The 72089-nt window shown below is 38.4% G+C and overlaps 1 protein-coding gene across 1 annotated transcript; it reads right to left on the bottom strand.

The window, feature by feature from the left end:
- Window positions 1-21040: 21040 nt before the first annotated feature.
- On the bottom strand, window positions 21041-65777 carry IL17REL (interleukin 17 receptor E like). The gene is made up of 17 exons (XM_030961063.1): window positions 65676-65777; window positions 47276-47303; window positions 41216-41365; window positions 40361-40470; window positions 38828-38942; window positions 37199-37243; window positions 36224-36363; window positions 35900-35971; window positions 33563-33617; window positions 32721-32884; window positions 30394-30441; window positions 29679-29736; window positions 29167-29312; window positions 26649-26708; window positions 25555-25612; window positions 22886-22940; window positions 21041-21932 (listed from the first exon to the last, which is right to left on the bottom strand). The coding sequence occupies exons 1-17, from the start codon at window positions 65775-65777 to the stop codon at window positions 21905-21907; spliced, it is 1434 nt and encodes a 477-aa protein (XP_030816923.1). The 3' UTR covers window positions 21041-21904.
- Window positions 65778-72089: the final 6312 nt, after the last annotated feature.

Genomic DNA, 72089 nt, shown 5'->3' with positions numbered 1-72089 from the left:
TGGGACCAGTGACTGAGTCATGCCTTTCTGCCAGTCAGTCCCTGGCCGAAAAGTTACATGAGTGATGATACCAGGGCTACCATCACACTGGGCTGTAAGACAGCAACAAGATTGTAAGAGGAAAGCAACTTTAGAAGTGAGAAGTCATTTTAACTGTGTGTGGAACTGTGCAAGAACTCTTGGCATATGCATGGCACCCATACCTGGCCTCTTTGCTGCGTATACTCAAGAGACAAAAGTGTGACTGTGTAACTGGCTGTGCCTGCCCATATCAACTCACAGAAGTCATGGACTCTGTGGGAGCTCACGCTGCATGATGGGGCACAAAGGACACCCTGTGCCTGTAACATCTCCATTCCCTTGCAGAGGAAAACAAGGCTGATAATAGTGGGCAGCACAGTCTGATAAACTCCAGCTACTGTAACAGAAGTTACCTTAAGAAAACATCTCAAAAGGGAAGCCCTTTGAGGGATTTTCTGTTGTGGGCAACACCAAACTCATAATATACAGAGGTGAAGCAGAACAGTAAGTATGGGAGTGCTTTGCCAATTAACAAATTCAGAGGCTTCTGTAAATAAAGTATCATCAGAGATTTCTATTTTCTTTTTCAAATGTCTTTTTTTCACTGACACTGCTGAGACATCTCTGATGCTTTGTTTTGTTGCATATGAAAAGAAGTGTAAATATGGTAACATCAACAGAAAACGGTCCATTAAAAATGAAAAAAATACTCTTAGCTTCACAACTAAGTCCATCTTGACCATCTTGTGAGAGCTCTTTATGCAACCTAAGGTCCTTTTGGAGAGTTTCTAAATAGTTGGAGATTAATATTGGAGCTTGGCATACCCTCTGCCTCCATCATGGCTAATAACAATACTCACAGAGAAAGCCAAAACATAGAATCCAAAAGTCAAAACATGGGATACATAAATTTGCTGCCACTATTCCTATATGGGAAGTATGGGAAAGATAGTTCTGCAGAAAAACATAACTGGTTTTTTAGGTTATCCAAGATTCTCCATTCTCTTTCACCAGAGTGGATTTTTAAGAAATATCTTGTCCAGTAAGTCAGGATTGCTATCATAGCATGGTGCAATTTAGGAACAGGCTGCTTCAGTGCTTCTTACATCTCCAGGCAGTAGTCAAGGAGTTGCAATATACAATGTTAGATAATGTCTTTCAGACATAAAAAGCTCTCTATAAAGCTGGGTAGTTCCGCCTGTAAAGGTTTTGCTGATGATATTTAAGGTAGCAAAGATTAGTAGAGAAGGGATTTTCATTTATCACAGCAACCATCTAGCTTTAGGCTGGTGGGTGATGGGGTGCTCTTCCTCCCACCTCCATTCTGGGACAACAGGATAGGGTACAGAAAGTTTGGGTTGGGTGGAGTGATGGGCTTACCCTCTGATTTTCTAAAAAGCTGTAGCCATCAGAAGCTGAGAGCAAGCTAACAGAGATTCCTCCATTGTCCACGAGACAGTGGCAAGACATTCTTAACGCTGACATCTTCAGAAATGAAAACAATAGCTGCATTTCTTCTTGGTGAGTCCTGCAAATAAGTCAAACCTACAGCAAGTACAAAGAAAATCCTTGTTATTCAGAATCTATGACTGCTCACTTGTGGTGTTTAAAGATGTGCCTGATTAAGTTATCCACCAGACTGTTCTAATAACTGCAGCACAAAGTGATCTGATGCCACACACATGAGTTCTAAAGCTTCATTACCTCCTGGCAGTCAGAAAAGCTCTTCCTGCCTTTCACTTCATTGTCATTGTCTATCATTACTGACACTGATTAACTGCAGAGATGCTACAGACATCAGTCACAGGCTTTCTGGGCTGCTTCAGACTCTGCTGGAGGAGTTTGCAAAGAATGCCTGTGTCTTGGGCAATATGGGCAGTAAAATACCTGACAGAAATTTACCCAAGTGTGGAAAAATATGAAATGCAAAACAAATATGTTTTGTGCCTGCCTCTGGGTCCTTTTCTGTCTCAATCTGAAGTTAATATTGGCAAAGGATTTCACTCCAAAAGGCCTGTTTCTACTCATTAAAATTACCTAGAATTATATCATTAGCTCAGTCTGTGTGGTTAAGTTACATTCAGAAACTGAACCTTGTTCACTTTCCAAATGGTGCCTGTTTCCTTCCAGTAACTAATAAGAGAGCAGACAACCAGCTCAGCAGTAGATGTCTACACCTGATCAGATGGAACCCATCATAATCAGAATTGTTGCCCCAGTCCTAGATTAGAGGCTTCTCAATCCCTACATTTTTCATTGTGAATCCATGTTTTCTTTTGAGAACTCTGCATAGTCACACTACTTGATTATGCTGGGCGTATGATGGGAGGTGAAGACCTTAAAATGAATCATTTGGGCTCACTTCAATAAACCAACGTGGATTTTTTTGATTGTGGTCTATGATAACATTTCATTTAGACTTTAAAAACAGCAGGAAAACGTTGAGATTTTTAATTAAAATTTGTGGGAACATCTTGTTTTCTGGAGAGCTACATGCTCACGTTTTTTCTTCATGTGTAATAAAAACAATATTGAAATGTTGGAACTTTTCTCGTGGCTGAAACTGGGCTCTGTTTAACAGCACTAAAATCATACTGAATTCAGCCAATTAGGTCACAAAGTTACAAAAGGACATTACAGCAAAGGAGAGCCTACCATATTTAAACAGCTTTGTTATGTTTTCCTTTCCCATTTGTGTAGCAAACCATGATGTTGATTACAATGAATTACTGCCTACAGCTGGATGACTGGGTTATGTTTACTGACCATGCAAATGAATGGGATGGGCTGTCTTGCTTACAGCAGCACAGCTGGATCCTTTCCACAGCATGGTCTTCACTACACCTTGTATGGCAGCCAGTCTCTGACCTCGTGTTATGTAACGGTGTTCACTGGGGTCTTATGTCGATGGAAGAGACAGAGATCTGACTCCATGTTTCAGAAGGCTTGATTTATTATTTTATTATATATATTACATTAAAACTATACTAAAAGAATAGAAGAAAAGGTTTCATCAGAAGGCTAGGCTAAGAATAGAAAGAAAAGAATGATAACGAAGGTTTGTGTCTTGGCTCTGTCTGAGCCAGCTGTGCTGTGATTGGCCGTTGATTACAAACAAGCACATGAGACCAATCATAGATCCACCTGTTGCATTCCACAGCAGCAGATAACCATTGTTTACATATTGTCCCTGAGGCCTCTCAGCTTCTCAGGAGGAAAAATCCTAAGGAAAGGATTTTTCATAAAAAGAGGTTTGCGACAGCATTATTCTTCAAACCACTCCTGGCCACCTTCTGAAGCAGTGCTGGTTAAAAGTTCATGTGGCAAAAGCAGACCAGGTAGGGGGCTGGTAAACACCAGACAGTAGAACTGATAGATGTCACTTCTCAAGCCAATGCCTTGGCACTGTTTAGCTTGTTTGCAGTTTGCCTTTTGTTCACCACAGCTGAGTGGAAGCCTCTAAGCAGTGTAGACTGGCCTGTGGCCACGCAGTAAAGGTTAGCTCCCTTCAGAGAAGGTATCCTTGTGCCTCAGTCATACCTTGGTGCCTCTAAAATGCAGCTACTACATGATCTGCTGCTTTCAGCTGAAAGTGTTCAAAATTCTGCATTTTGCAGTCCATCAGGGCGTTCTGATAGTGACATGTAGTGTGTGTATTGCATGCCCAGGGATGCACTGCAGCAGTGAATGGAAGGCAAAATGTATTATGGAATGACTATAGAGGGGAAGGGAGACAGGATAGTTTCATATATTTTGGGGGGAAGAGCCTGGAGTGAACTCCCCATAGCTATGCCTGGGTTGTGTCCTTGCTAAAGCAGATAGGAGAGAGACAAACCAGAGCCATGCAGTGAAGCTACAGCTAAACAGACTGAATGATCAAAGTCTCTCTCCCTCGTCCCTGTGCATTTAGTAGGAGTAGTTCCTTCAGATTGTAATAAAATGTGTCCATCATTGGCTTTGGGAACTCCTCATGGATTGGAGAACTGGAATCTAGTCAAACCATGCATAGCTCATAAGTTCTGTAAAACCAAAACCTTCCAATGTCAAAATTTCACTTTTAATTTTAGGACAACTGGCCTTAAAGGAAATGTACAGTTTCCATAGAAAGAATAACACAAACATTTGCCCATCCAAACTGGAGCATTTTTGTGTATGGTTTGTGTCCAGGCTTTGAAGCAGCACTCTGTTGCATGGTAAAAGTCAAAGTGACACTACAGTCTGTTTTGCAGAGATACAATTTTATTACAGTGGTGCCCAGTGAAGAGTCCTCTTTAATAAAAGAGTCATAAATGCCTATTTTCAAAAGGCCTTATCTGAACCATAAAATTTATCTTCAGGCATAAGCTATAAAATAAGGCTGTGGCACTCAAGCATGATTTTATCTTTTGGCAGCACTGTAGACAGTATGCTTAAATTTGAATTGGTTTGCCCTGATTCAGTCCTTTTTGGTAACTTAAGGGATGCCACAAATCATAACCCATTTTTATATTGTTAGATTTTTTAACACATTTCATAAAAATCCAGAGGCTGGTTTTATGCCTATAATTTTTATGGACCAATAAATCTGTGAGAAGGAGTGGTTTTTCACAGCCAAATTCCAGCACTGTGAAAGCACATCATTTTTATTGTCTTTGTAAAAATATTAATTACTAAAACTAAGATTCTCTACAAAATCTTGTAGATACAAGTTTGTCATACTGGAAGACACCCTGAGGAATCATAGTGGGGTTTTTTTACATTTTTTTGTTTAAAGACTGACTGGGGACTCCTCACAGAGAACTATGGTTCAGAGCAATAGCAATAAACAATGTAATAAATGTGAAATCACCTCAGATTTGTGTGATAGCATCTTATGTCAATTAAGCCAACTCTATGTCTAGAAAGCCAGCTGTATCCTGGGCTACATCGAAAGCAATGTAGCCAACAGGATGAGGGAGGGGATTCTAGTCCTCTGGTTCACTCTGGTGAGATCCCATGTGCAGTGCTGCATCCAGCTCTGGACATCGACATGTTGGAGCAAGTCCAGAGGAGGCCACCACGATGGTTAGATGGCTGGAGCACCTCTCCTATGAGGAAAGCCTGGGAGAATTTGGGGTTGTTCAGCCTGGAAAAGAGAAGGCTTCAGAGTGACCTAATTGTGTCTTTCAGGTAAGTGAAGGGAGCCCATAAAAAAGCTGGAGAGGGACTTTTTACAAGAGCATGTAGTGACAGGACCAGGGGGAATGGCCTCAAACTGAAAGACAGTAGGGTGAGATTAGATACTGGGAAGAAATTCTGTACTGTGATGGTGGTGAGGCACTGGAACAGGCTGTGCAGAGAAGTTGTGGATACCCCATCCCTGAAAGTGTTCGAGACCAGATTGGATGGAGCTGTAAACAACCTGGTCTAGTGAAATGTGTCCTGTCCATGGCAGTAGTGTCAGAACTAGATGACCCTTAGGCTCATCAACTCATACCATTTTATGATTCTCTGAAGAGTTCTTTTTTTTCATGCACAGCAGCACCTAGCCGACTTTTCTGGGCTGGGAGGTGGTGGGGCAGGGCCCTACCTGCCAGGCCAGGCACAAGCAGATACTGACATCCAGGAGCAAGTCTCTGTTTCCTCAGACTGTGTCCCCAGACCCAACGGCTGCACCAGCAACCTACCTCCAAAATTGCCAATGTACCAATTCATTGCCTTCTCTTATGCATCTCCCAAAAACCTTATCTAATCCTTAGCCCTCCTAACACCCGCTCCATTCAGAACCACAGGCCTCCGACCTGTCATCAGGTGTCTCAATGCCCAGTCCCATGTGTAGTTCCTCATTGCAAATCCATTATCTGCTGACAGATCTGTGGTGCTCATCTGCAAAGCCATGTGATTGCTAGCTACAGAGCCACAGGGCTTCAGAACCAAGCGTTGTTGTGCAGCAAGGCCACCCCAGCAGATCCACTTTCCATGCATTAGCCATGGTCACTGTGTAGGCTGAGGTTTCCTTTTCAGTTGGTTTGGCGAAGAGAGCGAGCACCAGAAATAAACCAAAAGAAGCTTCAAAGGGGCGCAAGAACCTGATGATATAACCAAAAACCAGCTTGGGAAAGTTCATGCTAGGAAGTAGGTAACACAGAAGTACTTTTGTTTTTTAGGAAGAACTGCAAAGATATTGTGATTAAGATAAAATGAGGAGTCGTCCAAATGAGCTTGTTAGTCAAATCATCTACACGACTGAAAAGGAATTGCATCTAAGCATTTTTTGTTGGTATTGCCAGATGGAAAAATTTACCATCTTCCATAGAATAATTAGGATTGGAAAAACCTGTAAAATCACCATATCCAGCTGTTAACCCAGCACTGCCATATTACCACTAAACTATGGCCATGGGAAGAAAGAGAGGAGAAGAAAACAAGTGAAGATATTGGCCTTCTGAGGGAAAAGGAAGAATTTCTATAAAAAACTGTGTCCTGTGGTGAGAAGATTCCAGCTGCAGGAGGCAGCTCCTTGCTGGAATTAGCTACAGAGAGGAACACAGCAAACATTTAGCATGCCAAAAAAGTGAGCAGCTGCCTGAGGATACCCCTTAAAAAGCTTTTGGACAGCACGTGTCTGGTATTGCCAGAAGGGAATGTTCATAGGATGACAGACTGGTGATACCTACACTCCAATTCCCAGACCTGTTCCTGAAGCAAAATCCCATGTGCTTCACTGTCACTTCTATCAGCAGGTTGTACTTAGGTCTTTAAAATCCTGGTAATTTCTATGAATTTGCCTTATCCTCTGTTTTTATTTCACAGTCCCCTGAGGACTTTTAACTGCCTGCATTTGCACAGAAATTGTTAAGTTTCTTCTGCTGCTTAGCTGTATTTGCTCCTGCTTGAAAAAAGAAGCTCATAATAAACTTACTCTTTCCTGTTTAACTCTATGTAAGAAATTACATTAAGGGGGACAGTCCTTTATGAAAGTACCTACTAGCAATCTTTTTGTCTCAGAGAACTCTTCACCAGAACAACTGATCAAAAATACACCCAAAATGAGTTTTTACAGAGAGAAAAAATCCAATTTTGCCATTCTATACTGGATTTGAATTGCATGTTATAACTGTGATCAACACTATCATGATTCAAAAGCTGGAAAAATTTACTGTCATTTCCAGTTTAGCATAAATTTGCCACTGATATTTCAGATAGATCTAATCAGAATGATGTGTTCAGAGGTAATTATTTTTCCAAAAAGTCATTACACAGTACATTAGCCAAGGAAGAGCATTTTAATACCTGGCACTGCCTAATTAATTCAGCCGACACATGAAACCTGAGAAGTTCACCCAAAGAGGAAGTAGACATTTCTTATCACCCTTGACTTGCTTATATTCCTGTGGCTTACTGCATATCAGCAATAAATTCCTGCTAAATATTTCCATAATTTAGATTGGTGTGTCATCATCCAAAAATCTGGCAGGAGCTGGCCTGCAAAAGGGCAAGGATCTACAGCAAATGGAGCAGATCTGCCTGCAATCAATCGCTCTCTCAACCTGCATACTTGGTATGCCTCTCTAAGAGTGAAAATGGTGCTTCATTCCCACAACACCCTATGGAGAGGAGCTATTATAAACCACACAGCTTGGAGTGTGCTCCTTATGAGTGTCCTCAGATGCCCAGATCCCTGAGACAGCTGGAGCTCTCTGGAAAATGGAACTATTACAGCGTCTTCTGACTGCTGCAGCCTAAAAGCAGGAACTCCATGTGTGATCCTCTAGCAAACCCCAAAATACCCATTTCAAATTCCCAGCAGTGTAAAATGTGAGTGGGTAACCATCAGCTGAACCACTGCAAAGCCTTCCTCCTACCTTCTGCAGAAAGTACCCAACTGGAAGGGGGAGTTTCCAGCAGCACAGTGCAGGCTAGATGATGCTACACTTAAAGCCTCCTCTTCTTCTTACAGATGTTCCAAATACCCAGGGAGTTGGTATACCATATTGCTTTTCCTTCTCTGAAGGTTCCATGTCTTGCTCCCTTCATGGGACATCATTAAGAAAAATAAAATCTGCAGAGGTCTTTAATGTTTGGGTGTTTTTTAATTTAATGTCATTAATCTTGCAATTTGAGTGGCTGGTAACTGGCTCAGAACATGATTGGTTAGCATGGCAAAGAAATCCAGTGACTCAGACCTTCCAGACTGACCTTTGCCTTTCATCGGACAAGTGACTTTTGTTCAGTTCTACAACAAACCAGTAAAGATCATTCAGATGAGCATACCCTGAGCAGTGCAGTCCGTTGGGGAGCCCAGAAAGATCCCAGCCTGCAAAGGCCAGAATTTGGTGTTACCTATGCAAATTTCAAGGGGTTTTCCCAAATGAAATAGCCCATAACTAACAAAGAAGAGGAAGTCACACTTCCTCACACAGCCACATGAAAAATGATTGACAGTGATGGCATTTGCTGCATTGTGGTAGTTTCTCCCTTTGTCACTCTGTGTTGCTCTGTAGTTCTGTCAGTGGTTCCCAGCACTGGCTGGCTGGGTCTTATCATAACAGCCTTACTGGAAACTGTTGTTCCCACTGTTATTCTTCACAGAATTCTTTCTTTTTTTTTTTTTTTTATTGCACCAAGAAGTGTTTGTAAAGCGGAAATTCCCAACTTTGAACAAATTTACACAGATTACAGTCTATATTATATTTGCCTAGTTTCCTTATAGGAAACTGGCAACAGGTTGTGCTTTTAGAATTACCTGGTTTACTTTCCCTGAGTTACCATCCCCTGAAAATGAAAAGAAGCTGTGTTGCAACTGGAAAGGATAACCAGTTTTATAACAGGTTGTATGTCCACTGTTAACCTTGGTTATTGCCCTTTCTGTACTGAGGCTTAGCTCCCCAACACTGCAGGCAGCCATCAGGGCCAGGAAAGTCACATAATTACCTGGATGCTGCAGTCAGCAGCATTCCCTGCAATGGCACAGGCACCATGGCACAATTCCACAAATTTCCCTCTGGATTCTCTGGCATAATTCTCTAGTTCATATTATCTGCTTAAAAGAGTACCTGGAATTCACCTGAAAGCTTTCTCATCTGCAATCAGCTAAAGCTAAAAAAAGAAATTCTGGAATGAGAACTAACATTGAAATAGTTGCCATTGATGGTGAAGATCCAGTTAAAAATCATTCCGTGAGTTCAGCCTGAAGACAGAAAAGTTTAAGAACTCAAACAATTTTCACAGGGGTCTAGAAAAAAATAAATGAGGAAATAGATAATTAAAAAGATGATTGATTACAGTTTTTAGGTTCTTACCTAAAAGGGAAGCAATTCTGGCAACAAGTCAATAAATTAAAATTCACCTGAAAGACAAATACTGATACTATATACCTTTTCCTCCCCAGTGACAGATTATGTCTTCCCACATAAACAGTTGGAGGATGGAAATTACTATAGTAAAGCAGATAAAAATTACTAAAGTAAAATAGCTGAGATGAGAAGAAAACACAAAACCTACATCTGAAGCCAGTTTTTCAGCACAAGGAACACGTAGGGCAAGATAAATATTTTAATATCTCTGAGAAAACAGAGTAGGAAAGAGAGTGTATCATCACAATGCAATAAAACAATATTATCTCTATGGGCTTTTTTGTTGTTTGTTTGTTTTGGTTTTTTTTACTAAATGAAAACTAAGAGAAAAGAATGGCTAGTGAGAATGCAGACCTGGAAGTGAATCTTGGATGTGCAAGGCTGGATGCAAGGATGCTATAAACAAACAGAGATAATTCTTTATGCAATAATGGGAGACACATTGATATAAACTAATGAGTAATACCTCTGAAACACGAGAAGCAAGGCTTCACAATCAAGCAATTTCCTCTCCTTAGAAGCTATGTCTTATTGTGTGCTTGTGTGGTCCCTGATGACTTGGACCTGCAATTCATTCCTCACTCATAACCTCATAACAAGGGATAATTTGACAGCAGATATATCCTTTATATATTGTTTCAAAAGGTGCTACATTAGTCATACCCTGCACATTCCTCTCATGTGCATTCCTCTCATATATATCCTTTCAACCTTCTTCTTTTTTCCTGTTTCATCTAACTGGAATTGAGATTTTTATAGGAAAAAAAAGTTTCAAATTCCCATTTGCTTCCCATGCTTGCCCTTCCAAAGTGGAAGGACCTCCTGCAAGGTCTGATGTTGCTGTATTAATAAATAAAGTTAGTCAGAAATCAAGAGTAAGACCTGTGAGGTAAAAAAAATGGCTTGTTGTTTTAACTGTGGTTAAGTGTTCGGTTTGAAAAAATGTTCTTGGAGCCCTGAAGATGAAACAGAAACATCATGAAAAGGAAACTGCTGAGGATAGATAGAGGTGGGTGGGAAATGGGTGTCTGAAGATATGTGAGAAACAAAAGGGATGTGAAAAAGTTGCTTAGCTGCCTTGTCAAAAAAAATAGGGAACTGTGGATTTCAAGATTTGCGAAAACTTCTGTAACAGTTCACAGCCTTGTGCCCATTTTGGCTCTGAAAGCTGTACATGGAATAACACTGGGGAAATCAAAAGAGCCAAATCTATGGGAGATCCCACAAGCACCTCAGCCAGCATGGCAATGCCACCAGTGCTTTTCATAAGGAAAATCATCCTCAGGAACAAATACCATGAAACAATAGAATATAACAGTTTAATCTGTATTTGGCTTTCATTTTCTTTTATGAACCCAGATTTCTTTTCCTGTGAAGCAGCAGGGAAGTCACCCTCAGAGTAATCCTTCCACCTCAGGATGAGCAACTCTCCTCTGGAATGAGCAGGAGCCAAAACAGAGCCACACCTGGGCCTGCCCCCTGTACCTCATCTGTTAACCAGCATTGCATGTGCATGTGTTTGTTTCATGAAATGCATGTTAGAACAGGAGGGCAGAGCATTTCATCTACCTATTATATATACTCTTTCCCAAATAAATGCTTCAGAAATGTTTTCCTGGCACACAATTGGTTTTCTCAATCTACAGTCTGGCTCAGACACCAGGTTTTAAAGTCTATTTCCAGCACATTGGTCCACAATGGTGCATTGCCCAGTTGCCCTAGAGTCACTGCCACTGAGCTGCAGTGCTGCCTTTGCAAATACCCCAGCACAGCCGTGTGCTCCAGGGCCAGTTCTTGGGCTCTGACCAAGGAATCCTGCTCCTTCCCATGAGTTACACACCAGGCAAAAGCAGCTCAAAGACACATCAGTGTCAGGATGTTGATCATCACAAGTTTGCACTAAAATTTAGTCTCACCAGTCCCCAGAGGAAGATTCCAACCTTGTTTGTTCTCCTCACTGTACCTCAAGACCCTGCTTTGCATTTATTATTGCACAGTTGGATGGGAGTCCGTCTTCCCTCTCCTTTTTTCTCTCAGATCCAATAGGTAATTTGCATACTTCCCAAATTGTGGAGACAGGGCAGTATAAAAAGTCAGTACCAGAGCTAAGACACACATTGGCATTGGCAATCACCTGGCTTCACCTCCTACTGACTAAGCTTCTGGTAACTTCTAAGCCATCACATTGTAGCCTTCAGTAATCCAGTACACCAAGAGTGGGACGGCCTCCGTTTCCTCCTCTCTTCGCCACTTTTGAGACAAAGAGAAACTGAATTGCTGCTGTGGAGCCTTGTTGGCTTTGAAAACACACAGAGCAATTGCATCCAGAAAGTTTTCCAAATGGACTGACTGAAAAATCAGAGATTTGTCAAGAATGTCAAGGAATGAATAAAGAAATTAAAGGAAAAACAAAGCAGATAACTAAGTGTCCTGGATCTTGTGTGGAGAATTTTGTGATGTAGTTTCAGAGGAACTATGCAATTGTGGAAGTACTTTTCAGCCCAGGTTAAAATTTCCCCATCAGACTCCCAAGTGCAGCAAGACTTGAGCCTAGGCCCAGTGGGTAGTCTGTTCCTTCCTTACCAGTCATCATGGTTTAAAAGCTGTGTTCTATTTTTCACAATTAATCAAATAAATGCTAAACCTACGCAGCTGTTGAGAAACACTTGATAAAAATCACAGCTGAGAAGGTGAGGAAAAAAAGACTAATCCAAAGCAGCCACTGCTTTGCATAAATTAAGAGATTAATACAGAGAGATGTATCATTCACTGCAGCACACTTCCCTTTGGACCACTTCCCTTTGGAGCACTCCATGGCTAATTGCCACTCAGTGCAGTGCTGTTCCACAGTTTTCCCTTTTGTCCCCAGCTGTGCTGTTAACAATCTGCCTGAAGACACTGATGTCTCTAGTGAGAAGAATATGAGGACAAGATAGAGGGCATGGAAAAGGTATCTGGCAATTAAAGAAGAGATATTGATGTACATTTTTACTGCTGAAGAGGAAGTACATGTTGATTTCTTGACTGTTGAACATGCTTGTAAAATATCCAGCTAATAGTATAAAACATTTGCCAATGAGCCTACAGTATTCAAGCTGAACATGAAAAATTACAAATGGGTTTTGCAACAGTGAGCAGCTGATGATAAAATGGTAGGTGATTCTCAGTGCTGATTAAAAAAAGTGATGTGTGTGGGAAAAAACCAATCTTATCTCTGCAGTTACAGAAAACGCCACTGACACCACCACGACCATCACCATTCCTACCATGAACCTTAACTAATGCAGAATGTGTCCTGGGCTGGCTCACAGGGCCTTGATAGACTCATGGAAACAAACCTACCATAATGAGTAAGTTGCAAAACTTTCTAAAGGTGCCTGTCTTGCACAAAAAGATTACAGTCCATATCTGATATCTGATATCCATGTCAGATAGCCTGCTGCTCTAGACAGAAGTGATTTGGACTAGAGGATCAGGACTCTTTTCCCTTCAAATCCAGCCTTGTAGAGACTGCATGGCCATACCATATATACCATATTTAGCAACCGACTTACTGTACAAACATCCCAGTAAAGAGTGAACATCCTGTGCCTGGGTCTTCCCTGCAGATTGGCTCAGGGCATATTAACATCCATGGAAGCGTTACCAGAAATTGTCTAATGCAAGGGAAGTGTGAGCAGTTGTCTATTTTTCCTTCCTAAATTGCTTAGTTGAAGGGATATTAATGAAGCATCTGTCTCTTCTGTCCAGTCTACAAGAATCAGGGCCTGAAGAAAGCATAAAGCTACATTCTTTGTAATACAGTGCTGTACTGTGTTTAGCCATAAGCACTAAGGATTGAGATCTTGGATTTCCAAGAGTTCCATGTTGTCAACAGTTCAGTACTTACAATTACTTGTTAAAAACAGGCAGGTAATTGTCAGCATTATTAGATAGAGAAGAGAGAACTGGACAGAACATCTCTGTGCTGCTGTATAAAATCATACATTATCATATTTTGAATACTGTACACAGTTCTAGTGGTTGCCATATAAAGAATGACTAAATAGACCTAAATTCTTCAAACTGACAAAAAGATCAAGAGAAGATAACATAGCAGTCAATAAAGTGGGAAATATTCAAAAATGTGGGAAAATAAGTACCAACAGTTCATTGTTCTTTTTGACAATAAGTACCAACAGTTCATTGTTCTTTTTGACATAAACATTAGAGCTCAGTGAACATCATAGTGGCTGGTGACAGGTTTAAAGCAAGGACAGATATTTCACACATCACCTGCTTAAACTGTGGAGTTTAATGGAATGAGTAATAGAAAATACAAGATTTACGTGAGTCCAAAAGAACACTTAGGTAAATTTCTATAAGAAAAACCCTTCCAGATATACTAAACACATAAGAATAATTCATTGATTAAGTTCTTCAGAAATGCAGATGAACCTGTTGAAGACAGAGTACAAACTAGACAGTCATTTGATTTGATGCAGTACAAACTCTTATATCACCTTACACAAAGTTAGGGAAGCCTGAGGTGCCTGGATAGATATGTGGAAAAGGTAATGAATGGTTCAGAGAAGCTCTGCTCCTGGCTAGGAGTCCTCTGCAACAGATAGAGAAATATGGGATTTACAGAGGAAAATATTTAACTGTCTGTGATTTCCTACTTTCCCCAGACAGTACTTTTTGCTTCTTGCAGCTCCTTACCATCAGTTTTCCCAGATGTCAACCATCTGGGCTCCACTAACAGCAGAGAAAATATATTGTTGTATGGCAAAATGGGAATGTGTGCTTCTAGCTCCAGCCTCACAATCCTCCCTCAGGGTGGACTTGATGGCATTAAGGGAAGCAGCTTGTTTCATCATGAACTGCAACATAGTTGAAGGAGGAGCATCTTTGTCACAGGATAGATGAAAAGGTGGGCGTAACCCCACAAAATATCCCAACAGCATCGTGCCCTGACTAGTATGAATGGGGGCATAAATTTTAGCCTTTAGAGGAGCTATCAAGGATGACAGCAAAAGCACAGAGGCTTATAATGTTCTGATCCAAAGCCTTCTGATTAAAATTTGCCTAGTGAGAAATAGATTTGATTCCTCATGCATATGATTTGTTCTTTCTGAAATAAACCTATAATTACCCACATTTCAAAAGCTGTTCCCTATGCCTCATAGTGTAAAAACTTGGTTTCCATTTACCTGGAAATGAATCACTGGACTTCACAGAAGAATGAAGATGTTTTGTGCTTCTGGGAAATGAAACTCAATAGTGTGCACATATTGCCAAGCAAAAAGTAATACAAAAGAAAAATGGAATCCATATTTGACTGGAATCTACTACTAATTACTACAGATGGCTTACAGATCCAAGGCATACTTTCCTAGAGCAGGACACTGTTTTCTTCATGACAGTACTAAGTGACCAGGGAACAATATAGTTTCTGGCGGGCATAGAAATTGTTGCTGTTAAGCAGTGGTTCACAGGGCAGATGATACATAAGAGAAAGTTTCTTGCAATGTTCTTTTTTTGTCTCCCTTTGTCTCAAGCTTCACACACATGAGCAGCACACACCCTTCACAGAAATTCACAACTATCAGATTAGACATAGGGAGTTGTGGTTATGAATTATATTACAATGAACATTCTTTTAGTGACACTCCCACTTTGCTGTAGTTTTTCAGAATTCCATAAAATTGCCTATTATGCTTAAAAGCCATTTCTTTACAGACCTTAAGAAATAGATAAGAGAATGCTGCTACCCTGTATGCTGAGTCATGCAAAAATTATCTCCATTAAAACTTGATTCAATGGTTCTTCCTTTCTGTGAGCTGGAAAGAATATATTGGAGTATTTTCTGGAGAAAGAGAATGGAACCTTGTGAGAATCTGAAATTAATTAACTTGTAGAGGTTGGGTCTTTTAAAATACTGGAAACACACCTGGTGCATTCTTCAAACATAGTCTCTTCTCTTGTATTGGGAACAGAGCATTGGTAAGCTGGAGTACAGAAGAGCCTCCATTCAGGAATCACAGAATCCTCTTTCATCTGAGGCAGTAATGCAACAGCAGCAATTTTTGTACAGTTATTTCCTGTGAGATATCCAATGTCTCTGCACCAAGCAGTAACAAACATCCCTCACAAGTACATTTATATTATCTTTGTGGTCCTTTTCATGGAATAAATCTTAGTCTGCTTGTGCAGCCTAGGTTGTATATATGATGCAGCACAGCAACAACTGGTTATTTGGTGAATATTCCCCTGACCATAGAAGCAGATAGAAGTCTGGTCACCTTGGTCCTTACAAAACAATGTCATCTGTAGCATAGCCTTGAAGAGCTAGAAATGGGCCTCTAGAAAGAAGCCTGATGGTCACAAAACACCACAGAAGTGAGCTGCCTGGAAATGTGACAAAGGATTTGAGTCAGGTTTGATATTTATGACAGTTTTCTGGTCATTATTAACTCACAGCCTCAGGTTGAGTTTCTGAAGGAGGAGACTGGGACTGAGGTAGCTCATTTGGCTCAGCTCAGTCTCATACCTTAAGTAAGCCAAGACAAAAAGGATGAATTTGGGAAACACATCTCAAATAACGCTACAGAATGTATATCCAGAAAAAAGGCTGACATTTTTTTAAATAAAAAAGTGAGGACAGATACCAGATTGCTGTCTGTGCTCTTGCTGAGCAAGTTATCCTCAATCTGGAAACCACATTAGTGCTGATCAAGTAATCTATCCTGACTTCCAGTAAACCTTTTCAGATTAACATTATTCACAGAAATACAGTTAAGTGACTTCGTACTCAGCTACACACTCAGCCATCTTAGCTCAAAGACAAAAACTGCTTGTACAGTCTAGAAATATTCTAAATTTTTGGACACTCATGTGAAGGGGTAGGGCACAGGTAAGGAACTGGGTAGGCAAAAGAACACATCAGTGGAACATGCAGAACATTCAAGGGTTATTATGATATTGGCATCTGCAGACAGATAGAGAACCATGTCTTTCCAGAGTGAGCTGACAACAGTCCAATGCAAAGCCTCTCAGCTGGCCAGGGTCTTGAGGAAAATATCAGTGAGTGAAAACTACAGATGTAGAAAGACATTCTGGATTTCACAAGGAATGTGAACAGAGACCAGAAGAGGAAGAGCCACCTGAAAGGAAGCTGACTACCACAGAAGTCCAGTGCTGTAAGATTCATTAAAATATTACATAACTAAAGTGAAAATTTACTTCTAAAAAGTTAAGGGAAACTGATGTAATGCAAAAGAAAGAAAAAGAAAAAGCTCTGTAAAGTTTCACTAGTTTTAAGGGGGGAAATGGTCATGCAAGAACTATCAAGGGTGTGTGGCTGCTGTGGACCTTGGTGTTTCTCCACTTGTTTGAACCACCTTTGCTTTCTCTCACCACTGATAGACAGTTATAATTGAAGAAAGGAATAAAAATGATAGGCTGTTTCCACAGGCCCAGCAAACTGTGAGGTCCCATAGGTAAGAAGCTCTAGACTCACTGAAGAGGACTCCCTTTTATACAGAGAGGTTCTGGGTCAGTTTGCCTCCCACTCATCCTGGCATTGTGCCCCATGAAGAAGGCAACAAGATCATGTGTAACAGGCATGAAGGTGAGAAGCAATTAAGTAGGGAAAATTTATATATTGGGTGCAGAGCAGCACATCTGTGGTTACTCTCCGCTCCTTTTCCCATTTTACCTGGAGGTTCTGAGTGAGGAGTAGCTGTGAGTCAGGAACGTGAAGGACACCAGGGCTGGTCAACTTCACCTCCCCCTTCCCTCTCCCACCTCAAGTCTTTGTCCCCTCCAGCCCATCTCCCCTGCCCCACCTCCAGTCACCCCACCCTGATTTCTGCATGTCTGCATCGTTCTTCTTCCTTTATGGACCTCCTTCTGCAGGCTCCATAGACAGCATTTCCTTCTGAGTACATATCCCTGCCTGTGCCCATAGATGACTCAAAGTTCCTTCTCCCCACCTTGTATCTCTGGGATAAAAAAAAGTACATTCCCCCCATCTTTTATCTCATCCTACCTCTGGAAATTCTTTTTGCTTTTCATCCTTTCTATTTCTAAACACATCGTGTCAGGGAATCTCTCATGACAAAACTGTCCATCAAGCACAAATCCAATTCAGAATGCATATGAGCAATGTAAGCAAAGCTTGGAAATCTCTGCAGTATGTGATCAGACACTAGAACCTGTGAAATATATGAGAATAGTGGCTCAAAGGCAAGAGTTGGTTTATTCTGTTGGTTATGATATGAAAAGGTACAAACCCTTAGAGCACTTATGTGGAGACAGCAATGGAGAACACAATCCCATCCACAGCTGATTTTGAAAACTGACTTCTAGAGGTTAGATAGGAACTTATATACCTTTAGAAGAGGATGATTTAGGCTTCATTCTTTAGAATGTAGTCAATGACAGAAAATACATCTGACAAATTTCACCTATTAAAAAAGTAGTCTAGGAATTAGGATCTGTTTCTCAGTAGATAAGATGTCCTGGTTTTACTGTATCAGCTATATATTAAGAGGTTATTTAGATCTATACTAGATGGAGTATTAATCTGTTTGATGGTTCCTAGAAAATAATAATTTCTAGAGTGCTTGTGAATCCAATACCAGAACTAACCCTTGTTCATTTAGATAAAGGTTTTCAAAAATGGCACTTAGTGCCACATGAAAGGGCCTATTCCTGCAAAATATGAGTCAGCAATACTGGCGGTGGCTTGGTATGCTTGTCACAGCACATGTCACAGTTGAGATGGCCATGATACACAGAGGACAGCCATTCAATTTCAGAGGGCTTTAAATATCCCCATACAGAGTAACACCATACCTCATCAGAAGGCTTCAAGCATCTGCCCTTCTTGTTCTTTAGCCCAAACTTTTATACCCCTCGTGTTGATGCATTGCCCCTGTGTGCCCTCTGTTCCCTTTGGTGGTTGGTCAGTGTCCCTGGGCACTCCATGGCCCATTGCTGTCGGTGCTGCTTACCTGCTGCTCACAGCTGTGCCCATTGGGGATGGGGCTCAGCCACAGCCCCATCCCAATCCCCACAAACTGTGTGCATACAGCTTGAAGTGGTGGAAAACCAGCAGGGAGATGGGAGGAATAACTCCAATCATTCTTACTGGACTTGTAACAGCTTTACATGTTTACACAAAAGAGCTTTCTGGATAAGAGAGAGAAATTGTTTTCTTAATCCAGGAAAGATATTTCTGTGTACAATAAAGAAACTTGCAAGGGATATGAGATATAAGATAAAGTCACCATTTTTTTAGGCCAGCTGTTACAGGATATGAGTAAGGGGAACTTCTCACACTAAATTGAAGCAACTACATTTTCTTCTGTTTGTTAAGCACAGGTGTTAGATTTCAGGTTGAAGTCTATTGTCAGTTATGAGAATTCAGTCAGTCTGCCACCTAAGGACCTAATGAGCAGAACTGTTTGCACTCCCCCAGAACTGGGCTGCTTCCCTTCTGCTGGCTCACACAGGCCTGATTGTGTAGTCCAGGAAGTGAAATCAGCAGTGAAGTACAAAAGTAGTCATAATTTCTCTTCCCATTTATTTCCTTGAAGAAGTTTATCAGAAGTCCAAAGGAGACAGGTCAGGAGCAGAGCCTGCAGAGCAGGACTGGTTCTGCTGTGGCTGTTGTTACAGCTTGGTGAATACACAGCTTCTCTAATGAGGGATGTGGCAATTCAAGCACGGCACTCAACTGTAACTTGCTGATAACAAGGAAGTGAATGTATTACTGCAAATAAAGAATACTGCAGCAGCACCAGGCTGGTTTCCCACACCAGACCACATGTCAGCATACCAAGAAAATAAGTCCCTAAGACAGCGAAACAAAATTGTTTTAATTTATGTCTTAACTTTAAATGTAAGTTTCAGGTTTGTGCAATGCACTAGAAATAATGGAAAGTCTTAAAACATTACTTAAAAACATCTTATCAGTCTTTTTGCTATAGCTCAATGATATTCTGATACATGCTAAGATCTCAGAAGAACTGGGATATTAATGCTCTGTGATAATACTGAGAATGTAAATATTAAATGAAAAACCAATACATGCAGGTTATCTCAAAATAGGGTCCACAATAAGCAAGAAGGGAATTTCCTTCAACAAAGGAATGGAGGCTCTAGACAATTAGCCAAGTCTATAAGCAACACATAGGGGATTTTTGCATTTGGCTATTGCTACAACACGTTTACTTGTACATTGGTCAATATTGCAAAATTATTGCATATTTTGGGTGAAAGAAAACATTTCAATGGTCAGCAGAGTGTAATGAATACTTATAGGGTTAGGAAAGATTTTATTACTACCTTCTTTCAGGACTGACCTACCAGTGTTTAAAATGTCTTGTGAAAAAAATTTAAACTCCTTTACTTTTACAGCTATGAAGTCACAAGAACAGAAGAGGCTGTAACTTCTCTAGAAAATACTGTACCTGAGTGAAACTTCTTCCAAATGTGTTACCTGTATGGGGTGGTCCAGTCACCATCTGGGAGAGTGGGAAAACTGCTCCCAGAGGGAGCAGGAATTTTGTAAATAAAAGACAGTGTTTGGCTAAAGCAAAAGTATTAGAAAAGGGCTCATACAGACCTGCTCTGGAGTCAGTTAGAAAAGCTACCAGCAATTTTCTCACTGCACAAATGCAAATAGGCAGACCTGAGCCAAACTACAGAAATACTATTAAGGATTATTTGCAAACATTTGCCATCAGCAGGAATGTTGTAAGCATTTAGGTGGAGCTGCCTAGGCTCCCTTTAAAACAAGTATCCAAGGAAAATTAAATATGCCTGGAAAGTACCTGTCTCTCCCCAGTGGCCATCATGGGAGCCTAGACTACTATCTCTGGATAAGCACTTTACTCTCAGGTTAAATTACATCTGCTATGTCCCCTGTCCAAATTTTTCTGTAAGACAGGGCCATGCTTGGTCCTATTTTCTTTGGTATTTCCAGCACTGCAGCCAACAAGAGATGATGTACTGAGAGTCAGCTTCTATGCAGCTGAAACAAGACTTTCTCATTGAAAGCACAGGGCTTAGTACAGCTGTTGTTGCTTCAGGATCTCAGATGAGCTTGTCATTGGAGGTGGTGTTTTGCTTTAGCCTTAGATACACCTGTATCATTTCAATTAACTTTCAGTCTGAGGGCATATTCATAAAGTTGATCTTAAGATATCATGGCAATAAAAATCACTGTGTACAAATTAACCTTTCCTGCAGAAAAGACTTTTCCACTGGAAGAAAATGAAGAGAGTAGAGTTATGATGCTCTCTCAGCTGGATGGCCAAGTGTCTTGTTCCTGGCTGCAGCCTGAAAGGTATGAGGTATGAGAGGAAAAGCAGGGTAGGTCAGAGCTTCAAGTTCACAAAGAAAGTAACTCGATGCTCTAGGAATGCTGCCCTGCCACCTCTGCTTTTGGAGCTGCAGCACTGCTAGGAATGAGACTAGGTCTAACAGATGTGCACTCTAAACAATAAAGCTTTTCTATCCAAAGAGTCAAGCAGAACTTGACGTCTCCAGGACATCTCAAAAATTCTTGTTTCAATGCAGTGGATATGTCTCTTACACCATACTGTGTAAAAGTGTCAATGAATGCCTTGGAACAAAACAATTCTTAAACCCACACACATTCAGATGGAAAATATTTTTTATTGATCAACCAACTTCTTCTTCCCTTACTCCTCACCCATATTCCTGATCTCACATGATCAATTCCACATGGTTTCAGGATATGCTATTAATCATCTTTTATTTTACTTTATTCCCATGTTACACAACAGGAAGCATGTTTGACAGGACTATTCAGTGAAATAATAGCCAAAAATTTGTTAATCAGTACAGTGTGTAATATTATCCTGAACAATTGAGTATAAATACTGATATAATGGGGAAAAATATTTCCATTAAACTGTTTCTTTCTAGACCAGATTTCCACAAGACAGTTTTAAATAGCTATCAAATCAAAGACATGTACCACCTCAGACAAATAGGAAAATTATCTCCAAGGCAAACACAAATGCAAACACAGAAAGCAGTTGTTAGATATACTTAAAGAACATGGTCTGTCATGGTGAGATCATCAGAATGGCATGAGAAAATCAAGACAGGAAATTGCAAAGAAGAATAATGTATCAAAGCTGAGAAAACTTCATCTATTAGTTATGTCTCAAAAACTTTTGCTTATGGTTTAAAAATGAAAGCTACCAACAAGAAAATCTGAAATACTTGTTCTATAAGTACGCAAAGTACCATGAAAGTATTCACTTATAGCATGTTTTGTATAAAATACTACTTTAGATGGGAAATGTGGACCTGATTTTCTAGGTGATCTAAGACCCTTTTTTTTAAATACTGGGAAATAAGGAATCTTAATTTGAATTTGTCATATTACAGTAGGCTCAACTTGCTAAATTCTTCACTCATGAGAATAATCTCACAGTAATTAGAAACTACTGTCATGAGAGATGACCAGTTAGACCAGATTTGCAAGCTGCACCAAAATACAATGTTGAGAAGATACTGAGGACCTTGAAAACATGTTGTTAAATTCAATGCAAGAACTCCACACTCTTCATCCTAGGAGAAAAACAGAAGAGGAAAGAAGATTGTTGTGAGGTTATTTTCTCCAAAGTGTGAAAACTTCATTGCTATATAGTTGGTATAAAATAACGAATCTAACAATTTGTCTACAGCTTGTGTGCTAGACTGTCGCAGTTCAAACAGTGTTTGTATTAACAAATAAACAAAACCAGATACTTTTTTCTGAGTGGTATCTTCTGACAAGGGAAAAGACTGCCTCAAGGCAAGGATGGTAGCCCCTTCGCAACCACATGATTTGCAGAGCTTTTTCAAGGCTGCATCTTTTTCCCCATCTTTGAACAAACTTTTTCAGACCATCTCTATTTTCTCTGGAGTTCTAGGTAGCTCCCACTCTTCTAGGTTGGCCCTGATAGGTATCCTTAAAGGAAGAGAATTTTTAAGGGCTCAGGGTCTACCAAATTATAACTCCATGGGCTGCATTATTTACTGATTTGTCTATAGCCTAGGAGAGGTGTTTCGTAAAGGACTGTGGCAATAAGAAGCAGCATTGGAAGCAGACATGTCTAATCAGTGAGAGCACAGATGGATCTGATCTGCATGCAAATGTCAGTGAGAAAGCAGGGGACAGGAGCTAATAATGTGAATATCATGCACAGCACATCTGAGCTTGTTTCAGGGCTCCTGAAGGTAGTGTTACTTTACAGACTTCTCACTGCCACTGGTTATTTGCCTCCCTTTCTCCTCACTTTGGCAGCAAGGCAGCTACCTCTAATTTCAGACTAAACTGCAAAGAGAGAAAGCAAGAGAAGAGAGAGCACAAAAGCAGGGCATGTCTTCAGTGGGAAAGGGAGAGTTAAGAACCTGATATTCCTCCTAGCTATATACATAATTTCATTCAGATATTCCTTCTGTGCCTGTTACAAGGCCAGTGATATGGTTTCACTCCGTCCATTCCCACAGATGTTTCAAACTGTAAATTAGATGGATACCTGTGTGTCATGGCTTTTGGTGGGTTTCCATCACTGTATGACTGACCATGAAAACCTGAGGGAACAAGTTCAAATATAGGTTGCCATTTTGTTTTCATTATGATTCACATATTTATTCTCAGAGTAACTGATATGGGTTATTGTTTCATACAAAATACATAAAATTCTTATTTCATAGGGGAAATAATGTCTAAAAATGCTTGGCTTTATTAAATAGAATCCAAAAAAGTTATTAAATAGAATCCAAAAAAGTGGTCAAAAGAAATAGAAAATTTGAAAGAAGCACAAAGTATTGCCTCCAAGTCAATGCTGTTAAATTCAAATTTTAAAAAAACCACCACATTATTTTTCCATTTCCATCCATTGTAGAGTAAACAAGACCAAGCCATTGTAATTCCCTAAGTACAGCTTTATAGAAAATATAGAAAAAAATAAGTACAGCTTTATAGAAAAATGCTATCCATTGTAGAATAATAAATTATACATGCCAGAAAGCTCTTCTTAAACTTGGGTAAAGAGCAGCCTTCCTGATGGTAAGACACAATGACTTTTTTGTAATAGATGTTGTTATGACTGGAATCTTGTTTTTTAATAACATCATAAGTCTTCTGAACACACTGACAGTGCTTGTTATCTTTAACAGTAACACTTAACATGCACATTTCTATTTTACAAATACAATACACAGTATATATTTTTACTGTGCCATTACAAGATTATTTGTCATTTGCTTTGACATTTGAATAAGCCATATTGTCACAGATTACAGACACATCTCAAGATTGATATTGCCTTCACTTTTACATGGATGGCTTTCCTTGATATCTTAGGCCCAAACAAAATAGCATCCCAGTGTAACAATTATCACCCTTGGTGACTGTTTTAAGAAACTTTCATCACATCCTGATTTTAAAAGGCTAGTGTTTAAGAAATACCATTTTTATAGAAAATATGCATTTAAGAATACAAAAGCCCTTAGTACTTTTGCTGTCACTGATACATTAAAAACTTTACATCTGAGAAGCAGCTGGTGGCTTCCAATGAGTCATTAAGAACATTGGAATTATTGCAGTGAGACAGACCAACTCAGTTCAGTGTCCCACCTCTGACACTGACTTGTACCATCTTGCTTACAGGGAGATTTTGGGAACACTGGTCCACAGACAGAGATGGATTGATCTACCAACTAATGCAGATCACATTATCCCGAAACCATAAATTATGTCAGGATCCATGAAGCATGAGGTTAATGTACAACAAACACAGTGATCTCATATTACAGTTCTGACATTCTTGATAAGTGCACATTTTCTCCTTTTTTTCTGAATCATCTCAAATTCCTAATCAGAAGGAAAAGAAACTCAAAAAACAACAACAACCAACAAAAACCCCACAGACAAACATACAAACAAAACAAAAAACCAAACCAAACAAACAAGCTTGTGAGGAAAGTTAAATATTTAAATGTAATATTGTGCACAAAATGTTCTTTAGTCAGTTTTTGATGTTCTGCTATTTTCATTTACTGCACAGACACATTCTCTCCTACTATGAGGTGAAGGGAAATTCCAAGACTGCCATCTCTAGAGCTTTTAATTATGTTACATGCTTTTGTCATACTCTGCATTTTTAAATGGAAAATATGAAAACTGAAAATGCATCCACACTGTATGAACCACAACACTGATTATTTAATTTATTCATCTTGAGTGGGCTTGTTACAAGTTTTTCAGTGGAGAAGAAACCTGAACTGCCATTATATAAACGATTGCACAGGGAACTACATTCAGACCACAAATTCAAGCTCCCTTCTTTTTATTATCAGGCTTCCAAATCTGAAGCTCTAGTTAACTGACAGGTGTTTTTAAACAACAGGGAAAATCTGTCACAGGACTTACCATATTTGCAGTGAACTAGAAGGAGATGTTGGTTGGTTGGTTCGTTGGTTGGTTGGTTGGTTGGTTCGTTGTGTGAGTTTGGGGAAGGGTTTTTGGCAATGCTCAGATTGAGGATTCTCTCAGCATGATTCCTTTTAGACTTTTTAGTTCTAAATTAGTAAATCCACTGCTATACTGTTCACCATAAACCCTACAGCCTTAGTTTGCTCTGAACTCACTAATTTCTACAACACCTAACTTTCAGGGCTTGGAGGTTCTAGAATATTCTGGCTCCATAGTGTATCTGAGTGTACCTCAAATCATCATAACAACAATATCCAGAAGCAAAGTTCTGTTTGCTGGGAAGTGGAGGGAAATGCTGCTGTCCCATTTGCAGGGGGAGGACTGACAGTAGGGCTGTGCTGCAGTCACTGCAACAGCAGCAGTGTGTGCCTCTTGCCAAGGTGTGTTTTTAGCAAGTTACCTCATGTACTGACAGCAAGGTAAATACAGGCATGATACACAGAAACTGGCACAAGGTAAAGAATTCACCCAGGAAGCAGAGGCAGCAGCCAGGTACACAAGTTGCCCTTGCAGAGCTAATTAAAGTAGTTCATGAGGTATATGCATCCACTGTCTATAAAGAACTCCGAGCATATTTAGCTTTCATGCACACATCCACATTCAGTCAGGTGAATCTCACCTCAGTTTCCCAATGAAATCACACTTCACCTGAAATGTGCTCTTGTACAGAATCAAGACCCAAGCTTCTTTTTTAACATGCCTACTTACCACAGAAGGTATCACAGATCTGCAGTGGAACTGAATAATCTACATCCGTTCTCCAGCCCTTTCAAAAGAAAGAATTGAGGCTTATTCCCCTTTCAGCAGAGCTGTTAATAAGCACTTGTGTTGACAAAATGAGATTGCTTTATTAGTTTACTCAAGTGACTTCATTTTAAATCTGTTTTTAAATATACATATATGGAGATTGCTGGTCTAGTGTATATTAAGTGAGTAGCAATCACTTTTAGGTCTCTAAATGATAGAGCTAATCATAAGTTCTGTTGTTATTGTTGTCTGACAGATAATGTCTTAAATGAATAATTTATGCAGGAAATTATCAGTCTCCCTACAAAATTTAATTTCTCACTAGGGAAAGAACTACTACTCTCATTACTCAGAAGGCTTTTGCCAATCTTACTTTCATCTTCCCTCTTTCTTCCCAGCAGCAGAAAGTGAAGCTGAGAAGGGCCTTCCAGGGCAGCTACTGGAGCCTCAGAGCTCCACTCTCACTTTCATTTATTTCAGTATCTTCTGAGAACATTGACTCCAGAGAGGCATAAACCTATCAGCTTCATGCTCATTTTCTATGAACAAAATTTCTTAATGAAGTTTAGCTGCAGAAATAGTGTGCAGAAATTTCAGAAATAATTTGCTTGCTTCTATTTTCCTGAGTGCTAATTCTAGGACACCATGCACTTGCTCTGCTGTTTGCTATATGCCTCACATTTTCTAATCAATGTCAATTTTTGAAAATTCATCTATTATTTACTTGGATCTTTTGATAGCGTGGAACTTTTTTTTTGTGAAGGAACACATAAAGACAGGATTAGCAATATCCTGATGATATCCTTTTAACTGCCACTGACAAAAGAGGAAGATCATGGAGAGCAACTTCTCAGTTAATTAATGTCATCTCAAAGAAAAGTGGTGGCAGCATACCAAGCTTTAAATAATGCTCTTTGCCAACCTGATTTGCACAGTAATCAGATTTAGCTAAGAGGAGAAAGCAGTGAGAGTACCTGCTGGTTTGCTTGGTGTTTTAATGATTTGTTTATTAGTTTATTTTGTACAGGGTACCTGGCAAAAATCAAGACACATACCTGAATGCAAATTGTTGACCCACACATTTCCTGTGACATAGTGATTGAAACAGGATCTCCCTAATCAGTAGAAAAAAGAAGTTGAAAATCACTATTATCCATACCTGGAAACAATGAAAACATACTGTGTCTCTGCAGTTCTTTGCTTTGGTTTCCAATAATGCTGTTAATGTTCTACTGTGTTAGAAAATTAATGGAAGGTTATTTATTTTCAGAGCTAACCCCAGATCTCAATGACCATAAGCAGCTGGTGTAGTTTTGCCAGGCACAGTGTGGCAGCACAGGAAGAGGGCTGATGTTACTGCATTTTCTGGAGCATCACAAGGAGGACACTCTCCCCCCACTGTTTGCTTCCTCCCATCATCTTCACTCTTTTCCCTGGTGTATGAGCTGAAGGAATGACCCTGTCTTTACAGTTCTTCTGGACTTCCCATCCCATTGTATGCAGAGAACAAGCTGAGCCTTAGGGCAAATTTGTCCTTAATGACTGGCTTGACATTTAATATTTGATTGTTTGTCCTCAAAATAATGTCTGGCACTGCACCAATAGCTATGCATTCTACACTGCTCTCTTCAGGGTGGCAAACTCCTAAAGTAATTTGGGGGAAATTAGGTGAATAAATTCAAGCATGACTGAAGAGGAATCTTCTATCCTCATAGTTAGAGGATCAACATTGGTTTCTGGGAACACAGAGTGAGGTCTTGATGAAAACTTTGTGTATACTGTTCATAGTGTTGAGACAGAACTGTATGTAATTTATTTGGGGTCCCATTCTGTCACAATCGCAGAGGACATAACAGCTTTTTACCAAAGGGGAGAAAACAGCATTTCTAAATGCATCAGTGCCTTCATGAAACAAACACTTCAATATCTTGCTGTGCTCCACCATTACCCCTTTCACTTAGCTATTCACACAGGGAACCTTTAAAACCAAAAAAATATAAACTCCACAGATTTCATGTGAAATAGACCAGCTGAAGGGAACATTCCCAGAGTGTTGACAACTCTTCTACAAGATCTCCATCTCTGCCAGTAATACAGCATTTTCCAGACAGCTTTTCCCTTTAGGATAGACTCGATATTACCACCAACGCCCTCTGTGGTCTGTGTTAATTAGGATAGTTGTTTTTTCCCAAGCCTTTTGCCATGATTATTCAGCTCTGGGAACTTCTAGAGGAGCAAGTTATTATATTCCATTTTCGCATGTCCTCAGACTGAGCTGAGTTGGAAAACTCTTTTTATCAGCTGTTCTGTTACATTCAGCACCAGAGGTGTAATAACAATCTAAACTGATTCATTAGAAAATGAATTCCGGATTGAGTGTCCAGCCCATTATGTTAAGAAATGCTTGTTCATAACTGCCTGGTATGTGCACTCTTCTCACTAGAACAATCATAAGTACCTGAAAAACGCAGAGTTGCATTGTGTCCCTGCATGGTGACAAATAAGTACAGCTGGAATACACCTTACGGAGGGAACAGATGGAGGAGCTGTGCTTGTGTGTTCCTAAAACACATCCCCCTACAACAGGCATAGCCAGGAGTAACAATTCAAATCACAATATCTAGATTTCTCAAATTTCTCAAAATTAATCACGTGCCAACTTATGTACCTGGTCAGTGAAGCAGACAGCAGGAGCACATATTTAGGAGTGGACCTGAGGGTACTGAGGAGCTGGCTGCTGAACCAGACAGATGTATTTCAGCATGGTGGTCCTAGTAGCTACTAGGATCTATCCTGCTAATATTCTCCTGTATGAAAAATAATACTATGGCCTCTCAGTTTGCTCTTTGACCTCTCTTCCTAGATGTGTCTCTCAGCAGATCACAGTTTGGGCCAACAAGGTAACTGATAGGCAGGGCTAAAGGGCAAACCACAGTGCTGCACTGAAAATCTGTGGGACATAGACTAAGTTGCAAGAGAGGAATGAGGCTCTCATGACTAGCTGCTGCCTGAAACTGAAATCTGACCCTCCCATAATCCTTCCCCACTCTGTCCCCATTTTGTTAGATGAAGCAGTTGTGTAGCCACACCATCAGCTGGCTCAAAAAGATAATTTGGCTGAAAATAAACCCTTTTTGCGTGTTGAGTTTGTATTGGCAGCTGTGATATTTAGAGTTCATCATGGATTCCTGCCTCAAGTTTTACATTTCATGATGTGTGATTTGCCAGGTCAGCTGTATCAGTGACCCATATATGAAATATTAACAGTAACATTTGCTATATACGTAATACAAATGTGACACTACAAAAATTACATTAAAAGAATATTAAAGTTCCCCTCAATAGTCACATCATTTGATGTGACTCATTTGACTTCAGGATCTTTATTTATTCCTTGTTTCAGTGTGAGATCAGATTTAGAACTACATGCTTTTAAAATGTTCCAGTAATTTTTGCAATATGTACATGGTTTATTAATGGATTCAAGCTGCAGAACAATATATGGAATAATAAATGAATGAAGTTAGGTATGTTTAAAAGCCTTAAAATGTTTAAGAAATAATATATACAAACCACAGAGACTGAATGGTGCATCCCAAGAGATTCACATGAAGCCATCTGCGTCCTGTTACACACAAGCACTGAGAACTGTGCCTTGGTTTGGGATGTGAAGAAAACTTGTATTTGTTCTGCAACTGCAGCAGTCCTCATTTTCCAGGCTGATATTAAGGGAAAATACTTACTTTTAGATGTACAAGGACCATACAGTATATTCTAAAATTTATGCCTAAAATAAAAGCTTTTTGTATTTTTAAGTATTATCAAATGATATCCAAGTAAGTATTTTGATTCCTACAAGTTACTTTTTATACTGATGAACACTAGATCTACTGAGGATACATAGAAGTAAAAAGCTGTCAAGTCTCTTTGACTTAGTTTACAATTTACAGTGTTGTTGAACATTTCTCACTTCTCATATCTAGTGATTTAAATATTTTCCACAATATAATGTTATTTACCATTTCCACAATATAATGTTATTTACAATTTAATCTTTATTTACAATTTTAAAAATATATATTTACCTGGAAATTCTCCATGAGCAAATGGACATTTAATCCAAGATCCTCGTTTGGTTGTAAACTGAAAGCAGAGAAATCTGTTATGAAAACTGGATTTTCCATTTCAATCTGTGGCAAAATATTCAACTAGTGATGATAAGGGCATTCCAGAAAGTTGCAGAAGATTAATTCACAGCTTTCCTCCTTTATTGTATCTTCCAACCCTTGACTTAAATTAGATCCCCTAATTCTTCAGGTATTTATAATCATGCATATTTTATAGAAATATCTGGTCCCACTGACTTAAAAGTTATCTAAAATAAAAAAATAATATTACTATATTGGCTTTATTTGGCTTTTTTTCCTCAACTAGAATAGTAAGAGATTCTCCATTAAATTAAATACTGTGTTGATCATTTTATTTTCAAATATTTACTATAAAAAACTTTATATGTTAAGTTTAGCATATTCTTCAGAGTTTGCATTGACCAAAAACATTTTTCCTGCTTTTCTTAAACAGACAAAAAGGAAGGGAACAATCTGACCTGTGTCCTATCTATCATTGCTGTTGCACTTCAAAACTATCACCTTCTAATCTAATCCTTCACTTTTCCTTCATTCTCAGTTCCCATTTATCAGAGCTATGAAACAAAATATTGATCATAAAGGACATCAGCAGCTCATTTATTTTAGAGACAGAAGGGCAGTTAGTATGTGTTTTACAAAGAAATTCCTTTACCTTCATGCAAAGTCTTGGGTGAGTGTCCACACGAGAATATTTTACCTGCTGGAAGACAGAGCACTCATCATTAGCTAGTTTTATTAACTAGTTTCACAAAATCAACTTCTGAAATTTTCATGGCTTGATTACTGCAAAGGCAACTGGTTTGTTTCATTCATAAACATCCCAAGAAATTAATCACGTAAAATGGTTAGAAACAACTGCTGCTTTGGATTACTGAATAGTTTGCTTCTTTTTATCTGCAATATGTAGCTTTTTTTATGGTCAGACTGACCCATTAGAGCTAAATTAATTGATTCTATGGTGGCCTGTGCAAAATTCTGATTACAAAGTCAACTTGTTTCAACCCCTTATTTTCCACTCATGAACAACTCATCAGAACACTTCAACATACATCCAAAAGTATTCCACCATCAGTTGGGAAATCTTTGAATTTTCCATACCCATATTTCAAAACAGGGAAACATAGGCTGAATTTTGGAAATACACTTAAGCAATCCAAAAAATGTTGTTTTTCTTGATTAACAATTGTTTACCCACCAAGGGCTTCACCACAAAGAGTCTTTTCTTATATAAACAATAGCTACACATATTGCTGTACACATGATCCTACTTAAATAAACCCTGCTGCTAAAGTGGCTGAGCACCCTACATGGCCAAACCCTTCCTTCCTGTAACTTCTTTTGAGAACACAAAAACAGTGTCCCAGGAGATAGTTCTGTAGGAGTCTGCTCAGACCTGGAGACAGCTTTGTCATTGACAGAGAAAACCCCAGCCTCAGTAAAGAGAAGTGATGCAGCTTTTGTGCCGAAGTCAGTACATGTGCATAGTATTAGAGTGTGTGGCCTTGTCTGGATTTACAGGGCAGCTGGCCCTATCTGAGCAATCTGCAGTAGTTTCCAGCATACTACAGGGATGGTTTTCAGGGTTACAGTACAATAAATGGACCAAATTCAATATCAAACTTACTAGAATTAATGAGTAAAAAAACCAGAATCCATTCTATCCATGAATGTTAATGATCCTTGTGGGTCCCTTCCAGCTCAGGATATTCTATGGTTCTATGATTAATATTAATGTTCAGTCATTAAATGCAATCAGTAAATACAGAAAAACACTCATACTCTGTAATAAGTTTGGTTTCTGTTCTGGTGATACATACAATCATTATCATCCAGACCCCATTTTATTCTTATTTTATTTTCTCCCTTTTTCTCTCCTGCAAGCGATGAATTGTACTTGTTGCCAGCAGATGAATAATCCCAGAGGGATCACTCACATCTAGAATTAAATTAATCTGTTTTTTCAACATCAAAGCTTTGTTGGAACTCATAAATGATGAATCTGAACAATCACTAAAGGCTTGGCCAGGAGTTCCTAATCACAAAAGCATTCGACAGTCTGGAGTCAGCCCCACCCCCTCCCCAGTCATGTCATCAGAATAACAATATTAATCCAAAAGTTTCAGAATTAATCTCTTGTGTTTGATTTTTTTTCCTTTTCTGTTGTTACTTTAAATTTTCTGCCTTCTCTCCACAATCAGGCAAGCCTGAAACTTACTTTTCACAATGAAACAAATTCTAATGAACCTCAAAAAGCCAGAGCATTCAGTATCATCAGATTTCAGATTGAAGTGTTAAGCCATTCAAGATACATGCATTTGAAAACCCTTCTCAACTTGAGAAAATAAGTGCTGGAACAATTAAGAGACACAATATTTCAGCACCCACAATTTCAAGACACTGGACCAGGCTGAGGAAGACGCTTCAGGAAGATCTTAATTACAAAACAATTGTGCCCTACCAAAGTACTGTTATGTCTCCAGAAATATGTAAAGAGATTTAGCTTCATTTAATTTATATTCCTCGTGTCTAAATGTTAAATATCTACATCTAATCTAATCACAATAGACTCTTGTGACAGTAAAAAGAAGGTGGTACCATCAGAGAGAAATCCCTCCAACCTACTATGCCTATCTAGAGATAAGAAGAGTTGTCCTCACAGTGTGTCTGTTTCTTACTTTAAAGGGAACCTGACGTGAACTATAAATAAAAAGCAGATCCTATTTACCCCAAAGAATTTAGCAAACATTACTAGCTGCCCAGTCATCTCCACTTGCTATTTCTTTATAATGAGTCAGTGACTATTTTGAATAAATCATGTGATTAGTGTGCAAGAACAGACTGTGATTATGAATAGTTTTAAGTATCAGAGAAGAAGAGAGGAATTTGCAACTGCTCTTATTCCAAAATCTAGTTCTTCACATTTTGCCTTTGGTGATGCTTTTCAATCTCACAGTTTCAATTAATCCACACAGCTCTTACTTTCTCAGAAGAATTTTTGAAGGATTTTTCTATATCTTCACAAAGGTCATTCGACTTTGTGAACCTGCATAGGTTAACCGTGACAAGGACAGGACAGGCTGGCTCCCAGGCAAGGGTTTGTGTTGATGGGTTATAAACAATATTGTCCCATAGCACCTGTGTATCTGTGCACAAAGAGAGAGGGAAAACATTACTCAAAATGTCCAGACAGGAATCAACACAGTTAATAAGTCTGGTACCTCTACATGTGCTTTAAACCAAAATCTTGGACTTAACACAATAAAACACTTTTTAGGCCACACTTTTTTCTATTTGCCTGGTAAAAAAATTACTTTCATATGTGTGCAAATAAGACAATTTCTTTTTCTGTTTTTCTGTTTCTTTCTGAGCTGTCATCTCAGACAAATTTCTGATATTGCTGGAATATTTGTGTGAATAATTTCCTGTTAAGCATAGAACTCATATATAGTTAACTGTCTCCTTTTTCAACTCCTTGCTCCCTCCTTTAAGTTGGGTATTGGACACCCTCAAATGTCTCCTTGAAGCCCTCTTCTCACACCATTTCTAAGCTGACCTTTTATTCCTACTGCCCAGTTTGTGTGTCACTTAAGCAAATGCGGGAAATGACCAGCAAGTTACTTAGTGTTTTTGTTGGCATAAACTTGGTGAATTATTTGGTCTGAAAGTAAGTTGTTTCATCTACCCACAGTAAAACAAACAAATATGATTATTTCCTTGAAGTTTTGCAATACATGATTTTCAGTGAAGACTAATTTAAACTGTGACATAGTAATGGAGCTGCTGAAAGTCACTTCTATAAAGAGTAAGCACACAGTACTTGCCATTTTCAAAGGGGCAAAGTTGTATCCTCCTTGCATCTGGAAGTGCCAGCCAACCCTACAACCAAACAGTGGACATCAGTTAGAGGTTGTCAAGGTTTTTTAACATTTTAACATTTTTTAAACATTTTTAACATAAGTGTTTAGAACGTTTCAGGTAGAATGTGACAGAAATTTTTCCTGCCAAAGATAAGGATGCTATGCTTGTTAGAAAGCTTTGGAAGTCATTTTATAAAAGTTTTGCACCATTTTTTTATTTTGTCGTTCATCATTAGGGGCACTAAACTAAGGTGATCCCTTCTAACACTATATTCCTATTTCTAAGTTGTATATTTGATCCAATTTCATTTAGAAATTCTTCTAATTTGATTTTCATTAAGTTTCTTACAGTGTCATTACTTTCTAGGGAAATCAAAACATAATCATTATATAAGATCTCCTGGCCTGGGCAATGGTAAAGGGTGCATCCTTAAAATCTGAAGACTTACACTTAACCCAATCTTCAAGTATAAGTGCATCGCTGCTGCAATGCCCTATTTATTTAGATTCAGGTGCAAATGTTTCTATTATTTGGAGTTCACATCTGTTTGCTCAGCAATCCTATTGCGGAATTTTCTGTGTATACACTGAGAGAAATAAAATTTTTCTAGTGATTTCATATTTTCAGAGTGGAATGAAAAAATTCCCTAGGCTTCGACAAGACTTGGTGGTTCAGCTTGCCTATTTAGGTATGTGATTTTAGGTCCCACAATGTACACATCTAAGTGTCACTAAAGTGCCCAAATTACTGTCAAAGTAGCCTCATTTAGACCTAGCCAGTGCAGCCAGTGGAATCTACAGTGCAGTCCAGCACATCCCAGAAGGATAGGCCATCTACCATTGGTCAGTTGAGCAACTGACTGTATTAATTAGATCTCCACTGACTTTAAGAGTTTGTTCACCTAATTCAAATGTAGGTGTCTGTATTTGGATATCTATATTTAGGTATCTTAATCTGCAAGGTAAATCTAACCTCAAAATTCAGTGAGAAAACTAGGTTCACATAGCATCTTTCTATGTTATCAGGATAATTTTAAATTTGTTTGGGACCTTTTGTTCCTTGTATAAAAGACATTCCAAAATCTCACTTCTCAGGTTATCATAAAAGTCTGTAACTATCCTGAATATATTAATGGAATGAAGTTTATCCCCCTTCATTCTCATTGCAAGAATGGCTTCAGTTTAAAACATATCTTATTTTTCCTTATAAGTGACCCTTCTGGTCTGTATTTACACAGCAAACATAATTTCTCTTTGCATGTGTTTTACCAGGCTAATGGAAACATGGTATTTGAATCTCCATTATAAAACAACCTCTTCATTCCCCAAGCACTACAGATTTTTTACGTGCATCTTCCTTTTGAATTAATCTTTCTTAAATATGGATACAAGAATTCCTTGCAGTATTTCAAAGAAGGCTTTGCCCACACTTTCCTGTTAGCTTGGAATAATCTAACTCACTAGACTTTTGTTCCTGTTTACATGTTGACATCATGGAAGCAAGCTAGGTTAATCACCCTGAGATCAACTATTTCACCCAGATCTTTTTTCTTCCACTGTTATTTCTAAATGAGGACAAACATCTTACAGCAAGAATTCTTTCTATCAGAGCAAGTGCATGAACTTGCACTTCATACTTTACACTTCCTCATCCTTCATTTATGTCACATATGAAGATCTCTAGTCTCTTCCAATCACGCTGACCCTCTTCCATGTTGATTATAGGGCCCAACTGTGTTCCAGCAAATCCCCATGTCATGCATTTTGTCCCCATGTCATTGACGAAAAGATTTATATGAGAATGACTCTAAGTGTCATCCTTAAATAACCTCCCTACCAGCACAGGCCCCCCCCCCAACTCCAACAGGAGTTTCTGAGTTAGCCCTGCAGCCTGGTATTACCTACCACTCAAATCTTGCCATCACTCTCAGTTTCCTCAATTCCTGTTTTAGTTTCTCATGCAATACTATATCAAATGCTGCTGACATTCAGTCAGATTATGTCTTCTGTCTTTTCGTTGTTTATAAAAAAACAGTCAAAATAATATTACACATCACATTCCATAAATTATTACAAATTTTATCCCATTTTCTTCTGATTGCCATGTTTTAATTAGCATTTACTAAAAAAAAAACAACTCTTCCTTACATTTATGTAATTCTAAGGTGAAAAAAAGCCTTAGTCAAAAACTTGGGTCTAGAGCCTTTTTCTTCAGGCTTTTCTTCCTTTCTTAGCACAAATGCCTAATAAAATTTCTTCAATCAGAAACACAAATATATACCAAATTCCAGATTGTATTACCTCAATGCAAAGACAAGGGAGTAGCTGAGAATATTTCAGAGAAACGGATTTAAAAGCTTCTTTTCCTTTTATCTGAAATGAAAAAGATGGTCATAAATCCAGTACAGTAAATTTCTTTTAATAAAACTAAATGATAGTTCTAGATATAGATAAATATAGACAGAGATGATATAGCTTATACAGATATAGATTATGTAGGAGATACAGATGATATAGCTATAGATATAGACACAGATGGCATTTCCTGTAACTATAACCTTTATGAGCATTGCCACCTGCAAGGCACCCCCCACAGTTCCCCAAAGCGCCAGGAGTTTAACTCACCACAGCAAGTGCCCCAACATCTTCACAGGTGAACCATTTGTGGCACAGGCGAACGTAATAGTCTTGATCTCGAGGAAAGTTGGATACATTCACTGTTACAATTTTCCTTGCCCTGTCTAAATTATAATCTAACTTGCCAGCTGAAAAAAAAATTAAAGCAAGCATGAAATTATTACATCTCTTTCTTTATAACTTTATTATGTCTATTTTATCTATTTATAAAAGGTACAGAATATATTTCATAACTTGATGGAGATGAAAATCAACATCTATAGAATCTTACCTAGAATATTTGAAATTATTATTACTTTATACTCTAATAGTCCTCTTTTTTATGAGATATAATTTTCATTCAACATTATTTAGCTTAGCACTTCTAATGCTGAGAGGCCAAGACACCTACCAATTTTACCTCAACCTTAGTACTTGGAATCTTATGTAGTTTAAGTACAAATATTTGAAATATACACACTAATACTACAAGGGCTGATCATCTCAAGATTGTAATTTTGTTACACAGAGAATATGCACAACTATGATAGACAAGTGTAATATGTCAAAGGAATATTTTTATTACATGTATTCACAGGTATGCGAAAAGCAGTATAGCAGTTTGGAAAATCAATTTCAATCTATTTATGAGGTCTGTCAATAGATAAAACATAAAACCAGCAATCCAAAGTGCATTAAAAGAACACAAATCTATTTCCAAAAGCTTATAAATCAAATAGAATATCAAAACCTTTACCTCCAATGTAGCATTTTCAATAGAAATATATTTCCAGAACATTACCATGTACCATTTCAACAGAAATCCATTTCCAGAACATTACCTATCAACTACGTGGTAATTATAAGTAGTGGTAGTTGGAAATCATAATTTTTTCTCCCTGCTCATTTAAGTATGAAAACATGTAATTGTGTAGGTCACCAGGAATATCTCACAGCTCTAAGTTGCACAGGAGATCAGCTCACCTGAACAAGCTGGAATATATTTTCCCACATCACTGTTTCTGCAATCTGCAAAATAGAAGGCAGAGTCTGTTTCAGTGCTGCTTTATTCACATAACTGTGTAAACCAATTGCCAAACTATCCAGTAGATTCCCAACAGGAAACCTCTCTCATCTCTCTTTTTAAGGGCAGACTTGCATACATTTTTAGATAAACACCAAAAAAATATGTTCTCTTCCCACACACAGAGATTATATCACAATATGCCATTAAGGACCTATCTCCCCGGTCTGGGGTTTCTACTGGGAAACCTCATCAGCAGTTAAGTCTGTAGTTGACGTTATAGCACCACACTTCTTTACCTAGAACCTAACAATAATCTGAGTAATAATATTAATTTTGGTTACTTTTTCCCGAAAAACAACTCCTGTTGTTTGCCAGGCTCATTCCTCTGTTATCAATAATTCTGTATTTTTGCTATTCTGACTCCAGCCTTAGAAAGAAACATCCTACCTAGCTCCTAGGAAGCTTACCAGAATTAGTAGCCGGGCAATGCTTTCAGAATATCTGGTGTTTTTATCTCCAAAACTTAACTCTTAAGAACATTAAAACAACTTTTCATATGTTGCTTTCACCCCTCCTTGCGTAACACATTGGACCAGCACTTTACTCTAATTTCCCCACAGAGTCCTTTTCCACCAAGAAATATTTCCTATTTTCATTTGTTCACTCAGCCTTGTAACGTGTCTTAAAACTGGGCTTCGTAAAACCTTGTTTCCTCCCCTCTTTGTTTGCCAAGTACTTATATAATTCAGTAGTGAATCAGGACTGATAAGAAAACTAAAGGCTTTTTAAGCACAAAAAGGCCTTACTTGTATCCAAGTGTCAAACCATGCAGTAGGGATGACACTGTACCAAGGGGCAAGGGCAAGAACCATCCACCCATGGGCTCTGGAGGTGGGAAGGCAGGACAATCCCAGCCTGGGATTCAGCAAGGGGTCTCATGTCATTTTTTGCTTTTTCCTTCTCTGGCCATACTGTATCTTGGTTGGACCACAGTGCTGAATCTATTTTTGTGTGCTCATGGCATAATTTGTAAAAAATTCGTGGGCATTTCATCCCAAAACATGGAAAAATGCTACCTAATCTTTTCCAGTTACATGTAAACAGGCTATAGAACAGGTAGTTAATGAAAGTAAAAATAGATTTCTAGAGACTTTCTTCTTAAACTTTCCTCAGCTTCTGAAGCCACCCCTGGGCCACCCCTGCAGAGAAGCAGCAGCTCCATCTGAGGCACAGAGAGCAGGCAGGGCTGAACCTGCAGGCAGAGAAAGAGCACGCGCCAATCACAAGGAGGGCAACATGGACAAATGCATAGTGTAAATTCAGTTTTCCACATACCTTTAGACATAAAATCTGGCTTTTATATCAAGTTGAGGCCTTTTCTTGCTAACAAAAAAAATCAAACGTAAACTAAGACTGGTCCTGGCATACATGAGCTACCATCAGTTAGGACAGTGAGTCAGGTAATGTCCCAGAATGTGAGGTTTTTGTTTGTTTGTTTGGTTGGTTGGTTGGTTGGTTGGTTGGTCTGGGTTTTTTTAATTTACAAGATATTTCTTGAAAAGCATCTGATTTAAGATGCTTCCTACCTTCAACATAGTATTGCTGACTCAGCTTGACTTCACAGTAATGTGGTACAGTTTTCATGGTCACATAGATGTGTTGTGCTACATTGACTTCAATGCAATTGAATTGTACCTGTACCTGTTTAAAACATTGATAAAACTGAGTTCACATATGACTTCCAGATACAGAAAAACCTTTGGTTAAGATATTCAAGAAAAAAATATTTTTGTTCAGATATATTTACATTTAAAAGCAGCATTAAGCAGTCAATAAGGTAGCAGTAGGAACATAAAAGAAGCAGATACAACTTGATAAAAGGATTTCAAGGAGTATCATTATTTCTTGTTGCTATCACCTTCACTTTTAAGAAATCCAAATATCTACAAGATATCAAATAATCCTAAAAGCATAAAAATATCAAAAGCCCCAGTCTATAGCATTTTACAAGAACAAATAGTTGCAGAATGGCAATAAGGTCTTAAGTTTTTAAGTCTTAAAAAAGCGTTTAAATTTTTAATGGCAACTTCAGAAAATGTATTAATTACAGTAACAGTTTATGAAACAGAAAGCAATTTAAGAAACAAAATTTGAGGTCCAGTTATAGCAGGTCATTTCCTCGCTGCTATCAGTTAACTATTAAATTCCTTGTAGGTTTTCATGTTGGATAGTCTCCTATTTGGTAAAAAGCATTTGGAGGGTAAAACATGTCATATGTTACCATTTTAGTGACTGAATTGAAACTAGGAAAATTTCATGAAATATGTTTGTTGATTCTTGCCTATAAACTTGCCTTACTCTAAAAGCTACTGGCTGCTGACTGGTGGCCCTGCATTGCCCATAGGGATGGATGTTCCATCATCAAGGGACACCAAGTGCAAACTGCAGCTGCAGTTTGGGAGAACTTTGTTCCACATGTGCAATCAGTGTGACATTGTACAAAGCACATGAAGCAACACTCTGTGTACGGGATTAGTAATCATTGCCCACCAGTAACTGCAAAAATTCATGCCTTTCAAACACTTGGTCAAGGGTGGTTCTTTTTTTCCTCAGTTGCAAATTTTAGTAACAAATACTTCCCCTTAACAAATACTGCCCCTTAAAAGGGCTTAGGACAGATGAGCACAAGTGCTTAGGCACCTGTCTGTCTTCTAGATATGTAAACTCCAGTGGTAAGTTTGACTGAAGTAATATGCACTTAAAATCTCTGTAGCATTGCTCTTCCTAAACACTGGAATCAGAAAAGCTTCCACACAATTTGGAGGGCACAAAAAGAAAGCTAGCTAGCAGGACTGGTATGAAAATTAGGCTCTGCAGAGAAAGGTTCCCTAGTCAAAAGGTAAGCAGAAGAAGTACAAAGACGGTGGAAAATTGAATTTATATGTTGTAAAAGGGAATTTTGTTGTGGAGTTTCATTTGGCTATGCTGAAGCATATGTTTCATTGTAGTTTTCCACAAAGACAATAAGGAAAAAAATAAGCAATATGCAAAAGATTTTTTTTCCAAAGGCTTGTAAATGTTTAAATGAAAAATTACCCCCCCCCCAAAAAGGAGTTTACCTTCTTTCCATTAAGCATCTTGCTTTTTTTCCTGGTGAATCTCACATTTACACATTGAGATTGCTGTGTGTCCAGTGAAAAAGAACATATTTCCAGCCCACGGACATTCTCTGAAATGAGTTAGGAACAGATTGCAAAAATATAGTTTAAGCATCTTTAAGATGATCAAAAACATAAATTAAAATACACCATATCATAAGCTTTCCTTCTAAGTGAAAGGCACATGTATCTCTGTTTAAAAAGAGACATTATATATAACTCACACATAGGAGTAGGAGCAAGGATTTAATACAGATTGGTATAAATGAAGCTTTAATTATGCAAGTTTAAAAATAAACCTATTAACTCTGAGAGAAGCAGCTAGGAAATATCTAAATGGTAACATATGAAGCACATGAATGGCAAGGTGTTAGTAAAAATAGACTATGCACAGGAAGTTCATATACTTTCATTTTCTTGTAGTGCAGAACTGTAACTACAGATGAATAAACTGTTTCTCCTTCTGTAGGGGCAGTCACTCATGTTCAGATTGTCAGAGCAGACCAAATTAGTGTGGTGCCTGCATGGATGCCAGAGCAAGAAAAAAAAGGGCAGCTGTGTGCTTGGGGCGCTGGCAGAGGACAAGTTACATGTGTTTTATTGGAAGCCAGAATTCATTATCTCAGTTCTCATTCACTTGAGAAGGGTCATAACTTCATCCTGTTTTGTAGTAAAATGGTTTCACAAAAATATTTTTCTGAGAACATTACATGAAAACAGCTTGGTCCCAAACAATACAATATGGAGCAAATTTTGGCTGAACGGTCACAAACAGAAAGTGAACAGAAAGGGCTCAGTAGCAAAGCTGATTCCTACCATCCAGACTCAGTGTTCCTTTAATGTTTAAATGAAGAGAGCATGGGCTTCCTTGCACACATTTCATCACTGTTGAGATCTTCATGCTTTTCAGTACCATAGAAGATAAAGATGCAGGAGCATCATGGCAGAAGCTGTTAAAAATATCACCTGCAAATGCAAAAACAAGGGCAGAGAAGACTCATTGCACACAGGATGTCTGGGGGAGAGCAAGCACTACAGGGGAAGCTCCAGCTCTCCTGAAACCAGTAAGAAAGTAACCAGCAAAGCCAGTACTTTACCTAAGACTTTCACACAGCAAACATGGCCATGTAGGGGGCTGGAATAAATTTCTAGGCTTAGGGAAATGTTAACCCACAAGAGGAAGCAATCACACTTCTAAAAACTAAGGTTAGCAGAACACACCTAGACTAATACTGGTTCTAATTAATTAGATCTGCTAGATCATGGCTAAACTAATCGTTTATAAAAACTTTTTTCAAAACCATTCCCTGTATATTGTGAGCACTCTCATGATAATACTTTAATTTTGGGACTTTCTGACGGTCTCCATTGATGTTAAAATTTCACTTTCACACAAGAGGGCACCATTGCATTCCTAGTCATGGAAGAGTACCTTATACCTACAGGATTTCCTTCTGCTTTAGACTAGAACAACAAGAGCAGAATAAATATTGTCCAGGCCTTCTTCAAGGCACAGCACACAGTAATCCATAGGCACAGAACACAGCTACTACATCTTCTTCTATTTCCCTGTGTAAATTTAGTCATTCCAAAGTTGCAGGAAACAGGTTTGTAGAGCTAAAACTATAGGCTAGGAAAAAAGGAAAAAATAGTCTTAAGGCCCCAAACCTCATCAGTTAGCATATTTCATCTCTTTCTGCTTCTCAGCCTGCCTTACACAGAAATCAGGTATTTATTTATGAATTTATATTGGTACAGTGGATTTAATCCCCAGTGCATTCCTTGGGCTTCCCTACCTCACATCCACTGTTTGTAGTTCCAAAAACTAGTCATTCAAGAAACTATCAGAACAAATAACCAGGGAATTGGGTTTTGTCCCTTGGCTTTGTGGTATGCAATGCAGCACAACTCTTTTTAGCTGTAACTATGTAACTACTATTTCTTTGAAATATATCCTAGATTTCTCCCTTTCATACACAGCATAAAAGTTAAAAACCACACAAGTTAAAAAAAAAGTATTTTATTGACCATTCTCCTTCCTCTGGTGAGAGGCTAGAAGAACAAAAACAAAATAAAATTGATTCACATAATTCAACTGTTCAAAATGCTCCTAGAAGGAGTTCAACAAGTATGGCAAAAGGTATGGAAGTATGAAACAGCAGTGCCACAATACTGTGTGGCACTTGCTATAAAATTCAGGATAGCACTCTTAATAGAATTATCAGGAAAGGGCACATCCCCCAATGTCAAGCCAAGAACTGTTGTCAAGTGTGGATGCTCAATGATTCACATGGATTGACATCCACAGTTCTCACAGAGGAAAGGTATGGTGAAGGATGAAAGACAAAGCTTATCCTTACTTGTCCTTCCAACCCTCCCAGTGAAGGAAAGTGCTCTAAATTCAAAGACTGAAAGTGTATTAACCTGAACAGGACTTCTTCCTGTCTTATGAGATCCTCATTTTCCCAGTGTCCAGTTGCAGCTGAAGGCCATTTTCAAAGATCAGATACTGATACTGCAGGATGTGAAGACAGGCTGACATAAATGTGTCATCTTCACTTAAATCTATTAAATCTGTTAGGCTTTAAGTGCCCTCACACCTGGTATCAGGAGAAATAAGTCCTGTGTGATACATATCACAGACCCACAGTCAGAAAAGACAAACTCTTCACACCCAAATGTCCCCACTGTTAGCCTGGTTTTGTGTCATTGACCATATTTTGGAGGCAACAGGACGTGCTGATAAGAACCAAGTGGAAAAGCATGGGAAAACAAGGACACTTTAACTCAATTGGCAGTAGGTCAGCTCTGAATTATCCAAAGAAATACTGACAACTAGCAAAGACAATTTATGCAAACCAATGAAAAAACACAGATCATTCAAAATACACACATAAGGCTTTAAGAGCAGTTGGAGTACCTTGACTTTTGAAGAATTTATAAACATTTCCACAGAGATGAGACAGCCTTCAGAAGTACAGTGAACATCAGCTTGATATGAACACTGTATTCCATGTTCCAAGAATGGGTGGTGTGATAATCCTGAAGGTATCTCAGGATGGAAAGTTATTGCACAACACTCAATTAATCCACCCACAACAAACTGGAAGTTTATCATATTGCAGAATTACTTGGTAATTATTACTAATAATGTGATAAGTGATGGTTAGTTTGAGCTCTGCCTCTTTGCTCAAAAATATTTTTTCCTGACTGCATCATATGAGATGCAGTTGTGGATACCCAATGGTATCTGGGAGTAATTGTTTCTGCTTAAGGTTTGATTATTGGTGTAAATTTCTTGATCCAGGCTTATAACCTCACCCATTGCCATGTCTGCATAGAAATTATTTAAGGACAGGGCATTGTTTGTAGACATATGTAGATAGATAGAATAGATAGAATAGATAGATAGATAGATAGATAGATAGATAGATAGATAGATAGATAGATAGATAGATAGATAGATAGATATTGAAAGTGGATAGGTCTTTACAAACCATTCTGTTTGGGTGTATTTGACCTTATTTTTTAGGGGGCAGGGGGAGGAAAGTGTCATGACTTAGCTGAATTTTCTCCTTAGGTGTTACAGCCTGAGTATGATATCATCAGATGTTCCAGGGCTGGAATTATCTTATGAAAATTCTAAGTTAACCTGGGTGCATTACTGACATTGGATCAGCATCAGACAGATGCACAAACACTCTGCTGTCCCATCAGCAGAGACACTGTTCTTCTTGATCATGGTTTCTACTTTCAAACTGAGAACAAATATGTTATGCACTGAATAGCATGAAATTATGCTTCCACTTTGGATTTTTTGGCATTAATTTTATGATAGATTTTGAGAATTGCAAAACATTCTGCAAAACTCATTAGTAATAATCTAAATGGATCATATCATGCATGAGGATACTAGCACTGGATTACAGTAAATACATGATACAAGGATGACCTGACAGAAAATAATTTTCATTGCATAAATCATCACAGTATGAGACTCATTTCTGACTAATTCTTCAGTAAACTCCTACTTTATCATCTTTTAATCCCCCCTTAAGATATTTTCTTCTGGAACACACCCCATTTTCCTTTTCACACAAGTAGTGTTATCTATACCACAGAAGACATAAAGATACATCTTGCTACACAAACCATCTGTTGGGTAAATCATACCTAAATTTTCTGTTTATGAATAATAGCTGTAATTAGCCCTACATGAGAGAGGGATTGTTGCTTTAATAAAAGGTTCCTCAATTATGGGCACATATAAGCCCAGGCATAAAGAAACCAAGGCTTATTATTCAGCATGTAGACATTTCCTTGTACTTTTGCCATCAGCTCAACCACGGCAGATAATTTTTTTAATCTGATGATGCAGCAATCAACCTAGAACTGTCACAACAGCAAATCATACCTTATGTACAGTTGGATAGATAATAGAAGCCAGAGCTGAGCAATGGATATGCAAAAGAAATGAATAGATGGATAATTTGAAGCCTCAGGTAAGAAGATGAAATTGGAGAAGAGTATGAAAAAAAAAGGCAGAGAAAACCTATTAAAAACAAGACTGAGACAACACCCAATAGAAAATCCTAACTGGTTTTTTATCTGATGTTTCTTCCCTAAAGTATTGGAAGAATCTGAGCTACTTAAGGATACTGACAGTGCTAAATCTGGGAGCATCTCTAAAGCCTACTAGAATTGCTTCACTGGCACATCAATCCATGAGTATGAATTACAGTAGTATTTCAAACCTATTTGCATATGATTTACCACAGTATCTGTTGCATCTGTTCATTAGGATGATTCAACAAAATTCGTCAGCAAAGTAGATATGCTGCCCTACAATAACCACATGGTGCACTTCAGTTAATAAGTACCAAAATTCACTACTTGTAAGTACTTACAGCAATTATGAAATTGATTATATTTTAGACTGACAGCCTCTCTTTCACAAGAGATTGCAATGCACAGTAAATTAACAGGATTTCATGGTTATGTGTTCAGAAAACATTTCAAGCTTTTAGAGGTATTGAACAACACTGTGATATACTGTGCCAAATACATTTTCTGAAAATGTAATTTTTTTTTAAATCATTGATACTTTGATATCCATGTATGGATATATTACAGTGAATTTCAAATACTACAGTAGTTCTTATGTCTAGAAGAACAGGAGGAAGAAGGCAGAGTCAAAGTCACACTGCCAAATACTACTGAGGTGGTGGTTGCAAATTTTAGGAAATATCTTTTTGTTGCTGCTAAAAGAAATTACTACTGCTAAAGTCCTCTACTATAGAGTTAAGGCCTCTTAAGGTAATTTTATCTCAAATAACAAATAATTTTAAAAAATAATATAGAAAAGGAAGTATGCAAAGGAGTATACACCCACTGTTGCACAAGTGAATTAGGATGAAGACAAAAAATGCTTTTTCATCGCCCCTCTAATGCTGAGTCATTCTACATACTACTCATGTTGAAGATAACTGATAAGTTTTTTTCAGACAGCACTGAAAAACCTACAACCAGTTTCATGTATATAATCTTCAAAGATACAGATCTTTAGTTTACAAACCCTTCAGTGGCCTTCCAGTTGAGTGAAACATCTAGCTTATCTGATATGCATCAACTGCATGTCCCTGCATCAGGGCTTGGACCAGATGACTCCCAGAAGCCCCTTCTGGCCTCAGCCTGGCTGTGCTCTGAGCAACTCTGGCAGTCAACAGAGAGTGACAACCCCTCTTGCCTCTCTCCCAGCATAGAAATACCCTTGTCCTAAAATGGATGGAATGAATCACCACCTCGTGGTACCTGTGAGTCTCCATTATCTAGATCTGCACTTGTGTAACACCCAGCAGAGATTTTAACTCATAACCAACAGAATTACGGGTGTTCTTCCCTTTGAGAACCGGCTGAAGGGCTTGATTTTCTCAGCCTGTACTGCTCAAGGATGTAAAGGCATGCTTCAGCTAGCAAAGCAAGGGTCAACACCTCTGTTTCTTCTTCTACCTTCCACATAGTTTGTCCAACTACCAGCTCAGCTGCCCAATCCTAAGATTCATTTACAACCCCTGAAGCAGTCACCAAAGGCTCACTCTGCTGACCAGCAGAAGACTAGAGATTTTTTCTGGTGGAACTTTTAACTGCATCCCTTCCATACACATATTCTTTCTCTCCATCTCAACACAATCCCATAAATGCTATCCATTTTGAGTAAGGATTTGTGCCAGCTGGCATTCAGCTCATGCCCCATCAGCATCTCACATGCTTGAGCTCAGCATTGGATCTCCCCCCTGTCTATGCCCTCACTGCCATGGGGATTCAGGAAAGGCACTCTGGACAGCAGCAGTGCTCAGAGCTGAGCCTCCAGCTAGGACAGTCCTCTCAGGGGAGACTGACTGTCCTCTGAGTGGGGACTAGGACTGCCCTCTCAGGCAGGACTGTGACTGTTCTCTCAGGCAGGACTGTGACTGCCCTTTCAGGGGGGATTGTTTGTGAGGCAGCTGCCTCATACTTCCCTGCAAATGAGTGTGTGCACTGGAGGAGTGACTGATGGAGGCTCCAGAGGTCAGGTAATTCAAGCCCCTGTATTGTTACTGTAGGCAATCTCTATAATGAATAGAAGCAAGAAAAACATGTAAAATGACTTAGCAAACTCTTTTTCCTTCACTATGGTAAGGAAAACTATAAAGCAATTGTCATTATTAAACTAATATTTATCAAAACCTACCAATTTCCAATGTTTTTTATGAAAGAACTGGTAGCAAATACCCTGTCATGACAGTGATCTGATGTCACTAGGATAATGGATTTAATATCTTCAACAAATTATCTTTAAAAATAAACATAGTAGACATGTAAATTATGTATACTCACCAGAAGGTTTGCTTTTACATTGAATCCCCTGCAAACAGAAAAAAATATTTTAAAATCTGAGGTAATAATAAAAATAAATATCGCTCAATCATTGTACACAAGTAAACATACCTTAAACAGATAAACATATTCATAGTCCACAACAGAAATAATTTTCAAAGTTAAACAAATTATTTTCCAATACAGTGAAAAAGCACATCAGCGCTGCCTATGATAGCCTGATACATATGGGGGCACAAGGTTAGCGTTATCCTCGTTTTCATGTATTTCTACTGAGGTGTGTAATTGCTTTAACAAGTATAAGAGTTCCATCAAATAAAGACATTATTTTATCAGGTATTACCATTCCTACTGACCAAGAGTTCATGCATTATTTCATTAAACTCTACAATGAATTTATTCATACCAGGGCAAAGAAACACAATTATTTTATAATGGAAGATATCTAGAACATTATTGAATATATATTATTTTTAGAAGATCCTACTAGAAAGGAAGCATTATGGCAATTGCAAATGAAGTCTAGAAATAAGACTTTTTATTTCAGACATCTGGCTTAGAAGACTGAAAATTAAATTATTCAACCACAGTACTTATTGTGTTCAAGGGAAAGTGTCTTTGTAAGACGCAAAGTGAACCTGGCATTGAGATTTTAACAAGCTTCCAGCTATCTTTCAGACAGACTACATCCATTTTCCCAGTAAAATAAACATTTAACCACACACTAAAATTTTGTAGAGTACAAAACTAACAAATCTTACATTGACTGCTATGCATGACATTCTAAAGAAAGGCTATTCCTTAGCCAGCAAACACTGGTTGCTGCTGTTCTGGCATAGCCCTTATACCAGTATTCTTTTGCATAGAGAATATATGTTCCCATGTTCATCCCTTTAAAAGCAGTGTCCTGTTGACAGAGATATTTTTATCACACCCACAAAAGTAGCAGGCAGCCCCTTGTCTCCTCTGCTCTCAAATGGGATGGCAGCTCTCAGTCCTTTTCAAACATTTTAGGATCTTGTCAACAAACCAACAATCTGTGAGCTTTAGAGCCAGCAAAAGTCTTCTGGTGGACATTTAGAAGTTCTTTAATTGAAACACAGAGGCTACAGCCTGGGCAAGCATTAGCACATCATAAAATAACTATTGCTTGGTTTTCCAGGAGGCTTTCATCCACAAGGAATCCTGTGCTCCTCAGAAATAAAGCTGTGGAGCAAAACCATGTTATTGCAGCAGGTGAGAAATCGCAGCATATTCACTCCCCTGTGGCAGCTGCCTGGGGTACCTGAGAAGTGTGTCCTGTCCTTCATGACAGCTTTTTATTTGAGCTAAATAAGCTCCTTCTTAAAGGAGGCCTTTAGAAAACCAGTGACAACAGTCTAACCTGTATCAGTTCCCATTCTTCTGTCCTTTTGGCAGTTCTATTTTTTAACAATCACTTTTGGACATAAGTTGTCATCCTTTACTACTGGCAATTTGGTACTATGACTCAAAACGTGCAAATGCATAAAAGATGGTATTTTAAACCACATTTTCTAATAAGACAGACATGGTCATATACTGTCATAGATTAAAGATTAGAAAAATTATTTTTGACATTGTTAAAGATATTGGTTTGGCTGCTTCTACAGCATAATACATTGACACTCAAATTAGGACCTGTTGCAACAGACAAGGGGTAATGGTTTTAAATTAAAAGAGAGTAGATTTAGATCAGATGTAAGTAAGAAAATGTTTTACAGTGAGAGTGGTGGAAACATTCAAGGCCAGGTTGGATGGGGCTGTGAGCACCCTGGTCCAGCTGGAGCTATCCCTGCTCACCACAGGAGACTAGACGACCTTTAAAGTTCCCTTCCAGCCCAAACCATTTTATGATTCTATAAAGTGTACCAAACTTCTTCACATAACTGTTCTAAAATTGGGATACTTCTGTTTCAAAGGTTTTATAATTTCCTCAAATCCCCACGAAAACTGAAAATGGTAACTGATAAGACCTAATTTCTGCTGTAGAAATACTAGTTATTTATTAATTATTTCAGAAAGGAACTGCTGGATCAACTAATTTCTCAGTCATTACTTACTGGAAGAAATTAATCATTCATGAGGCTTATCATTCAGCAAATTACTTCCGTATTTTTTACTTCCCATTTTGCAGCCAGACTGTTGAAAATATTTTGGTTAGGTGGCTTGACGGAGTTCCCAATTGCCAGTCAAAATTTCTTAGAACAGCATCTTTAACTTCTCTAACCATTCTTTCTGGTTACAATCTTAGTGCAAAAAAATATATTTAAAAAAATCAAGATCACACTGAATTAAAGAACAAAAAAACTAAGACATATCAAAGGATTCAGCATTTTGATTAGAGAAGGTCATCCCCCTGTTATGACACCTGAAAATTGAAAACTGAATGTAAAATAATTAAATTACATATATTGCAGGGAAAAAACCAAAACACTCACTTCCGTGGGCTATGGCATGATAAAGAAATTCTCTTATACCTTATTCTCTTACACCTTATTCTCTTACATACCTTTTAGTCTATCCTAATTAATTATTGGTTTTCACTATTGCATAGAGAAATCCTGTTATCTGAACTCTTACATTTATTTTCTTGTCCTTTCCACAGGAAAGAAAGAAACATCCTTCTGTGACTTTTGATCTGGTAGGGAGATGTTTTGTCATTCTTGAGCACTTGGTTGTGCTCTGGGTGAGGAGTTGTTCGGAAGGTTTACATAAATAATCAAATATTTGCATGAACACTTGCCAATTACAGCAATATTTGTTCACAGCCCAATTTCTTATTTTTTTAAGAAGTGTTTCTTTTTATTGTACAATACCAAGTGGGTGGGGGTGGTATTTTCTTTTACAATCACTTTGCAAAACAGTCCAAAGAGACCATTTGTCTGAAAGAATAACTCAAATGAATTAACCAAGTTCCTCTCCCACTTTCTATATCTTTTGTTTTCAGGAATTTTCAGTGATGAGTGAAATAAAAAAACATAACACACTAAAACAGGAATGGAAATTTTCTTCCCCTTTTACAAATGCCTAGGGCATCTTTTATGCAAAAATAAGATCCTGAACATGATAGTACATTTTACTCCTATACAGGGAGAATCTTTGATTCATATCTTCTTTGGCAAAGAGCCTAAGTAAAATATACTTACACAATGCACAAACAGTTAGGGATTTTCCTGTTTCTCTGGGGTTTTCCCCTTTGTGGTATTACTCAACTGTAGCTAGAGGTTATCTGAACAGACACCACCAGCATGCAGCATTCTGAATAGAAGATGTGGTGCCAACTTTTTGGCTAGCACAGCAACTTCTCCTCAGTCTAAGACAATTGTAATATCCCATTGTTCTAACAACTGTAGAGAAGAGAGTGAGATCAGCAGAGGAAGACTTGGATTAGGGGCACAGAGAGTGTTTGCATGAATTAAAATTGCCAAGAGAAAGAAACAAAGATCAAATCTGCTTCCCATTTCCTCTCATATCTTCAGGCACTAAATCAAGTGCAGAATTGTGGAAATTCTTCAATGGATGTTCTGTCATGCAGGAAAGAGTCCCAGGAAAATTTGGGTTCACAGTCTACCTGCTAGGTCTGTCGTACTCATTAATAGAAGAGCTGGTGGCAGCTCTTCCACAACTCTATAAGGAATAGTAAGAAGCCTGAAAATTCTTTAAAATGTATTCTTTGCTTGAGACCAGGTTGTCAGACATTTAACATTCATTTATTAAGATACCTACATTAGTCAGTGAATGTAGGATCCTCCCTTTTGAGCAATGCTCACTGGCAAAGCTATTAGCTACATTTCTACTTCATGTTCAGTTGTCAGAGAAGGCAGAGAGAAAGGAACATGACCATATTCTGATGTTTCCCTCTATTCCAACAATCTATATTCTTTAACCACCCTTAAAAGCAAGCATGGGATTCTATGTACTTTTACAACACAGGGAAAGGGTGAGTTTGTAATAATTGATGTTCAAATTGTAGCCAAAAGGCCAATAAAGATGACTAATCTGAACATGCTAATTTTTGATTTCTAACTGAGAGGAGATGTTCTGCAAAAATCCATCATATTCTACACACAAATACAAAGGATGTCCCAGATCACTGGGTATAGTCCCCTCATAACCACAGGTACCATATAATCTAATCCCTTTCAAAAACTGGCAAAGCATAATTTTAAAATTAGTCAGGCTTTCATGTGCACTGCTGTGAGAGCCAAGGCTATTCCAGAAGATCTGTTTTCTGCTAGCACCAAACCTTTTAATTTCTTACATGACCACAATAATGCTTAGCTTCTACTGACTTCTGATTGCACTTATTAGCTTTTCACTTAAAAAGATGCTTCCACCCTGGAATTTACTTTTCATTTATCTGCAACCTGTAATATACCTTTTCTCAGCTTTTTTGTGAGACTCTAAAAGCCAAGCTCTTTTACGCCTCTTTAATAAACCAGATTTTCCTTCTTACCATCCCCTTCTCAGCACCTTCTTAAATGGAGTGACCAGAACCATCCACAGCTGTGAAAACATTGGGGTTCTGTGACGGTGGTCACAAGGGTTTTTGGGATGAAGGGAGACGTAGATCTGGCTTCATGATCAGAAGGCTTGATTTATTATGTTATGATATATACATATACTATACTATACTAAAAAGAAAAAGAAAGGAGAGTTTCCAGAAGCTGCTAAGCTAAGCTAAGAAAAGTAAAGAATGATAACACACAAGCTGGCCTTGACAAACTCCAAGAGCTAGCTCTGCTGTGACTGGTCACTGAACCAAAACACCCACACCAGACCAATCACACATCCACCTGTTGCATTCCACAGGAGCAGACAATCTATTGTTTACATCTTGTTGCTGACCTTCTCAGCTTCAGCAGGAAAAATTCTGAGAGAGGATTTTTCATAAAGGAAATGTCTGTGACAGGGTTCATTTTGTGCCTTGTGAAGTCATACTGATCTTTGTCTCAGCTGGGAACACCACAGCCATGCCATATCCTCCACCACAGAGGGGGAACTGCTTTACCCTTGATGTGTAAACAATCCAGCAGCAGCTTTCCTTTCTTCAGCTGCTCACCCATTCAGTTCACAGAGGGAGGAGCCTGCAGAGCCTGGCCCATCAGAGTCCTCAATGATTTCTCATGGCCCCTAGTAAAAAGCCGGGCATGCCAGTGTCACCTCAATCACCTCCATAAGGAAAAGTTCTTTGAGCAGTGGACAGCCACAGTCAAAGTGCATCTTATATGCATCTCCACCATTCAAGAACATTGGATGGAAACAGAGAAGATTCAGAGCTCTAGCTGTATCAAAAGCTCCACACCATCAACAAATCATTGTAATTCCTTTCCGAGACACTCAGCTCCCGAAACTATCTAAGGATTACTTCATGGAGGGAAATAACGTAGTATGTTTTAGCTTTTTCCAGAGCTATTTTCATAGATAAAGGCCATAATGCCTTTGAAATTTACACATCATTGATGCTGATGGGGACTGGAACCTAACAGAATTTTTCTCATTATGTTCTTAGAAAGCTTACTGCTGTATTTATCTAACCAAATGTATGGAAACAGAATTATTTACAGTAATAAGAGAGTACAGTGATAACATAGTGATTCCTGTCCCACTGAAAGAAGACAACTATATCATGGTCAAGTATTTATACAAAAAATTGGAAGTGGGTGAAAAGGAAAAATAATAGACCTCCAAAACACACTTGGCAAGTGAATTAAATTGTGGTTACATTTACCAAGAACCAGAGAAATTACAATGATTAATATTCTTAATATGAAAATTGAGAACAATTAAAAATTCGTAGTTAGTACTGCTGAAACAGTGCCCTCAAAAGACCTTTTCTCTAAAGGAGCATCTGTATTTGTTTTGACATCAAGTGTAATTATCCTCATTGCCAAGGTAAAACTATGTTACTAATGACAGTTTTCAATTTTTGGCAAACCACGAGGTTGTTCTTCAGCTTTTACTGACAATGATCTGATATATGTGAGCAGCGTGGAGGGAGATTAGCTAAGCAGTCATAGGGGGAAACATTTGGACTGTTATCCATGCAGAAAAGAAATAGACACTCAAACCTTATGGCAAAGCATTATTTTGGACTATTTTAAACAAAACACCTGGATGCTGCTGGATTGTTTTACAGAATGCTAGAAAAACATCTGAGTCACATCTACACATTATCCAGCTCCAGGTGTTTTCTCTATGTGTTCCAAGTGGAATGGAAAACATCCCATCACATTAGTGCAGTGCTGAATCTGAAAAAATAATTGCTACTGAGAAGTGGGACATCAAGCTCAGGCTCAGTACAGTGCTAAGAAGGTCATGCACTTTTTGGATGAGAGCTGGCCTGAGTCTGGCAGAGCAAGGTAACATCGGGCTGTGTTACCGCTCTGTTGATGGGCTCTGAGCTCCTCAGTGAAACAGCCACGAACAAACAGGGAAGACATGATTGTGTTTACTGAAGATTATTGTGCTTACTGAAGATTATTGGACACTCTCGAGTAAGACTTCACAGGGATCTCAAGCAGAGACTTCTACCAATTGTCATTGTACCACCTTCCATTTCACCTGTAAATGCAAAGGTACAGACCCTGACTTCCACAACCTGCTCCTTGTCACCAGGCCAACACCTCCATCACAGCTCAGCAGCACTTCAGGAGTGCAGGAGCACATGACTTAGACCTTCAGCCCCTTTAGATTTTCATCCTTCTGTTTACCTGCCATTAGTCAGGTATAACAGAGATTTCTGTTTTCCAGGCAGTATGCATTTCCTCCTGCACTGGCTGATGCAGGGGAATCCTGTTCCTACATTTTAACTGCACTGTTCCATATGTTATCAGTACTGCACGTGGCATATAATATCTTCTGACCCTCACAGTGGCCACATGGCTGAATCCTTTTCACAGAGCAGAACAACTGGAAGACTTAGAAGCAGTTAGAACTCTTGGCAGTGACATGCATTTATCCTATAAGTGAATAGCCAGACAAAACAATATTGCTTTGAGGTCTCTCAACTGGGAAGAATATTTCCTGCTTCTAATTTTTTTTAATTAATTTTATTTAAAAGTAAAGTTGAGATACAAAAAAGGATCTACATATAAACCACTTGCTTTTAAATTTATTGGACCAAAGGGAGCCATGACTGTCTGAAATAAAAGCTGCCTGTTCTGTTGTATGCCTCAGCTCCAGAACTAGCAGCAGAATTTGCTTGAAGCAACAGTATGCGTTAACTTCTTTCTTTTGGAAATTAAAAGAACCAAACGAACAAAAAAAAAAAGATTTTGTCAATCATTTTGATGTCACGTTTCCTACAGTATTAACACAAGTTGTTAACAAAGCAGAATAGAGTACAATAGACACAGTAAAACTAAAATGTACTCTGACTGCCATACCATCAGCTGGTATAAATCAGCAACATCCCATACACAGACTGTCAAAAATTTCAGACCACTCAGCTACATGAAAGGAGAACTAATCTACCAAATCAGCACTTCTACTATAACAATGAGACGGGGACACTCTGACACAGCATTAATTATTTCAATTACTTTCTGGAGATCTCATACAGGGGATGATAAAATGGAATGAAAGAAATGTAGGGTGTAAGGGGTTTCTGAAGGTCACCAAGTCCAGCCTCCTGCTAGAAGCAGTACTGTCACCACCACCAGATCAAGTCAGCAATTATTTTGGTCATTTCTTGAAAAACTAGAGGACACAGACTCCACATGCCCTCCAGACAACCTAGAGGGTTGCTTTGAGGTTAGGATGTTATAATGATCTTTGCAGTACAAAACAGGCTACAAGAAAAAAGCTCCCTCAGCAACACTGACAAAACTGAGACAGCAGTCTCAGAGGTGACTGGAATCAGTGGGCCGTAAGATTGCCATAGAAAAGAACAGAAAAAAGAAAAAAAATTGCAAGAACTCAAGTGAAGATTATGACAAGATACTCTCCAGTACAGAATTGCTCCTCCTGCTGCTGGAGACAGTAATAATTCTTTCATTTGGAAATATGTATTTTTATTTTTATTTTTGCCTGAAGATACTTTTCTATTCCATCTATGTCTTCTCGTCTATCCTAACACTATTGCTCAGCAAAAAGAGGAGACATACTGCAGGCCTTGTTTTCCAGTGTTCTGGCATACACAGCAAAGCCCTCACTGTTTTTCTCTAGGCAACTATTCTTTTAATATGTGTCTAGAGTCAGTCCCAGGAGCAGCACTCAGTGCTCAGCTGTACACTGTGAAATTTATAAATGAAAAATGCCACACTGCTCACATCCAGAAATTGTGGAAGACTTTGGTTGGGTGAGACACATTCCACTGATTTGAATGAACTTTGAATCTGATGCAAGTGGGGATATATTATTTTGCCTATTGTGGTGGGCTGCCCCTGGCTGGATGCCAGGTACCCACCATAGTGACAGTGCCTCTGTCACTCCCTTCCACCACTGGACAGGGAATAAAGAATGTAACAAAAGGCTCCTGGTTTGAGATAAAGACAAGGAGAGATCACTCAGCAGTTGCCATCACAGGCAAAATACATTCAGCTTAGGGAAATTAGTTTAATTTATTCCAAATTAAAATCAGAGTAAGTTAATGAGAAAATAAAGAAAAAACCTTAAAGCACCTTCCTCCCACCCCTCCCTTCTTCACAGACTCAGCTTCACTCCTGATTTGTCCACCTCCTCTCCCTCAGCAGTTCAGTGGAACAAGGAAGGGGGGCTGCAATCAGTTTATCAAACATCACATCATCATTGTCTCTGCCATTCCTTCCTTCTCAGGATGAAGGCTCCTTATGTTATTCCTCTTTCCCCTGCTCCAGCAAGGGGTCCCTCACACAGGAGACAGACCTTCACAAACTTCTCCCAAATGAGTCCTTCCCATGGGTGCTGAAGGACTGCACCTTGTGGAAGGGATCCACTCTGGAAAAGTTCATAAAGAGATCTTTATGAACTTTTCCAGAGTGGATCCCTTCCACAAGGTGCAGTCCTTCAGGAACAGACTGCTCCAGTGCAGGGCCCCCACAGGGTGACAGATCCTGCCAGCAAACCCGCTGCAGTGTGGCTCCTCTCTCCAAAGGCCACAGGTCCTGTCAGGAGCCTGCTCCAGTATGAGCTTCCCACAGGGTCCCAATCTCCTTAAGGCATCCACCTGCTCCATCAGGGGATAAAGAATGCTGATATCCCAGAGGATACCATCATCACTGATGGTTGAGTCCAGTGGTGGGTCTGTCTTGGAGCTGGCTGGAAGCTTCTTACAGAAGCCACCCCAGCCCAGCTACCAAAACTTCACAAAGCCAACACGCCCATGCAAACATCAGCTTTGCCCATGAGAAAAGGGTCACATAATTCCCAAGTAAGACAATTTCTCTGTGAGGATTTTGCATTAGTGGGTAGTGAAATAAAGCAAAAGTTTTCAGCCATTTTCCAAAGGATTAAGTCAGCCAAATCTAAAAGAGGGCTTAGTTACCTAAAATATAATTTAAGCAAACTGTGGTAATCTCAGATCAGGACCATGATCTATAATACCCAATGAATTGCCACACAATACTGGGGGCGCTTAGGCTTATTAGACACACTTAAGCTTATTAGACACCTCCTTTTCTGATCTGAAATAGCCCTGGATGCATGCAATTTGGTGTTTAGTTTGTGATCAGAACAGCACCGGAATGACCTCTAGCTCATGTCAGGGATAGCAGACACTCATAGTGAGACACATCCACATCACCCAGCATAGCACGTGGCTGGAGATTTAATAGTAACAGTAAAACTAACAAAGCTCAAGCCTCCTTCAAACTGTAAATAATAGAAGAGGAAAGCAGAATATGAGCATTTTCCACCTTTTATACTCCAGCTTTCAAGTTCTTATCTCAAGTGACCACCAGGTTCAACATCCTCCTTAAACTGAAGCAGTTCTGAGCTGCCTATTTGCCACAGAGCCTGGTAAATGAGGTTTCCCAGGCCTCTTGTCAAAGCAGTCAGAGTGTACAGAGGGGAAACAGAAGAATGCTGGTCTGAGAGAAGGACAGGGAAGGCACTGTGAAAATTTTAAGCTGAGTTTTTTGAGTGCTTTCAACATTCACATTGGAGATCTGTTTCCTACTTACATTTTATCCTAAGTGACCAGAAAAAAACAGAAACTGAAACTTTGAAAGAGTAGCTCTCAGCAGCTGCTCCACAAGAGAACATCTTCTTTGTGGAAAAGAGTTTCCACAAAGAAAACTTCACTCATAACTCAGGTTTGTGGGCTCTAGAGAGTGGAGATCAGACTAACTGGGTGCTTAGCTCTTTCCCTTGCCTTTCCTGAGGCAGCACCATGCTGAGTATGCAGGTTTCTCATACTGCCCTGACAAGACTCTAATGCTTTCTCACGATCTCCACTGCATCTGTATTTAATAACCTAAAACCACAGGAACACAGCAGCATCACAAAATGGGTGAATGTTGTAGGCACTACCCTGAAATGTGCAGGAACTTAAAAAAGAATTTTCTAGCCCTGCCATTATGGATCACAAACTCATAGTAAAATTTAGAATAACATAGCACACTTGGCAAAAATTTCCTATAACAATTCCAAGACTTTGGAGGCCACATTTCAGGGTTGAGACTCCCTTCAAAGCAGGAGCACATGTTTCTGGCTTTTGCAGTTCTGATTAAAATTATGTTTCTTCCTCTTCTCCTTAAAAAGAAGAAAATTTCAAATTTAAATAATCATGGAACTATCCCTGATTATATCTCTTCCAGATGAGAAGTCATTTTTAATGCTGACTTTGGTTTTATTCTAGCCTTAGCTTGTTATGTTGCATAACGATGTAAGGCCATACAAATGATCCCACAGGACATGGTAGAAGCCATGGTAGTCTCAGATGACTGTCCTGGGAGGCTTCTGTGTTCCTGCCTGTGCCACAGCATCAGTTAAGGAACTGCTTCTATTAAAGACGCTGCTAAACAAGCCTGATTTGCTCTAAAAGTGCTTGCTTGAGTTACAGAAACATTCTAGCCACAACAAAATGAGGGAAATCTTAGTACATGAAATTTTTTTCAGCTGTGTTCTTGAAAACTTTTGAGAGAAAACTTTTTCCTGGCTATTCATATTTGTATTATTATGATGTCTGAAAGTCTGAATCCTGCATCAGAAACCCCATACCAGAATCCCTAAATGCATGCCTTTGCTCTCCTGTCAAGAGAAAGAAAAGCAAAAATACCTTTCCCTGAAAGAATTAGCTGTGTGAGTACATGAGAAATTTAAAACATTCAAGATTTACTGTGTCAAGAAACCCTACTGAAAACATCTAGTGTGTATTTTAGCAGAAACATTTGCGGTTTGAGATAATTGATAGAGAAGCTAGTTATCTATAATTTTGGAAATTTTAAAGAAAAATAAATCATATCCAACACAAATTAATTATTTGAGATGTCATTACATATGTCTATTTCTCAAAAATTTTTACTAATCATAATTTAATGGGGTTAATCATAATTTTGTGGGGATATGGCGAAGGGGGGAATAATCACATAGTTTACCTTTTTATCATGTATCCTCCTTGTACTATAGTTGCTAAGCTTAGCACAGGGCAATTAAAGGAGCAGAGGTCCAAGAGAAGGGCTTCTGAAGAAACAGAATCCTACTAATTTTACAAAATAAACCCATCAATGTTCACTACTTTCATATGCTGCTTTACACTCTGCCTCTTTTTTAATGATAGCACTTACTGAAAACCACCTATGCCATACATTTCCTTGAAAATTGTATGTGATTTTTAACCTCTAAGTGGAACAGAAAATAAGCTACAAAGGCAGACTGAATGGTAACACAGATCTGAACATGCTCTAAAAATTATTCTATTGTATCGCAGAGAAATATAATATGTTGAAAATGAGGGGGGGAACCCCAAAGAACATATATTACTTATCAAAACTGAGCATGAAGCATCACACTATAATGGTAACTGCAATTATGAAAAATTGTCACAAAGACATCAAAACACAAAAAGCAATGGAGAAAAATCACTACAGTCATAGAAAAAAGAACAGCATGTCAGGGAGATGAGGAAGTGGGAAAAAGATTAAAGAAGTTTGCATATGTTGGGATAAAATAAAACTGGGTACAGTGAAAAATCTTAACTGCAATAAATTCTAATTCCTCAAAGTTTTTCCAAGAAAAGACAATGAATGTACATCTAGTACTGTACAGTGTTGTTTATGTGATTCATACTCTCTGAAAATATGCAGACAAGTAGAGGCAATAGCACGACAAAGTTTTCCAGAAATTATTGAAATTTGCTACACTTATTCAAAGCAACTGTGTTGAAACATTTCCTTGCAAGAGGAAGACCCACAGGTAATTTGCAAATTAAAACTTAAGCTCTCTTCATTTTTGCTTAGACACTTCCTGAATGAGGTTGCATATCCCATACAGTTGTCATGGTGAGTCCTATATTTTGCATGCTGGAAGAACAAGACATGCCATAGAGCAAAACAGGTCTTTGGCTCTGCTAACTGTTCCAAAGGATTAAATCAAATATTATTTGAAGGACCATCTGTAGATCCCACAAAAGAGGATGAATGAATGAAAGCAGAGATACTTGTAGTAGAAAAAAACTCAATATGTCATCTACTCTATATTTCTGCCTTAGGAAGAAAGACCTTTATCTGAGACATATGTGAGCTACATTAGACATATCTCAGCTATATTTTCTTAGTGTGTGTGTGGAGATCTCTATAAGCTCCACAGGCAATCCATCCCAGTGCTCAGCATCACTGGTTACTGTGATTTTCCAGTCTGTTCATGACCTTAGAAAATTCTGACCCACTGAATCCCTATGGTTGTGAATGCAGGGGTAGTGCTGTGATATATCTGTATCACTACTGAGTATACATTAATTTATTAGTTCTGTGATCATTCCCAGCCAAGTGGTTCAGAGTTGGTCTGAAATTTCCTCAGCAAGACACTGCAGTTTGGGGCATACTTTCTGGTTTGTATTTTTAAGATGGCAAATAATTTCCTGGTTTTCAAAAACTAGCCAATAAATGTTAACAAAATCAGGAAAAAGTTATAAGGAAATATATTTTTCTGACAGTATGAATACTACGAAAACATCTGTAACAGGTTGGTATATAAAACCCTTTGAGGTTTATATAAAACCTTTTTGGGGATAATGGTAACAAAACTCATAGAACTTCAAATGTAGGATCCAGGTTTGAACAACCACCAAGCCACAGCACAGCACAGGGAAACTTTTGGCTCTTAGAAATCAAATTGTTTTTAGGCAGAGATAGAAGGAAACTCCTTTCTTGGGTCCAAACTTATCTATCCATCCATCCCATCATCCATCAGCAAAGCCCAGCATTTCAATGCTGAGCCAAAAAGCCTGGAGAGAATCCAAACCTATCCTTAGAAAGAAGTATTTTAAACCTCTTTTGGTCCTTCTCATTTTTGATCATCCCTGGTTCTCTCCTACGCACAGGCATCCTGGCAGGAGAGGAAGAAGGGAGTAGTATAAATAGACATGACAATGTAATAGATACAGCACTGCCAGCTCCACAAAAGTGAAAATTAAACTATTCCTAGACCTTACTGCAAGAATTCCAGCTAGGTCACACCACGTGGTCTCGTTAAAGTTATTACCACTCCTAGAAAACCTGTCCCACCCAGATTTCATCAAATTACAGGTAGCTTTCCAACTGCAAAGCAGTCAGATGGCTGTGGAAAGCACCTACTTCCAAGTCTCAATACCCACTACTTAGTTTTGGGTCCAAATGGAGCGGAAGGACACATGAGATCCCTAAGGTTAGGGATGAGAAAATTTGTAAGCGAAAATTCACTGCCAATAATAAAGGCCAGCTGCTCCCATCTTCTGCTTAGCTTGCTTATATATCCCTTTTTGGGTTTATCAAATACGCGTCTCCTGCTATTTGCAGGAGATTATATACTGATTGCACATAAGTGATACTGATGTCTCGTGGTGAAGCTTCTAGTACTGCCTTGTGTTTCAGTTCCAAGACACTTTGTCAGGTCGAGTTCCAACACCTTTTAAGTCTATGCCCTCAACTTCATGAATTCTTGTATTCTGTGCTTGCTATTCCAGTGCCTAGTCTCTGTCCAGACCTCGCAACCTTCTTCTGGAGTTCCTGAGGAAGAGAGAAGGCATAAAGCCTGAAAGCTACCATTGCATTTTTTGCAAGTTCTGAATTGTAGAGCTTCCACCATCTCCACCTCTCTTATAGGAGCTGGTGGTATATGCTGGAACACTGAGGAACACTGCAGTAACTCCCTGTTTGTACCTGTCACTGGCTGTTTCCTTCTCAGGGGGAGAGGAAATGTGACAGCACCTAACCAGTGGCAAAGGACACAACATGAAACTGTCTTATATCATTGCCAAGATATTTTTGACCCAAAGAGCAAATGTGAAGTACATTCTAAGAGAAAAGCCACCCAAATGTGCTAAATGGCACCTCTTCTAAGCACCAGCAGAGAAGACAAGCAAAGGTACCTAAGCAAATGGATTAATATCACTCTAATACAATAACTCAATATGATTGAGCCCCTGAAGTTTTAACTAATGAGTACCTAACTTATAATTATAGTATTCAAAGCAGTTAATGAAAACATATAATTAAGACACACCACACAGGAAGGTCAGAACTCTTTTGTACTTGTGAAAACCAGAGAAATGAAATAACTTGAAGAGAGCCACACAAGTGATTCGATGACAGGCAGTGAAGTCGACCCCAGGCTTTCTGTCTTGGGCATGCTCTCATGGATTGAACAGCAGCTCAGAAAATATTAGCAAAGGATATGTTTATATTTTTATGCATCTCCTTCAGTCACCAGATATATCAATGCATTTACAAAAAAGTCTGTGTTGAATTGTACTCCTATGATGAGATTTCATGTACCTCTCTCACTCACCCTGAGGAAGTCAGGTCTCTGATCAGTCTCTTTAGACATTTGCTATGTCTAAAATTATGTTTTCAATCAGATTTTAGAGGACAACTGAATTATATCATTCACATTGTCATGTCCATTTTCTAGAGGCTTGGGATCACTTTTAAAATATGAATAGCTTAATAATCAACAAAGAATAGCAATTTATGTCAGCTGACTTTGTGGACTAAGGGTTATACTATATCACTGATTTTGCAGTGTGTAGTATTGAGCAAAAATGGACTGATCCACAGTATAAATATCCAGTAAACACCAAGTGTTTTGATTATGAATAGCAGAAACAAGCAGCAGTTATATATCAAGGATTTGCAGCCAATAACCTTTATAATTAGAGGGAAATCCCAGATTCAGTTTAGTGTTTCCTTCTTTATCCATAGCCTTTGGAAACATTACTGCATTAAATGGCAGACAATACAAATAATATTTCATAGTGTTCTGGGGAGTGTTTTTTAAATGTAGTGCTCTTGATCTTTACCAGCTGTTGAATCAAATTTGGCATAAGCCCATTTCTTTGTGTACAGCCTGCAAACCATGTGGATTGTAAAATGAGTAGGGCACAAACCAAACTTCAATTGCAGGCTGGGATTCCCCTATGCTTTCACAGGGAAACTTGGTTGATAACTGTGTTTCCTATTGGGTGGGGCATGGAGACCGTGCCCATAGCATTTAATCTTTGAATATTAGAATATCACATGAGCTCTAAAGCCAAGCTATTAAAATAAAGAAGAAATAAATCATAACATGTAATAAAAGCTTAGTTGTTCATTTGCCATCATTCAACCCACAGCTCTATGTTTTTCATACTGTTTAAAATTTTACGTAATACTGGCATAAACATCCAGTGTTCCTTTTTTTTCTTTCCTGTACTGAACAGATGCACAGTTTGTGTTACAGTAACGAAACCCAAATATTGCCTTACACAAGGTAATGTAAGGATATCTTGCTGGATACCCATGGTAAACTAAGAATAATTCATAAAGTTGAGATAACAGTTCAGTGCAGATGTTTTGCAAGTCATATGCCCCAAAATAGTTATGTCACTATTTGCCTCCTAAGTAGCAACCAGTGCTTTACTCTTGATAAGAAGTACCCATGGAGGTCAAAACTGCTCACAAATATCTAGTGGACACAGCCACACTAAAATCTAGTCTACTGGTCAGACTCAACAGTTTCAGTTATTAAACCTGCTAAAAAACTGCTGACAATACCCATCGTTTGAAAAACGCAGAAAAATGCAAATTATTGCTTTTCATATTCCTTGCCTTATAAACAACCACACTGCTTCAAGTTTGTATGCAAAAGAGAAATTTACTGTAAAAACTTCTGGGAAAACTTCATAAGAAAAAAAATCTATAATATTCACTTGTAACAACAGCAGCTGCAGAAATCTCTGATAGTTTTAAAATTACAATAGCTCATTATCACATTAAGGAAATTGCTAGAAATAAGTCATTGATTCTCTGCTTTTTGATCTGATGTGCTATAGCAGGAGGGAGCACACACATATTTCACACAGACAAAGGCAAACTAACCCCTGACTAGTGTCCCTATGAAGAACACATCATAGGGAACACTGACTGCTTCCTTTTAGAATAACTCATGAGATGGATTGAGCCCACAAATCGTGGTCAGTTATGCAGAGAAACTGAAGTTAATTTCAAAGGAAAAGGAGGAAGAAGTTTCTTCTAATAAGCTAGTCATGAGATTCTAAAGTTCATGTAGTTAAAGTACTTGAAAATGCTATGCTGGTAATAATTTATCCTGTTGAGATCATTGTTGTTCCCTCAGAGAAAACATTTTTGTCTCAAAAAGTCATTAATGCATTCAAGATTCTACTGAATACAACTAGCAGAAACATCACATACAGAACATGAACTGAATCCTGTCCATAATATCACAAATGGTTGATTGATTGATTCTGCTATACTGGAAACAATGTATTTCCTCTGTAAATATGAAAAATAAGACACACCTTTTCAGTTAATCAATCTTCAGTACTGGAAAAGTGTAAGACACACTCTTGAAGGTAGAGAAAGGGATCCAGTTTGCCAAACCTTAGGGTTGTGCCTAGAGGCAATTAGTGAATCAGTCTTCATAACATACATACCTAAGGTTTGACAAACATACCCTTTATGGTCCCCAGAGGTAAATCCTATCCCCTAGTCTGAAACCCATCAAAAAAGGTTGATATTGATTTTATATGCTGAGTCTGATAGTCCTACACTCTTTGAAAGAATAAATTAGAATGACAAATAATTTCTATTTTAAATTCTCATTGCAACAGACCAAGGAGCATAAATTATTTAAAATAGATGTATATCTGCATTCATGAATGTAAGTTCATAAAAATTCTTGAAAAGTATTTGGGTACATCTAGAGATTAATCTCTTATGGCTATATTTTATTATTCTAAAAACATCTAAGTAGATAGAGACTACAGAACTTGACTACAGGAACATTAGCTATAGTACATGAATATTTAAAAAGAGAGAGGGCTTTTTTTGCTCAATCTAGTATTTTATAAGGATCTTTATTCCTACTGTTTTTCTAGGATACATATATTAAATAGAAATTAATTACTTTAACATGAACTAACTTAATATCTGGGGAGTACCACCACATCAAAACAATCTTTAGAATGTCTCACTGGTTGTCCTAAGTACTGACATCTTCAAGCAGAAGTTTATACAGACAACCAAATTCTTTCATAATGTCAATTTCACTTCTCTGTAGGCAGTACATGGTTATCATCCTCCACTAAGACTGAAAGTCAGATTGCCTATTATTTAATCCCCTTTTTTATTTATTTATCTTTCAATGGACTCTATCTATGTTTGCAATTTCAGAATGCCAAGAGCAGACTATCTCCATACTGCCCCTTTGCGGGGATATTTGGAATCGCACAAACCCAAAGCTATTAAAGACGGCATGCTTCACACCCCTCCATGCACATACAGAAGTCATTAAATTTAATACTGGTTACATTCAAACCACAAAATGAGAAACATGTTTTACTCTTTCTCATGCTTAATTCATTTATTCACAGCAAATTTAGTGTTTCATATGTTCCTAACATAATTAGCAATTTCTGAAACCTCTCATTCCTCCCTCTCACATCTCTTGGCATCACTACTGTTGTAAAAACTGACTCTGGAAAAGTAATGAATATTAACAAAATATTTTTTTTCAAATACAAAAGACAGATTTTAAACTAACAGCAGCAGTTGCAAACAGATAAAGCTGCATTTTCCTACCTCCTTTCAGAGTAATTTTTGCCACTTTGGATACTTAATTCAGAATGACAGGAATATAAAGTGAATGTTCAGGACAGCTGAAATATTTTTCCCTTTTTGCTTTCTTGCTTTTCCTACAATTATTTTGGTAGCATATAACTACTATATTAATAGACAGCAAATTGGAACAAGTAAGAGATTACCTGAGAACAAGAAAGTCCACATTCTTCAATCCTGGGAATAATCTGACAATCAGCATTCCAAAATAGAATTATTAGAAGAATCTGAACATAAGTACTTATCATCCTAAATTAAAAAAAAAATAAAAAAGCAAAACCTCAGAAGAAACCTTCAACTCTGACAATTCTCCCTCTTGTGCCAAAACTTTAATATGAATTTTAGTCCCTCCCACAGCACCTCTGAGCTCCTCCCTCTAAAACTTTCCAAAGACAGAAAATTGCTAGTTCTGGGAAACATAAAGCATGCTCAACTCATTTAGTATGTTCCAAAGTGAAAAATAGGAAACAGTGATTTCTGACAATCACAGTAAAAGCCTCTTCCTTCTGGATTTCATCACATCAGCATTAGATCAGTTTCAACAGATTTGTTTTCTGTAAATTCCATATATAAATGGGAATTTTGTTTCTAGAGTGATGTACCAGACAAGTTCATGGGTATTCAAATGCAGTCTTATTTTTCTGGTTTTCTAGTGCTTTCAATGGGAAGAAAACCAGTTTTGCCAAGGTGGGTGGTCTTGGAAGATAAGTTTCCTCTTTTTCATCAGCAGGAATACCAGATTCTTTCACCCTAGAAATCTGAGCCTTGAAATTTTTTCCACTATTATCTAATTGTATCAATAGGAGCATCTTGTCCTATAGCCCATCTCCAGCTTTGGAAATATGCATGTTTTTTTCAAAGCTCAACCCCACCAACTCTGAGAGCAGCGTAGGAGTGAGTCACACTACTTCAATACCTGTTAGCATAACAGAATGCCCAGGACTGCCTCTCTGGGTGCTACATTTCACACAGTCCCACTATCCTTTGTAAGGAACAAGTATGTCAAAAACACAATCTCTGGTTGGTATGGAGACTACATGTGACATGCTTAAGAGGAATAGGGAGTTTTCCCACAGAGAGGGCTTGTTCACCACTGAGAGACATCTTTCAGTAGGACAGTGCCAGGGCCCAAGTACTCAGCGCTCTTACAGAACCCCTTACATCAGTTACAGTGGGGAATATACAACTAACAGCATCTGCTAGGATCTGGCTTTACGCATAAAATACATCTTCTCTGCTAATGTATCTACTGTACTTATATTTTAGACACCTCATGTGAGTCCAGCTTGCCAATTTTCCAAGAAGACTTTATTTTTTAGATAAGCAGCATACATCACCATACTGAATACAATGTAATTTAAATGTTTTGATTAAAAAACAACAATTAAATTTTGTCATCTTATAGAAATTTGGACATTAAGTATGCCTCAAACACTGATGGCCACTCAAGCAGGCAAGTTAGAACAGGTGGTGGCTGGAAAGGGGGGGCCCTGTGGAGATAGGGCAGCACCTTTCTGGGGCCCACTTCCCTGTTCTGGTCCATGGTGACCACATAAAGCACAGAGGTGATGACAAGGCTCAGGAGCTATTGAGAAAGGGTCAATCCAGAAAAGGCGGCTTGAGACCACCAAAATACCCTCAAAGCCCCTTGGCCCATTACCAAATAGGTCCAGAAAAACTTGGATCATGGGCATCAATGAATCCTGACTACTCACAGAAATGGGATATGACACAACAATGCACAAAAATACTCAAGATCAAAAATCTGCCCAGTCCACTCTCCTGTGCCTAAGAGGATCAGAGGATGCTTAGAAGAAATAAGAAGTTAAATATCCTACTTCCATGGATTATTTTAACATGTTTGCTGACAAGTTCCAGTGATCTGGATCTTATGGATTTACTGAACCAAAAGCCATGTGCACATCACTGATTTTAATAGCTGCTTCTGGAGCTTTCTTAAATGTATTTGTAAAACAACCCTTTGCATCTATTTATCCTTTCACTTTTCAAATCTTCTTGGAGCCATGAATTGTACAATTAACCTATGTTTATTTTCTTTGTTTGGATTTTAAAACTGCTTCCAAATAGTTCCATTGGGTACCCCCCTTGTTGCTTTAAAAAATACAGAATATCCATTTTCATCTCACCTTTGCAAAATATTCACAGCTGTATTGTTTTCCAGAATACCTCCCCTATATTTTCTATGGTAATATACCTTTTCATTTTTACTATACCCTTTTGTAAGATGAGGGTCCTGCAGACAATATGCAAGAGTGAGCAGTTCAAGGATGTTTTACTCTCTAGCAAATGCCATTTTGACTCTCCTTAGTGTATCATTTACCTCCAATTTCCACAGAAATTAATGGTGTGATTCACCTTAAGAAGTTTTATTCTCTTACTGTTTCTGATATTTCTTAGGGCACCTCTGTTACATTCTAAATAAAGCTGGTCATAGCACAGATCTAACAATGTACTCTTTCTATGCAGGAACTGTTTTTCAGTCATGACAGTGTCTGTGTGGACTGAAGCTGTTATTAAGTTCAACAGGCAACAACTTTATTGTTATTTGCTTCATTTGAACCTTTTTTTTTAAATCATGTCTAAACTAGCTACTTCACTGTTCCTGCATAATTTGTATCCTGGAATTACTGTGTTCATCCACTGTTTATATTACATCAGGTTTCAGAACCCCCATTAATATTCTCACTAAAAGCTGGGCAGTATAATTGACCCATGCCACATTTTTTTGAAAACTATCAGTTATGTAGAAGCATTGATGCATTTGAAATTTACAGGGACAATATCTCTTAGGCTCTGTGCTCAAATGGGACTCTAATTCTTGACCATAATTTTGAAAATTTTTTTCTAACAGGTGTCATTTAATCCTTGTTAGTTACTATACCTTACCTATATTTTAATCCACATTTGTCTTTAGTTTGATGCTTTCATTACTTTATCCCTGAAGAACGGATGATAGTAAAAGGTATTGCTCTGTTTCCACCAATGCTCCCTCCATTTTCAGAAAAAAGACCCTTTAAAAACCCTTAATAGGAAGGGCCTCCTTTTGCACTTTGGTAATAGAGATATTTTGCACCCTAGATCTTTATTAAAGCACTGGTCAAGAACACAGAAAAGCCAGAATCTAAACATTTCAGTCCAAGAAGGTTTGGGTCCAAATCTTGCACATTTCAGGATGGTGGCTTGGTGGTTCAGGGTGTTTTTAATAAAATGCACAGGTCAACCTTAGAGTACAGAGTGAAATCCAGTATTTTAGATTCCCCATTTTCTCTTGGGTCAAGTTTGATCTCTGGACCATCAGCTCACGTACCTTTTTCTTAATTAGTCAAGTATGCTTGGATAATTTTCTTCAAAAGAGAAAATCATTCCACCACTGGTCAAGTTTGTACGGGAAATGTTTGAAAATGAAAGTTAGGACAGATGTATCACCAGACATACCTAAGCAGCCAGAAATGGATTTTGTGACCTGATGTGTTGGAGTTTAAGCACAAAACTCCAAAGAGATTTCTGCTTTGGCTACATTATTTTTTGACTCTGTTAAATTAATATCAATGTCTATGCTGGAAGGCATGTCCCTGTCACATCCGTGTTGGAGAAGTCCCAGCCTTCTGTGCAGCACAATAGCCACATTCACACTACATTTTGCAAGAGGATCCTGTGACATATCACTATGTTCTTTCCAGTTTCACCAACACAGGCACACATACAATACTATAACAGTCCCCTGGCTATTATTTTAACCCTGTGTGCAGCTGTATTGCCTGCTCCAAGCAACAGACATTGTGCCTCAGACCACATACATCAACCATAGAACATTGTAACTTGAACAGCTTCTTGTCATACTCTGGAGTGGAGTAGTGTGAGGTGCTACTGTCATCACAACAACATACTCACAAGGGATTCAGAGCTGCTTGGGACCTGCACTTTTCTGGGATCGTGCCCGTATCTCCTGTCCAGAGTGAGCCTGTGCAGCCAGGGCAGGTGAGCAGCAGAGGTACCAGCAGGGCACCTGTACCCTAGAGAGACACAAGACAGGCCGGTGAAACACAAACTGCCCAGTGCTTCTGTACTTAACAAGTTACTGATTCACAGTCCAAAGACAACCACTACTCTTTTCATTTGTGTGATTCAAAGGGACCCTCCCACTCCTCACCCACCCTGTCCCTTTCCTTCAAGAGTCATGAGCATTCAGCAATGACAGCAAACATAGGCAGCACCTTAGGTGTACTGCTTACAAGCCAGGCACAATCCACAGATGCTGAAGACTTTTTTTCCTAAGATTAGAATCATACAATCATAAAGTGGTTTGGGCTAGAAGGGAATTTTAAAGATAATCTAGTTCCAAATTAGGTTGCTGAAAGTCCTGTGCATTATTAAAGAAATAAAGAAAATTTTTTTTTCATTATCTTAAAAAATCATTTTAGACCCCTCTGAAATTCTGAAATTGTTAATAAAATTATTAAAGAAGAAAATGAAAAAGTTGAGTGTTAAAAAAAATCTGCTTAGAAAAAAGTAAAAGAATAATAAAAAATAAAGCATATTCACAATTCTCCAAAATTTTTGTGGACAATCTATACTTTTATGAACTTAAAGCTCAGAGAAACTGGAATTATTAGCACAGGTGGAGGAGTTGCAACTAAAAGTAAATCATTCATGCACCATGTGCACACAACTTATTTTTTTTCAGGTGATGCTTCAGTCTGCTTTTTTTCATTTTACTCAGTTAACTCTTTTCTTTATTTTACCTATCTATTTTTTTAAGCTAGGAACGTAACTCCTGGTATAAGCTAAGCAGTCGGCCATGGCATTAATTCCAGTGATACCCAGCAAGGCAGGAAATGGCACATTTCCAAGCAGAAACCCTTCTAACATGTCACATAGACATTTCCCTCACCAGGCTGACCTCAGAGCGGGATATGATTTTTGTCCTTTAACAGGCTTTCTAGCTTTGCTGTGGAAACAGATCATCTACCAGCAGACCCTAATTAAAGCTTCAAGCTATCAAGATTTACTGTGTCAAACATCAATACAAAAAGTCCTTGAGTAAAGAAGGGTGGGGTTGTTGTTTTGAGTTACAAAAACATTGACACACAGAGTGAGATTTACAGTGAAACTTTCTCTGCCTGAGAAATGCTTTTTATGTCAGCAGACAGCCCTACATTTATTACAATTTGAAGAGCCTGCCTCTTACCTCCATGATTTTTCTTCTTGCAGGATATGAGAAAATTCAGCCTCCAGAGAGGTATCCATGGTGGGGCTCCTAGCTTACCAGGCATGCACGGAGAAGTTCTGCACCTGGCAGATTGTCCAGTCTCTGCTGTGCTGAACAGAACAGGAAGGGAGCCATGACCAGGCAGGGAGCCCTGGGATATTCATCCTCACTGGAAAGCAGAATCTAGGACTGGCACCTCTATTACAACCTCTTTTTTTTATTCCCATCTATTCCTCACCCTTGTTAATGTAAGATGACTAAAAAACCTCAGATACACTCATATATCTTAACTATTTCTTATCTCAGGGTCAATTCAAATTTTAACTCAATCATCCTGTTTAGGCTATTTAGTTTTTCTCTCTCTTTTTGATTAATGCTATTTTCTTCACTTCTTATTAAAACACTTTAGCTCCCCAAGAGAAATGCAAACATCTCCTATTACATATGCTTTGTTTCTTCAGAGTCACTCCTGACCACAAAAAAAAAAAAAAATCCAGAGCTGTTTAAAATGCTCTCACTCTTTAGAAGAGAGACCCTCAAGCCATTTGACTCAAAAGGAAGTTAAAGTGCCTTTGTCTGCTTTGTTGGTATAAGCATTTTGTGGAAAGGAAACTCCATCAGCTGTACAACTTCCCTTAACTTCTTTTCCCACCTAAATCATTTACAAAAGTAGTATCTACTTACATCTAACCTGAATAAGCAATGCCAATCTTCACTTGACAGAAAACATAGAGATAATCTATTAAAGATACAGATTCAGTTAAACAAAGTGCTTTACCATATAAAGTAAAACAAACCATTAAGGAAATGGTTATGTTCACACTATTCTACATATTAATCTCTTTTTACTTTAAATGATTCATGAAGAATTTCTACACTGTCTACAGTCTTTTTCCAGTTTCATGCATGAGATTTAGGAAGTTAGATATTTATTTTTAGGTAGAACTGTAACTATTTCTTTGCAACTTTCAAAAAAATAGCATACCATCAGCCTAACTTTTCCTACTTGTAAAATTGGAAGGATTGTAGCAGATATACAATTAATTATCTGTTACACTGAGAGAATGTTCACACAAGTACCACCAGTACAGGCATGAAATTTTGCAGTATTTAAGAAACAGCAGCTGCAGCCTATGGTTGTTGATGTAGTAGCCTGGACCAAAAGCACACCCTATTATTTTTAGGTAGAGAGGGAGGTTGCTGTATACACGCTCTTAAAAAGCACTGCTCTAAACTTGAAAGAGTACCCTCTATGTATTTAAATCCAGAGTAACTTTCAGCTTTCCCAGAAGGAAAAGAAACATGCTCATGTGCCTGAAAGGCTCCATAC

The sequence above is a fragment of the Camarhynchus parvulus genome, chromosome 1A (assembly GCF_901933205.1).
Source record: "Camarhynchus parvulus chromosome 1A, STF_HiC, whole genome shotgun sequence".
Taxonomy (NCBI): domain Eukaryota; kingdom Metazoa; phylum Chordata; class Aves; order Passeriformes; family Thraupidae; genus Camarhynchus; species Camarhynchus parvulus.
This window is presented reverse-complemented; position numbering and strand designations above follow the sequence as displayed.

Coding starts and splice junctions, on each gene's coding strand:
- IL17REL (XM_030961063.1), bottom strand. CDS start 65,777: ATGATAAGTACTTATGTTCAGATTCTTCTAATAATTCTATTTTGGAAT. Junction 47,304..65,675: donor GTGGACTTTCTTGTTCTCAG/GTAATCTCTTAC, acceptor TTCTGTTTGCAG/GGGATTCAATGTAAAAGCAA. Junction 35,972..36,223: donor ATGTTGGGGCACTTGCTGTG/GTGAGTTAAACT, acceptor TTTTCATTTCAG/ATAAAAGGAAAAGAAGCTTT.